This window comes from Podarcis liolepis (assembly GCF_965112155.1).
Source record: "Podarcis liolepis genome assembly, chromosome: 2".
Lineage (NCBI taxonomy): Eukaryota > Metazoa > Chordata > Lepidosauria > Squamata > Lacertidae > Podarcis > Podarcis liolepis.
The window spans coordinates 37,762,481-37,834,123 of NC_139555.1; the positions used below are offsets into that span (position 1 = coordinate 37,762,481).

Here is a 71,643-nt window from a genome sequence, read left to right on the forward strand (position 1 = left end):
CCCACAGCACCACCTGTGTCCCGTCCTATAATCCTAGCAAGTGTTAAAAGCCAGGTTAGCTTCCTGATGAGGTAATCACCTGGGTGATGGGCCATTAAGAGAACAATGGAAAGGAGGCTGTTTGTCAGATGAAGAATGGGTGGGACCCCTCCTCCAGTTTTTAGAATAGAGCAGAGTTTGCTGTGATGTGACCTAGAAGCTGGATGCAAAAACTGCAGGCTGGAAAGGCAGAGAGAGCCAAGCTTGATTTCTGCTTGAATCCAAGGCTACGGCTTTGGAAGAAACAAGACTCTTTGGGGGTTTTACTGCTGTGAACAACTCCATCATAGGCTCAGGTTGTATGTATGTGTAAATAAACCACATTTCATAAAGACACCACAGTCTCTGCTGTGCCTCATTTCCAAAGGAAACATAAAGTGCCTGGAATCTCACACCACTCAGAGATGGGGTGGCATGCAACACTGCCAACAAATACAAAACAAAAGAAATCATACAAAGCACAGATCCCACAAAGACTTTCAATTTGGTTCAGCCTAAGGTGTCTTTCTGTAAATGTTCCTGGATCACTAGCAGGCAAAAGCCATGTTGCTCCCAGGCATTTTGAAATCAAAAGGTGCATTGTAACGCTTAACAAATTGGCCTATTGTGCAGCTCAAACGAAGTAAGTCACATTATCTCTTGATTTCTTCATGAACTACAAGAGCCAAATATTTAGCTTTCTCCCTGCTTTCCCCTCACATTTGTGCCTGCTTGCTGTGATACATGCAGGACTTTCAGAAAGGACTCAGCAGAATTGTCATGTGTTCCACCAAAGAGCAGAGTTAGGAATCTTCCAGAGATACTCCAAGGGGAAGAGCTGGATGTTCTCGCCCCTCATTAAAGAGAGGCAGGAGGAGAAGAATGAAGGGCAGATGAATGGGGAGGATAAGCAGGGGCAAAAGAGCAACAGGTCAGCACTTCAGGGCCATTAGCTGCCAAGCAACTTTCATCATATGTGGGAAATGGCTTTGCTGATGGATGTGAAGATGGAAAACAGAGTGATGGGGCTGTAAATCATCCACATCCCTCTCTCCAGTGCTGTGTTTGTTTTACTTCTGGGCCTGCCAGCTCCATTCCAGCACACACAATACCTTTTTCTTCCATGGTTACATGGCTGGAGGGTGCTTAGAAAGTTTTCCACCCAGCTTATTTCCTTGTCAGGCTCACTTTGGCAGATGAGCAGGATGAAAGGAGAGCTGCCAAAGCAAACAGTAGGTGGTGCTGTGCCATCCAGCTCACTGGCAGAGAGGAAGAGTTAAAAACATCTAGAATATCAAGTGGAAGAGGATGCAGATAGGATAAAGAAGTTTCAAAGGCAGGAGATGCCAGCTGCAGTACTCCAAAGCAAGCTTCACCTCTAAATGGCTTGGACTGCCACTCCCAGGGGATGATGGGACATCTGTGGGACACCAGGTTTGCAAAGCCTTCTCTATGGGGCCTCTCCCAGCCACAGCTGGTGGGCGATCCCATCTGCAACCTTGGGAATGGATGGATGGGCAACGGACTTGCCCCGTGTATTTTGGTAAAGCCAGAAGGCCTGTTGTGGTCCTGAGTCAGCAGAAAGGGGCCTCAGCTAATTAAATCAGCCTCACAGTATTTCTTAGCGAGCCAGTGAAGCTCAAACACAGATGGCTCTATTAGAGAGTTCAAATTAATTTTGTATCCTGGGGTATTTTGCCACAAAACCTTTGAGCGGATGCCAGCCATGCTGATTTGCTACCAACCCCTGCAAGTAAGCAGCTCTCCAACTCGAATGATGATGATAACACAGATGAAACTTCAAGCCATCTCTGTGCGGCTGGTTGTACGTATGTTTTGCCTTGGCATTCAAGAGCCAGAACTCATTCTTCTATGGAGTCAGTCCTAAAATTGGGGTGTGGGGTGGTTGTGTGTGTTTTCATCTTTTAAAAATGATTTTCTGATCAGATTTGCAAGCTGTATCTTTTAGCATCTCAGCTTGAAAAAGGGCACTGCATTGTCCACAGGTTCTGGCAAACTGCAGGGGACTGGGAGGAGGACTGATCAGTCCATGCAATGTATTACATGCGCTGGTAAATGCAGTATGGATGCAATGAGGACAGTGGTGGAGCTTCATGCTCTGGCACTGGGGGGGGGTGGAGAGCAGGCAGTGGCGTGGCTGGTGCACATCCTGGGGGCATGATGCACGTCCTGGGGGCATGGCATACCGCCTGCAGGGGCATGGCGCCCAGTGTGAGTGGGGGGCCAGCCGTGATGGCACCCCACCAGTATTGTGCTGCTGGGGGCGGTGTGCTCCCCCCCCCACCTCTTTCTCTGCCAGTGAATGAGGGAAGGTCAGCAAGTAGCATGCTCTGTCCCAGCCTTTGCTAATTTGGTGCCTAACAGATATCTTGCGCTACAACCCCCATGAGCCCCAGCCAGCATGACCAATGGTCAGGGATTCTGGGATTTGTGGTTCAAAACATCTGGGTGACACCAGTAGACAGCTATAGCCACTCTAGGGGTTGCTATAACCTTACATGGAGACACATCAGTGTGTATTTTTCAGAGTTATCAGTTTTTCAGGAAAATCAGAACAAAGTACATATTATTAAAGTCTGAAGGGATTAGGCAGAGGAAGCAGCAAACATAATGTGGACTATTCTTTTCTTGCAGAAGGTTCCCTCCTAGGGCTTGTAGTCCAAAACATTTGGAGGGCACCAAGCTGCCCCAAATCTTTCCAGCAGCAGTACAACATATGATGGCTTGTGTATCAGGCCAGTCAAGGAAACGGCACCTTTAATTTTCTGCCTGTACACCCAACAACTCCAAACAGAGATTTCTCTCCCTGCCAGCCAGCCACCTCCAAAGAACCAGGGAAGTCCTCTGTCTGCTTTTTTCAAGTTTTGTTGTGGGTGCACTCTGCTGCATGGAGACAGCGTTGCTCTGACAGATGTGTGCATGGATGGCTCCTGATGGGAAAATAGCCTCAGAACTTGGACGCGTTTCAGGAGGAGCTCATGGAACCGCCTTCCCGCTAGCAGCTGCAGAAACGGACTGGCGTGGAATTTCCTTCCCATTGCCAACTGCCACTCACTCCTTTGATCTGAGGAGAACAAACTGCCATCCCCTCAGAAAGCCACAAGGTGTGTGTGTGTGTTTTTATTATTAAGAAAGATTGCATGCCCTTTGGAATCTACCGGGGTTTCGTTGACTCACTGAGGCCCAGGAAGGGAATGAGATTTACCTGAGCTGGCAAGTGCATATAGGTTGGTGCAGATGAGCACACACAACAGGCAAGTGTGTGTGGGGGGGGGGGGAATTGGTCAGGGAACTGGGAAAGTAGCCCCTAGAAAATGGATGTACTGTTTGCTGTTGCCTTGCTTCAAGAGGCAGGTTGGGGCCACAGGGTTCTGAATCCATTGCCCATAGCAATAAGTGGACATCACCACGGCCTTAAATCTGTGGTCTTCAAATCCTGCTTTTGAATAAGGTAGCTTCCAGCTGACCTGTATCTATCTCTGGTCAGCTGCAGCCCCCCCCCCCCCACTTCAAAAGATAGGCTGAGGTGATGAAGGTGTTCTGAAACAGCCTTCCTCAATCTGGTGTCTCTCCAGATCAGCCCAAGACCATCAGCCTAAGCCAGCATAGGAAATGGTCAGGGTTGCTTCAGCAGTGATTCCTGCATTGCAGAGGCTTAGACTAGTTGACCCTTTGGGTTCCTTCCAACTTACAGTTCTATGATTCTATGGAAGCTGTAGTTAGGGCTGGACTTAGGGCTCATTGACAATTATGTTTCCCCCCAGGAAAACTCAATGTTTACTGCTGAATTGGAGCAAATTTAAATTGGGTTTTAACTGGATTGATGTTTGCTCTGATTTAGTCCTAAATGTTTTCTAGGGGACAGTGGTATGGATCAGCCCATAGGGTTGTGTGGGGTTTTGTGGGTGTTGTTACTCTACTGCTGTGTCTGATTCCCATGGCTTAGCCTTTGTGATCACGCATATCAAGTGCAAGTCACCTGTTGTTTGGACATCAATGCTGCTTTTCAAGTCTTCTGGGAGATTTTCTAATAGGTAAACTTGGGGTCTCAAATTTCAGAGATGCCCTGTGTGATGCCACCTCTCACCTTCCATTCTACATCAGAGCTGCACCATCCCTTGTAGCGTCCCTGTAATGGGAATTGGGGTTGCTTGTGCGTAAACTGCAAACTGCTCCAAGCTAGCCGTGTAGCTAAAACTTTCCCCGGTTGACAGCCCTTGAAACGCAACTGTCTTAGTCACTGGCAGAATCCGTCAGTGGGCGGGGCCTAAATTTGCGCCAACATAGGAGTTGTTTGACTCCAAGTCTCCGCCTAGATTCCCTGCGTGGAAGCCTTCTGCGCAGCGTGGGCGTGCCAAGCGGAGGTCCTGTGCTCTCTCCGCTGATTTCACTGGAAGCGTCTCTGAGCCTCCCCTCCGCCTTGCTCTCGGCTTCCCCTTTCTCCCTGGTGTCCCCTGGATTTCTTTCCCCCGTGGGAACCCTCTCTCTCTCCTTGCTAGTTCCCTCCCCTGCATCACTGGAACGACTTTCCTCTCCTCTTCCCTCTGATGGCAGTTCCCTGACAGTCCGCAAGGCTCTGTGCCCAGTGCAACCAAACCGGTTGCACTTCCCAAAATCTGCCTCTGCTCTAAGTTATCTGGATAGAGATCACCTAAGATTACTTTTGGTTCTGTATAGCACATAGCAGCTTGTGGGTCTAAACATTAAATTGGATGGGGAACACCCTTCAACCTGTGGGCTACATTCCCTTCTGGGATGTCTTTGGGGGAGGGAGGGGGTAACATGCTAGTGTTGGGTGGGGAAAGAGGCAAAAGTTGCTGAAGCAATGAATGTGAATTTTAGCTTTGTACACAGGCTAGTCTCCACACACACCTCTCTCTGTCCTCCATTCAGACAAGCAAGAGACATCACTACAGTTCAAGGGCACATTCTATCCTGACAAAAAGATTAAAGGGGCTTGTGAAACAGAGATGGTGATAGGGGTATGAACTGTGACCTGTAGAGAGAGTCCCTAGAGCCAGACAGAGAGTCCTGCAAGTTCCTCACACCCACATTAAATAGAAGTAGCATTATTCTGCCATGCAAATCCGATTTGGCTTTCCACTTCCTTTTTCTATCCACCTCCCTCCCATTTCTTTGTTCGGTCTTTAACTCCTAGCATCGTTAGCTCTTATTTATTTTAAAATATTTTTTTTTAAATTTTATATTGTCAGGCCAAGACTCCCCAAGTCGGCTAACAAAAACCAGTGTTTGAAAACCACAGCAAAATGCTGCATAAAATAAACAGCCCAAACCACTTAATTAAACTGCAAACATAACAATAAATGAAAGCCAGTGGAATAAAATGTAACAGAATAATACTTAAAGGAAAAAATAAAAATAAATAAGCAGTTTGTCATCATTCAGCAAAAGAGCCTGGAGCAAAACCAACCAACCAACCAACCAACCACCCAACACCCTCTTGAATTTAGGATACCAACAACAACAAAGCTCTCTGAAATGAAACCACCTTGGCCCAGCATCAGAAGCTAAACTAAGAGGGAGAGCAAGGGCAATTTTCCCCAGGAGAGCAACGGAGGTTGGTATTCATTGAAAAAGAAAAGAAATGGTTGATTTGTGCCTGACTGCACCAGATGGTATTTTTGCCTGTTTAGCATTGAAACTAAGTTGGTTAGAATGTGGTGCTGATAACACCAAGGTCACAGGTTCGATCCCTATATGGGACTATGGGACAGCTGCAGAGTCATTCATTGCAAGGGGTTGGATTAGATGTTCCATAGGGTTCCTTCCAACTCTACAAATCTATGAAACCTCCTTTTGGGAGCCCAACTGAGGTCTAAAGGCGAGCAACAAAAGTTTTGCAAACTACATTGGGACCTGGCCTCTTTTTTAAAAAAAGAAGCATTGGACACTCCTATCTAGTCGCAGCCACACTCCAAGTTTGCTTTGGCAAGCAGGCTATGCCCAAAGACTGGCAGCTACAAATCATTGCTCTTGCTCCCCAAGATCCAGTTGCAGTGAAATCTGGGCACACGCATGTGCCTTGCCGAGAGGGTGTAGCAGACAAATGGAGCCTAATTAGAGAGTGATTTGTATATTGCAGAGTAGGAAGCAGACAGCTTAATGAAGGGGGTCTGGAATGCTTGCCTAAGGTGAGCAAGCAGTTACAGGGCCGGGAGGTTGATGCGCAGAGTTAATAGCACGGCTGCCCTCCTCTCCCCATTTAACCCTTCTTTCTGAAGCTCATTCTGCAAATCTATCAACGGTGGATGTATGGGGTTATGAACTGATCACTGCAGCACACAGAATGCATGTCTGTTTTTAAACGGCCTGCCCCAAGACATTTTCCTGTTCCATTATCACTGTGGGTGTGTCCACACTTAACTGTGAAATAAATCCACAAGGTGCACTTAATACATGATGGTCCCATCCTTCTTAAAATAACAAAGAGCCCTGTGTTGAGTGAGTGTCCATCATCACAGCCAGACTCAGATAACTCATGATGTGGGAGGGAGGGATGCTATTCATAAGGAAAGCTCAAGCCACCTGAGAAACCTGCTTTGTTATCAAACATTATTTAGGAATAACCAAAAAAGGTACAAATAAGAGTTATTCCGCTTTCACTACATTTAGTCGATAATTATATATCTGAGTCTGCCCAATAATACATGTTCACTCAGTAATAAACCCTATCAGTGAGGCTTACTATAAGTGTGTATAGGACTGCAATCTAAGTGAATCTGCAGACATGTTTCACTTTAGTAGCTGTTTATGTCAAATCTGTTCTTTCACTATATCAGCTAGTTTTAGACGATGGCTTGGTTCATATGGTAAGTCAAACTATGATGTCCTGGGACTGAGCTTGCAACCACTTTGTTCCCCCCCCCATCCTTTTTGCTCCCATGCTGTGTTGAGCTAAGCCAAAATTTGACTCAGTGTGGCATCCACATCTGGGTTTAGCTACAAACTTTGGCTACAGCTTGTGAATAGTGCAGAGAGAGCTTAACCATGAGCCACTAGGGAAGCTAGCATGTGTACTAGGTTCTAAAATGTGAGCCCTCCACACCTTCACTTTTGAAAGGCTAGCAGGGCAATCCTACATTTTTTAAAATTTGTTTAACCATTTTTTTGATACAAACATCAATCGCAAAAGACACATACAACGAAAACCATAATAACAATAATAACACAATTTGACAATTCAGATTTGAATACACTGATATACCTATGACTACACCTTTTTTAAACAATATTGCAGTGCAATCCTACATGTCTCCCCAGAAGTAAGCCCCACTGAGTTCAATCGGATTGTAGTATGAAGCTCCTTCACTTTGAAACCTCAGATCCTGAGGGGCAAGAGCAACCCTCATAAAACACACACTATTTGGAAGAGCTTCTGTAGCCCAGCTAGTTCCTCAAGTTCTAAGGTACCCAGCTGGACAATGCAAATCTGATGGTCAATTCCCTGCCAGATGTGCCCTGTTCCATTTGGATAAGTAAATGGTTTGGTTCAGAAGATGGTTTGGTAAAGAAAGCATGCTTGTTCCATGGTCCTTGCGGATCAGGGAAATACAAGAAAAGCAACACCATTGATTGACTGATTGATTGATTGATTGATTGATAAGTTAGTGACATTTATAACCTGCTCTTCTTCTCCAAGGAGTGCCCAGTAGCTGGTTCGGTAGCATGGAGAGTGTCCTATCTGGATATGTGAATATCACCTACATGGATATAGTTTTCTGCCTTAATAATAATAATTTTATTATTTTTACCCCACCCATCAGGCTGGATTTCCCCAGCCACTCTGGGCAGCTTACAGCACATATAAAAACATAGCAATGCAGGATGACTTGCATGAACTATTTCCCTCCCAGGGCCCTTAACCCTGTATGGTTCTCATGCGTAACAGCAAGGTATGGGGAGGGCAGAGGGGATACCTCTCCAAACTCCATGAGCCCTCCTCTAATTTTTGGCAGTTCTCAGCCATGCCATGGTTAGGGTTTCTTTCCAAGAATTTAGAATTCTCAAGATAACACAGATCAAAGGAAGAATCCGGGGGGCAAAGAATAAAGAGGGCAAGCGGACATGCAATCTCAGCCTCACAGGGAGGATGCAGGCAGTGCCAGGCTTGCCATGTTGATGGATATGTCAGGGAGGTACTGACTGGCAATTCACCTGCAAGAACAAGGGGCAATAGCCTGGAATTTAATAAAACCTCTGGACTCAGCATAAATCACCTCCCACCAGAGGCATGATTTAAGGGATGTTTAGACAGCCCTGACTTGTCTTTAATCACAGTGGGAGAGGCAGGTGTACTAAGATTTAATGGGCAGGGGGGAATGTGATCCTTCCTTCTCTTTGCATTCCTGAAGCCTTCTTGGCATCACATTGCAGGTGACACATGTAGAAGGCCAATGAGTACTTATAGGGATGCACTGAGCAGGCAACATACAGCCAGCAGGCTACACTAACATCCCTGTCACTTGAGTGGAGCCCATGTTCTTGTTAGAAGAGTTTTAAAAACCCACAACAGCTTGTGACATGAACGTAGGAATCTGCCTTATGTTGAGTCAGGGCTTGAGGCATGGTTCAGCCACGTTGACTGAACTTGGGACCTTCTCATGCACAGCAGATGTTCTGCCACTGAACTACAGACCCTTCCGCTCCTCATTTTGCTTATGAGTTGCCTGGGCTTCTGCTTGCCCAGGATTCTGTTTCAGACTGACCCAGGGAGACTCTTCCCATGTTTAAGTTCTTATCATCCATGCTATAGTTTGTTTTAAATGTTTGTGTTGTTGTTGTGTTTTGAACTGTTTTGAACTATTCCCTGTGTAAATTGCCTTGAGGTTTCAAAGCTGATAAATTAATTGTAATACTACTACTAAATAATTACATAGCATCCTTGAATCAGCTGGCAATAGCCCTCCATTTGCTCTATTGAGCAGAGGGCAAGTTATTGTTAGAATGTTTAAATGCACACATCTTGTGATTTATAGCATCCTCTGAAGAAGGGAATTATTACTACATGGTCATTAAGTGTATAATAACTGTAATGAGAATTCTGGTCATATGGAGAAACTTGGGGTGGCATTCTTATAGGACAGTATGGTGCATGAGTCAGCCTTTAACTACCACTGCAGGTGAAGAAAAGGAACACTTTAGGGCTGTAATAGGAATTTGTTGGATGGATCCAGAGCATATTGTTGATGCTGGAGGAATCAGAGCAAGCAGCAAAACAGCTGCAACTGTGCAAGTAATGTGTGGTCTCCTGAAAAGCAAAGTGTCCTAGAGCCTCAAGTGAAACACCTGTAAAAGGAATGGGAACAAAGCAGCGTATTCACAAGCAGCTAGGCATCTCATGTCATAAGACTCCAACTATTCTTTAATTTGAAGTCAATTTGTAAAAAAAAGGGGGGAATTCAATAAACATTATATTGGGGGTGGGGGGGTAGGGAGTGAGAAAAGGGACTCCCACGATGTCTCTGTACTCTGCTGCTTGTCCTTAATAAATCTCTGTCCCTAATTTTTTCTTTCTTTTGGGTTATTTGGTAGATTCCTTTAAAAAATGCTACAATGCACATAGGTGAGTATGCTAGAGAGTAGTATTTTCTTTTCTCACTCTACCCCAAGAACTGTTATCCAGATGGTAAAGCTGCTGAGTGTACAGCCAGATCCAGTGTGAGATTAAAACATTGTATTAAACCCTGTCTTATTTTTGTACAAGCAACACATGTTCACGATCACTTTACTGGAAGGCATGTTTCAGAAGCTAGTGCAGAGGACAGACCAAATGAAGTAAATGAATTCTACCATGAGGGGGAGAGCGGGTTGAGAGAGTGGCTCTCCAGGGTTGCACACAGGGATCTCTCCCAGCCCTACCTGGGAGATCTTCTTCCTCTTCCTCTTAGACAAAGGCCTTCCCCATCTTTCAGCAAAGGATGCAGTCTCAGGGTCTGTGAAGGAAAAAACCTGCAAGTTTGACTCAAAGACTTGTGAGAGCTGGACTTTATAAGCTTTTGGAGAGCTGTTGGGTTTTTAAAGCTGTGCACAACATATATAATGGCACTTAAAAGTTTCAAAACACCAAGGAGCCTCCAGTGGCATTCTTTTCAAAATGATACCAAACCCGGGTAAGCACTGTGCATCCAGAACTTCCAGCCACTCAGAGAAGTGGGTTAAGCATGACGCTATACATACACAAGTGTGCACCTATTTTCATCTGGAAAATGATGGAGGGTAGGTATGATCTCCCCCATCCCACACATTATGGTAATATTGTAGTAGGTCCTGAGCAAAGATATAAAAATGTAGTGTAGCTCTTAGAAAAGGAGCAAATCTGGTTGAAACAATCCTGAGGATGGAGTCATTTTTACCTAGATACAAGTAAAGCTAATTTTACGAGAAAAGGGTCGATCTCTCTCTCTTCTCCAACTTACAATTACATTAGGAAGAAAATTCCTAGGGAAACATTGCCCTCTCGTGTCCAGCATTAAGTTTGCAACACATTCATTTCATACCGTATGGGAATTTTCATTTGCAAGCACAACAAAGACAATCGATACAGTTCACAAGCTAGTACACAATGCCACAAGCCCAGAAACTATTACCGGAACCTTGGGGATTTTTTTTGCCCATTATAGAAGAAAACTGAGTTGAGACTAATTTAGGAGATCCCATTGTGAAAAACTATTTATAATGAATTTTCAATAGTCAGACATAAATGTTAACATGGCTGCACTCTAGTGGGCAAATGTTATTTTGCTTTTCCTAAAGGAACAAATTTCTTAACCATTATGAAGCCATGCCTGAGTCTAAACTTTTATATCCCATCCCTAAGCTAGAAACCTCATTGGATAAAGCTACCTAGTTCCTACCCCTATTTTATCTACTTGCCTCCTGCACAGCTGAAGGGATGCTCCCTTACTTCTTTTCTGGCAGGGCACATGTGCCTTTAACAGCTGCATGGCAGACAGAAATTCAACAGGTGAAACTTTTCCCACCACTCAATGGTGCTGGGGAATAAGAATAAAAATACTGGGGGAATCGCCATCAAACCCAACAACAAGCATTATGAGTATCCTTCCTGGGTTGCCTTTCTTTCTATTGCCTATGAATATATTGCAGACCCCAACACTTCCACAGACCTGGAGTGTGTAAACATGAGGTAAAACAGGTGAGTTTTACCTCAGAATTCACATGACAGTCCTCAAAGAGAGCCTACCTCTCAGTTGCCACCCATAGAAACTTATCCTCCAGTTCTGAGGGAAAGGTAGGGTGACCTTAATGAAAACCATGCCTGACTTCCCCAACTTTAGCCAAATCCTGTCTTTGAAAAACAGTAGATAGTGGTGCCATCCCAAAAGGGGGGCCAGGCCTGCACTGCCCTACTGCAATTCAGGCTAACTGCAAGGCACACAGCACTGTAGGCCGGATTCTGTCACCTTAGGACATTGTTTCCCAAAATTCTTACACTGAGCATCCACTCTGGCTCTTACTTCTGACAGGATTTTCTTTGAGAGTACATAATAACCACAAGAGGAACCGTCCCCATGTCTTTCTGTGTTCAGTTTACTTCCTTTACGGACTGGTAATCCCACTCTGTGTCTGCGTTGGGAGCAATAAAATGATCTAACCACATCATCATCCTTTCATTTGCAAGCAGAATTTCCACAAGAAAGAATTATTCACCCTTAACAGATGTTGGCTGGAATGAGGCAATTCCAGAGCAGCTAATCATGCAGAGAAGCAGCGGGCAGCCTCTTTTCTCAAGACCTGCTTTGACGCCACTGAACTATTTTATCCCTTATTCAATTTGTTTTTCACAGCACAGTAGCAGTCCTCCTGCAGCCCATGGCTTGGGGATCATGGCCGTGGCAGACAAAGGGGCTAAATCTGCTTTCTCTGAAGATAAGCACTGTGAGCTCTATTATAGAAGGAATAAATGAGAGGGATGGTGCCTGAGCTGGATAAAATATGAAGCAATAACCTGCTGCTCCGGTCGGTTAAGCAGCGTCTGGGAAGCTGAGGGGACTAAATGCAGATGGCATTTACTGGCCATTTCCTTGAGCTGCCCAAATATTAGAGCTATTAGACAAAACTGACACACAGAAATCCCACGTTCAACCCCCTTTTTTAAGCTGTGGCAGAGTTAAGGAAGAGATGCTATCTAATTTAAGGAAACGCCCTTCTCCTGGCTTTACTTTTTCCCCCCTCCTCAACACTGGGGAGGGGACTTTTCCCAGGTACAAGACAGGACTGAGTGCCAGCTATACCTGGAGGGGCTCCAATGCATTTTTCTTGACTCGCTATAGAACAATTTATGAAATACAGCCTATATCTGATGATGTCCACCCAGGCTCCTGGTAAAAAGGATTCCACAACGTTCCTGGGCGCATTTCTTATTGCTTGTCTAGAGATATGTGTGGCTTTATGCTATTTTTGTTGTCACAATCTCTCCCATTCTCAGCCGTGCTGAAAATTCTCCTTACAGAATTCCCAGGGTTCCCTGAGGAAAGGAATTAATGACTGTAATAGCTTCCTGTAGTGTGGTAGATAATATAGTATTTGTTTTCCTTACAGCCTTTCAACAACCATGCTGTGTATTCTTTCCTCGGTTACAGGTATAAAGCTTCTTTACCTGTTTCTCTAGGCCAACCAGATTCACCGAAAATTGTCAAGCTTTTCAAAATCCGCCTGTTCGCTCCCCTTCAATTTACCCTCTCTCAACAAAACATTCTTTCAACTTTTGCTCATATTATGAACCAGTTCCTGGTTGTCCAACATATATAGCATCCTGCACCCACTGAGTAACACTTTACGCAAACTGCTGAGAGGTGTTGATGATTACCGTATTTTTCGCTCTATAGGATGCACTTTTTCCCCTTCAAAAATGAAGGGGAAATGTGTGTGCGTCCTATGGAGCAAAGACGCCATAGCCCCGCGACCCTCTCCCGGCTGGAGAGGTGACGTGCGGCTATGGCAGGAGCCTCTATAGCCACGTGTCACCTCCCCAGCCGAGAGAGCGCGCGTGGGGCTAAAGAAGCACCCCGTGACCCTCTCCCGGCTGGAGAGGTGACGCACGGCTATGGCAGGAGCCTCTCCGCTGCGCTTTTCCGCTGCTCCCTGACCTGCTCTTTGGGGCTGGTGGTGGGCTTCCCCCCGCCAGCCCCAAAGAGCAGGTCGAAAGGAACCTGAAGCCTGGAGAGCAAGAGGGGTCAGTGCACACCGACCCCTCTCGCTCTCCAGGCTTCCAAGGTAGCCGCCTGATCGGCACCTTGTTTTAGAGCGGGAAAACAAGAGGGGGAAAGTTCTCCCCCTCTCTGTGCAGCGCCTCCTGCCGCTTCACTGAAGGGGCGCTGGGCAGAGAGGGGGAGAATTTTTTTTCTTGTCCCCCCCCCCCTAAAACAAAGTGCGTCCTATTGTCCGGTGCGTCCTATGGTGCGAAAAATACAGTAAGTATTGCTTGCCTGTTAAGCAAGCAAGCAAACGATTCATTGACTATCAATGAATAGGTCTGATAGATGGCTTGGGCTACTAGCTGAGCACTGCATCACTGCAAGGCCTGAGCTTCAGCCGACGCTCATCATTGCTATTGCAATGATATTTAGAAATAACAACTATAACCAAAGTAGAAATGCAAGACACCTCACCATAGTGGGGAAAATAATGACCAGTGACTGTCAATGAGCTATGTCAACCACAGGGCAGGCACACACCTGGCAGGCACAGAATTCAATTAGCTCTTTATTAACAGCACTCTGGTTTGCCTTTGACGTTGATGAAGCTGACCACTAGCTCCATCATTCCCCCCACTAGCCTTTCACTCTGGATCCATACTAAGCAGATGAAGGCTGTGTCAAGGGGACAAGAACCTCTTCTTGGCCTGTCTGGCCTGTTGCTCAGGACTCTCCTCAATCAAGGTGTCAGAGGTGAGCCAGCAGGTCTGTGACTGTCCTGCTGCTGCATAGCAGGGCCAATCTCTAACTCCTCTATATCTGAGTCTGTGTTCACACTGCAACTCTCAGCCTCTAACCCTGTCCTGGAAGATCCTCCTTTTTCTTGATACCTCTTGATTGCTTCTAGTATCTCCCAGCTCATCAGGCTGCCCCTCAGTGTCCCACCACTAGGATCTGGGACCTAAGTCATCTTCTGTGCCTTCTTTGGGGGGCTTTTGGGTGGGGGGCTCCTACCACTGTTCCTCATCAAGTTAGTCCCTGACAGTGACTGACCTGTGTGTCTGCTCAGTGTGCTGTCCAGCTGCTAAATACTGAGGGACATTTTCTTTTTATATATAAATTTTTATTAGTTTTTTAACATACCATTTTCAACAGCGATCAAACATACTTTTACATCTTATTCAATTTTTTTTACTTCCGTCAGTCCTGTCTGAAAAAATTCCAATCTAATCTCTTAGTATGCATTTCTTATTTTCCCCATTACATTTCAAACTCATAACCAATATCTCTATCTTTTTCTACTTTGTAACACTTTGTATATTTCTTCTTACAAAACTTCTTGTAGTCCTACTAGCGTAATTTGTTGTTCTTCAAATAATTCATATACTTCTTCCAATCTTCTGTAAATCTCTGGTCCCGCAGGTTTTGAATCCTTCCTGTCATTTTGTCCAATTCTGCATAGTCCATTAATTTCATCTGCCATTCTTCTTTCGTACTGAGGGACATTTTCAAGGCCCTTGTGCCTCTCCCTTTTATGCTTCTCCTCTCCTCTTCAGAGGAGAACTCCCCTTGGCTAAGCTCCAAGTTCTGGCATGTCCTCTCCTGACATATTGTTGTTTTCTGAAGTGGCCACATGAGTAGGTTTTTGCATCAGATTGGCCACGAGGCTTCCATAGCACACCAAGTTTAGTGGCTGTAGAGCCAATTCTGTAGCTCAGGAGACCCGCAGCAATCCAGATATTGTTGGACTACAACTGGCACCTGCCCCAGCCAGCATGGCCAATGGTTAGGGCTGATGGGAATTCGTAGTCCAGCAGCTTCTGGAGAGCCACAGGTTCCCCATCGCTGCTGTGGCTTCTCCACTGATGCTATTGTCAGAGAGATTCCAAAGCAGAGCTGGGGACTTCTGTAGATGGATTTCATTAAAGGTCTTAAAGCTGTGCTGCGACATGCAGCCCTCAGAAAGGGAATAAACCAGATGGAAGATTCACACGCATAAAACCCAAGTTCTCTAGTATGTATCCCATTTAGATTTAATCAGCTCATTACTGGATATTAAATAGCATTTGAAAATGAAACACATATTTAATACATAGGGATTTAAGTATTTGTGACTAGTTTTTAATCCTTAATAAATAGATGTAGAAATAATCAGCTATTAAATGAACATACAGGAATTGGTTTATTAACTCTTAATTATAAGGGCAAGTCTTCTTCAATGTATTTATTATAACGCCTCTTTCAGTATTGGCTAATTATGCCACATTTGATTATAGAAGAGGGAAAACCTTATTTATTACAGATTTTTCAGTTCAGTAAATGATGAGTATCTGCAGCTAGCTCAATTGTTAAAGCCTTAATAAATGTTTTAATTAATTATTTCATTAAATAAAAGTCTCCTCCAATTTCATGGAGGAAGATTTTTTTATTTTTTATTTGCAAAGGCATTAAAGGAGATTAAGCCATCTCATGCTGTTTCATAGCTTTTGCCAATCTTCCATCAACCCCGGACTTCTAGGGGATTTGAGTTAATAAGAAGTAATTTGTTCTTGTTTTTTTGATTGGCAAGTAAAATTTTCATAACAAAGAATGATTTGTTTGAGAAATGCATTACCTTGTGGTTCTGTTCTGCAATAAAGCAGACATTTGATCTGCAAAAGGGAGGGAGGATGATCCCTAATATCCCATCCTTCGCCCTTTCCCTTTCCCTATCTCCATGGCTAAATCCTGAGTTTTGACCTTAAGGGTCTCCATGGACGAAGTACACTGAGGATGTAATCTATAGTTCTTTGGAAGGTATCCCTGGGTCCATAAAATATATTGGATCTACTCATCTGTTGTCAGAGACAGAGCTCTGGATACCTATGTTTAGGGCTGGGCAATTAGCTTTGGGACCCTGAGAAAGTCTTCTTTTTCAAATATAGCCTGTAGTCCTCATGCCTGTGGAGACCCGGAGTCATGGTTCCCACCTTGGGGATTAAAAATTCACACAAAATGATATGTACAGTGGTCCTCGGGTTAAGTACTTAATTTGTTCCGGAGGTCTGTTCTTAACCTGAAACTGTTCTTAACCTGAAGCACCACTTTAGCTAATGGGGCCTCCTGCTGCCGCCACGCCGCTGGAGCATGATTTCTGTTCTCATCCTGAAGCAAAGTTCTTAACCTGAAGCACTGTTTCTGGGTTAGCGGAGTCTGTAACCTGAAGCGTATGTAACCTGAAGCATATGTAACCCGAGGTACCACTGTATTAAATTTAAAATCCTGTTTCTTCACAACCCACATTATATTAAGTTTGATTTAGTTCATCATATTAAGTTGCAACCAAAACTTTACAAAAGGAGAGATCTAAGTGGAGGGAATGGACAGTAGTTTAGTGCCAGGGTATCTGCTTGGCATGCAGTAGGTTCCAGGTTCAATTCTTCACATCTCCAGGTAATGTTTTGAATGTCTCCTTCCTGAAAGGAGCTGCTGCCAGTCAGTGTAGGCAATACTGTGCTAGATGGGCCAGTGGTCTGACTTGGTATAAAGCAGCAGTTTCCTGTCTTCCTAAATAAAGCATATGACAATGTACACATGTAGCCACAGCTGAAGCAACTTAACTTTCGTTTGACAGTTTTTCTTTCTTGCCTGAATTTTGGTTTGTTGAGCTGTTGACACGTGTGCATTTCATTTTATGCTTCCTCTTTAATTTGTTGCAGAGTGCTACCATTCACTTCACATGTTGTAGTTGGCAACAAATGTGTCTGTGTGAAATGACAGCAAACTTGGTTTGTTACTGTGTTGCTTTGTAATGTAGGTTTTTCCCCCCCCTTTGCTAAGAATTTAAGGTGCAGTGGTACCTCGGGTTAAGTACTTAATTCTCTTCCGGAGGTCCATACTTAACCTGAAACTGTTCTTAACTTGAAGCACCACTTTAGCTAATGGGGCCTCCTGCTGCTGCCGTGCCGCTGGAGCACGATTTCTGTTCTCATCCTGAAGCAAAGTTCTAAACCTGAAGCACTATTTTTGGGTTAGCAGAGTCTGTAACCTGAAGCGTATGTAACCTGAAGCGTATGTAACCTGAGGTACCACTGTACAGTTATTTATAATTGAGTACATGAAACTTAGCCTGTATTTATTGCAATGCAATACAATGCAGGTTTCAAACCAACAGGTTTTCATTTAATGCATTTCCATGTGTGGGTGATTGTTGTGTGTGAATTTGCTGCATTTTAAAAAGCAGCAAATTTTGGCAGATATTAGACCAGGAAAGTTTCTCATTAGAAATTTTCACAAGTTGGGGTTAACAACCCCAACCCCAGGTCCATTCCACTCTTTATGGTTTGCTGCAGAAAATATAAATGTCATTCTGGTGTTTCGAGCCGCAAATACATAACACTCGAAAATTAAATCCCTGTTTACATGCATCCATCTTTAACTACCACCTTACAAATGACTGGGGAACCTGGATCAATGAAGTTTCCTAGATGTCTGCACATGAACATTTAAAAATGTGTATATAGCCCACAACATGCTTGTTTCAATGATCACCCATGTTTCCATGCAAATTAAGATGTGAAGACCTGACATAAATGTGTGTACAATGTCTAAAGGGGATTACGGTTAGGGTTAGGCCAAAACAACTTAGTTAAATTCACTTTGGTGAGAGCACACATACCTTCCTTTCCTGTCAAAAGTTTTAATTAATATTCAGTCCACCCACACAAGACTCTGCTCACATTGTACTGAATGACCCAAGACGATAGTTGTGGTAAGTGATCTGCAGCGGCCTTTCTGATAAAATGACACATTTCAAAGAAGACGAAATGTCACATAACCACAGCTCTGCTATCAACACCACAAATGACTCTTTAGGCTTTAAAACACACAAAAACAATGAGCTATACACATAGCAGAACACTTGCTATGCCAGCATACTAGTTCCAACTGCAGCTAACCAAATTAGCAGGACATAGGCAAGGGAATTTGTCTCCAACTTTGGTGATGAAATTCATATTACCTTTCAATGTGGAGGTTCCTATTTGGCCATTGTAGCTACTTGCCATCAATGACCACTCTTTGGAAGGGTCCCTGCACTTATTTTGAACATGTTTGAGCTCTATTTTAATTGCCACAGGCTGTACTTTTTGCATTGCACTGCTGTTTAACTCCAGCTTCTTACACATGTGAAAGCTTATTTTGTAATACAGGCATAGGGAACCTCTGGCCCACAGACCAAATTAGGGCTGCCAGACTCCTAATTTGCGCCACAAAGCCATTCTCTTCCAGCCACACCCACCTGTCAGTCACCTGACAGCTCCTGATGTCACATGTGGGTCAGGTGAAGAGGAGGAAGAGTTTGGATTTGATATCCCGCTTTATCCTGCAGGAGTCTCAAAGCGGCTAACATTGTCCTTTCCTTTCCTCCCCCACAACAAACACTCTGTGAGGTGAGTGAGGCTGAGAGACTTCAGAGAAGTGTGACTAGCCCAAGATCACCCAGCAGCTGCATGTGGAGGAGCGGAGACGCGAACCTGGTTCACCAGATTACGAGTCTACCGCTCTTAACCACTACACCTACACCACACTGCAAAGGGATGTCTGTAGAGGGATGATTGGGAACCTTCTGGGACTGAGAAATTAACTGAGTGCCTGGGTGTATCGGCAGCATGGCTTGCATTCAGTTCTAAATTCAAACACAGTCCACTGCAGACCACACTTGAAAAGAAACGATCAGGACCCACCATATTATGCCTGTGCAGAAACTCTCAGTCCATCCTAGGTGCTCCAGACAAGCTGTTTGTTACTGAAAATTCATCCTGATTAGATGGCACTGCCTATAATGGGCATTCATTCTGAGCGGGGAGGTTAGATGATGTTGTGTCAAAGCAAGTGTCCTACCACACTTTCCAGGGTGCTTTTATTATCCCAAAAAGTCAGATCTTTAGAGGAAGTGAGTCAGCTGAACAAGACCTTCCCAATCAACTATAATTGCATGATCTGAATCTGCCAGTATGTGGTTGAATCCCACCAGAAAACAGAGACAGTATGGAAACACCTTTAGTTAAGCATCAAATGGAAACTTGTTCTTCAACGAGAGAGGAATGGTTGTAACACTTTGTGAGATGCACCTTTCTACATCATTAACTGACTTTCAGGAGGAAACCTTCGGGTCCCTTCCAACTCTACAATTCTATGATTTTATAGAGAGTGAGATAGAAAGGTTATTTATTGAATGGCTAAAAGTTTTCCCTTATAAGCAGCATGACACAGCAGTCTGGTGTTCAGAGATTGGTGTGTGGAGTTTGAATTGTGTCTGTATATAGAAGTAACTTGTACAAAGCTACGCTGTTTATTATAAAAGCAAATACAAATCAAGTTACTGTTCAGCAAGTTATGTTCCTGAGTCGTCCTGGCTACACTGACTAGGCAGCATGGTAGCAGAGAGTTTTGGTTGAGATCCATCAACATTTACAACTCTGTGGCTTTGATTAGACAACTTAAACAGTATTACCCTAGGTGTATCAATGCAGAAACAAGTACAGTCATATCTCGGGTTAAAGTAGCTTCGGGATGAATATTTTTGGGTTGCGCTCCGTGGCGACCCCGAAGTAACGGAGTGCATTTCTTCCAGGTTTCGCCACTCGCACATGCGCAGACGCTCAAAATGACATCACGCACATGCGCGGAACTGATGAAATGTGACCCGCGCACGCACAGATGCACAGTCACGTGTTACATTTGCTTCAGGATGTGAACGGGGCTCCAGAATGGATCCCGTTCGCATCCAGAGGTACCACTGTACATCAGAAAGAGAGAGCATTCCTTGTCTCAAGCATCTCTTTCCAGCTGCCAGATCACTTGAGGGAAGAAGTGAGCACGCACATCAGCCACTCTGCTTTTTAGCACTGACTCATCCCTGCAAGAAAGTCTGAGCTGAAATGAATATTTATATACAGTTCCCTCTTGTGAGCTAGTGAGCTGGTAAGCCTGAGCTTTGCTTTGCAGACTATTGGCAGGTAAACTGAGCTTTAAAAATAACTCCTTGAAGGGCCTCTGCAGCGAACAGCCCAGCCCTTTCTCTCCTACCACAAAGACCACCGTCATGAGACCACGAAAAAGGTGTGCCTATAGCCAGCTAGAAAAGCACAAAGAGTACCTGAGAGGATCAGCAGCAACAATCATGGTTTGCTTTCAAATACTTTTTATAAAAGGAAACAAACATGCAGCTTGTGTTGAGAGAGTAGGAAATCTTTTGCCATAACTGATACTGGATTTCCTCAGACAAAATAAAAAAATTCCTTCCAGTAGCACAGTAGTGCTACTGGAAGGAAAAAAAAATTCCTTCCAGTAGCACAGTAGTGCTACTGGAAGGAATTTTTTTATTTTGACTATGGCAGACCAACACGGCTACCTATCTGTAACTGGATTTCCTCAGAGTCATGGCAACATGTATTTTTCATTCTGTCTGACATACTATTCACTCAAAGCACATCCCCCCCACTCAAAGAATTCTGAGCACTGTATTTTGTTAAGAGTTGCTGGGAATTGTAACTCTGTGAGGAGTACAGTGCCCAAAATTCTTTGAGGGAAAGAATGTGTTTTAAAGGTATAGTATGTACACACAAACTATGTCTTATCTCCAAACCATGAACAATTGTTCAATCCCCAAAGCATTTCTTTGGTTACTGTGGTTAACAACTTGTCTCTATTGACTAAACTTTCAGGATGTTATTTTTATTTTTATTTAGGTTACTGATTTGATTGTGCAGAGTGTTTTGACTCAACAGCAGAGAAAAACCTTGAGAAAATGTTTGCCAAGATATCTTTGAGAGTTACAGATTTCTCTTCACTGTTATTTCCAAATTCCTACCTAGGGCACTGCATATAATACAACCTTTCTCAACTGATTCAACATCACATCTTTTACATTCTCTGTTTCACGGGTCTACCCAATCTGAACCCAATAGCCACGGTGCTTTATTGTCCCCCACAGAGTTGGTTGTGGATATGTGGGGACTGCAAACCAGTCTTGCTTTGTAGCACCTTCTCCCCGCACAACAACATCAGAGCACCCCTGCTGGATCCTGCCAAACTCCAGCTAGTCTACCATGCTTTTCCCCACAGCAGTCAGCTAGATTCTTGTAGGAGACTCACAAGCAAGGCTTCTACACAGTAGCCCTTTCTTGCAGTTGCTTTCCAGCATTTGGTGTTTCTGTCTTTGAAGGTTCCTTATAGCCACAGTGTCCAAGAACCATATATCCTAGATCGCCAATGTGATGCCTTCCAAATGTTGTTGGGTCCCAGCTCCCATCAGGTCCAGTTAGCATAGCCAATAGTCAGGGATGATGCGAACTGGAGCCCAACAACATGTAGAGGTCACTACAGTGGATACACCGTCAGAGGTGTGCCATACATTTAAAGCATATTTAAAGCACATGGCTTCCACCAAAGGATATTGGGAACTGAAGTTTTTTAAGGGCAACTGGAACTCACTGGAACTCAGTTCCAGCACCTCTCAAATGGGTGCCATTGCCATTATAAGAGAACCAGGGAGGTATTCATGGTGAGTTCTAGGATCCCCTTTTCTAGAAAAATAGCACTGTTAAGGGTGCTTTGAATCATAGCTCTGTCCAGGGTAAACTACACTTCCCAGAATTCTTTGGGGGAAGTCATGTGCTTTAAATGTATGGTGTGGATATCACTTAAGCTAATGGCCATCACCACCTCTTCTAAAAGTGCATTGCGCAGATGCTAGTGCTAACAATTGTCCTATATCCTACGTGACAGATACAGTGAACTATTAATCTATTAATCTTCAAGGGTAATGTAGAATTGTGCAGTGACATCTGGAGCCAGAGAAGCTTAGAATTATAGAATTGTAGAGTTGGAAGGCACCATGAAGGTCATTTACTGGAAAAATGTTTCTATGGTATTATCTAATCTAATGTCTTGTTTTAAAGCTATGTTATGTTGTGCTGTTGCTTTTTTACCTTTGTTATTTTCCTTGGCATCTTGACCATGAACTATGTAAAACTTTTCTGTAGCAGGGATGCAGTAAAACCAGATAGAGTTCATCATAACACCACACTAAGTGATGATTAGGGTTTGGGGTTCTTTTTACAAGCACATTAAAACAGCAGCCTAGGGGTTGTTTTGAAGCACATGTTTAGAAGGCCTGGGTGAACAAAAAGGTACAGTGGTGCCCCGCAAGACGAATGCCTCGCAAGACGAAAAACTCGCTAGACGAAAGGGTTTTTCGGTTTTTGCGTTGCTTCGCTAGATGAATTTGCCTATGGGTTTGCTTCGCAAGACGAAAACGTCTTGCGCTTTTTTCTTAAAGCCACTTGAAGAGGCGTAGTTGCGACGGACCGTGCTTCGCAAGACGAAAAACATCGCAAGATGAAAAGACTCGCGGAACGAATTACCGTATTTTTGGCACCATAACACTCACTTTTTTCCTCCTAGAAAGTAAGGGGGAATGTCTGTGCGTGTTATGGAGGGAATGCCTATGGGTGGCATGCCTACGGATTTTCCTCCTCTAAAAACTATGTGCGTGTTATGGTCGGGTGCGTGTTATAGAGCGAAAAATACGGTAATTTCGTCTTGCGAGGCACCACTGTATTCACTTAGTGCCTGAAATATGCATGTGAGATGTGCACTGCTAATGCTTTCTGCTTCCGGGGATATGAATCCATATCTGGCCACATGGAAACCCACCAAACAATTGACACCAATTCAGGGGTAACATCAGAGGCCGAGTCTGCAATGTGGCATTTCTAACTTGAAGCTCGTGTATCTCGCCATGAATGGGGACTTGAAGAGCTTCAACCATAGGCCTCATGAAGGTGTCCCTGCTATCTTAGGAGAGGCAGGTGGCCTTTTCATTGGTGGCACCACAAATGCAGAATGCTCTCCCTTTATCTGCTGCTTACATCATACACTTATCTGTCCCAGGTGACGACCTTTTTATTTTCCTGAGCTTTTCAGGTGTCATTTCAATCCTGCTAACTGCTTTTTAAATTGTGCAGCTTTCGTTCAATTTACAGTGCTTTTTTGTTGCGAATTGTTCCAGGAATGTTACTGATGGGTGTTATAGAAATACTTTAAATAAATAAGCAGTGAGTTACCACACTCTTCGCAATCTAGAAACCGCAATGGATTTTTAAAGTATATACTCAGCCAGCCAAATATCACACTGGACTCAGCTAGACTGGTAAAGAAAAAGAGATTTATATGTGTTGCACGTGTGATATAACTTTGTGCCACCAAATGACAACGTGGAGTCCCATTTTTCTCTACCTGTTTCCCCTGTTTAAATTTACAATGGCTTTAAACTGAAATGCTTCTTTGATGTGTCTAGATCCAGCCACTGATTATTATTTTTCTAAACCATCTTACAGTCCAGGTGTCAAAACAACCTTATAAATGTCTCTCAACCACACTGCAGCTGCCCCCACCAGTCCATTTCCTGAGCAAAAAGAGTGTGCTATAGACGGGAGCATTTGCAGGAAAGTGGGGTCTGTGGTCTTCTTAGTGGCTCTGAACCCAGGAAGCTTGTTTTGCTCAGTGTTGCTCAAGCCTGTCATTAGAGTGCACAGCACCTGCACACCTTGCTAGGCTGTTTGCTCACCAAAAGAGGTGCCACACATAAAGCTCCCATTCTGTGTGCCAACCCCTTCACTTTGCAGAAATTCTAGTGTTCCTAAGATCTTTGAGCTGCAGCACCGGCCCAGGATGTTTTGCCACCTGAGGCCAAATGCCCTGCCTCCTGTGCCACTGCTGCTTCTTTCACCATCACCAGGCAGTCTCCAGCACTGCAAAGGAACAGGCAGGACAGGCCTGGCCCACAGTGATCCTTTCAGCCGCTGATGCATGAGGAAGGGGAACGAAAAGGAGAAAGTCTCCTTCCCCCCCCTCCCCAATTGCTGCTGCATCTATGCTCCCCTTGTTGACACGGGAGGGGAACAAAGAGTTGGCAGGCAATGCAAGCAGGGCAATGCAAGCCCCTTGTAAGTATTATAAAATACTATGATTTATTTGTTTACCATTTTAAAAAAGATAAATCATTTTCCTTTCCCCATAAATGCATTTATTTAGTTATGAAAAGACTGATGACTTCACCCATTACATCAAAACCTTTTCCTACAAATCTTACATTATCCCAGTGTTTGAATAATGGTCGTCATGTATGGGCAGAAACTTTCATCAGCCCATACATTTCCGTACTTGCCCAGCTATGTCGTTCGTGCCTCCCCCAAGTAAACAGTTCTGCAAGCTTTCCAAGAATCACTGTCGCTCATTCATTTAACCGGCATTCCAGTTACCATAGTATTTGCCGGAAGACAGACATGGAGAAAAAAGTGCAGGGTATAATACATCATCTAATCATAAACCAGATTACCAATAGGCTCTCCAGGTCAAAGTATGATAACAACAGAATTCCAAAGCGTGTATGGAACCTCAGCTGACATCAGTGAGTGGGTTGCAAGAAAGTATAAATAAACAAACTCCTAGGATGACTAGTCCCAGAAGGAGGAGTAGAGAAACCCATGAATATCATGGCAGCTGGAAGACAGTAGGAGGAGAAATCTCATTGGCTGGTAAGAACATTTGTTGTACAAATGCGCACCACATATCTTCTTGTCTTTCTAGGATGTATGGCAACATTAGGAAATGTCAGTGTTGGAATGTAAACCAAAATTGTGCAAGGAGGATATCCTGTGGTGAGAGATGCCTCAAAAAAATACCTTTTGATGGAGATTGATTGAAATGTTTATAGCACATTCTTGATTGAAATATTTATTGCTCATTCTGGCCACAGAGGCCTGAGGAAAGGACCATTGCTTTGTGTGCAGAAGGTCGGAGGTATAATCCCTGGCATCTCCAGGTAGGTCTGTTAAAGACTGCTATCTGAAAACCAGGAAAGACACTACCAGACATAGACAATTCTGAACTAGATGGACCAACGGTCTGACTCAGTAAAAGGTAGCTTCCTAAATTCCTGTATACTCATAAACTTAGAAGTCTTGCTAAGCTCACTTTTAATCAGGAGTCAAATACACAGTATCGAACCCTGGGAAATTATGTTGTAGGAAACAAAAAATCACAAAGTCAAAAAACCTATGCAAATGTCTAAAAATACAAAATTATTACTTCTTACTATACATTATAATGCTGTCATAATGCTGCAACTCCATCATGACTGCAGAACAGCAAGCAAGAAAAACAAAAACACCCAAGCAGTGGGGGGGGGGGGGAACCCGCCCATGTGAGCTGAGCTGTTTTAAGGAGAGTGGGAGGTTTTGCAGACCACACTCTGAAGTGTGTGAATCACTCCTTAAAAAGAGGGTTTGGAAGAGCTGTGAGGACAGGGATTGGGGTGAGCTGTGAGAGAGTAGGCAAGGGGATGGGTAGTGTGTAAAGTGAAGGGGTTGTTCGGGTGTAAACTGAGAAGCAGGGTTGGCCTGGTGTCGGGAAAGGGGGAGTGGCAAAGGGGTTAGTAGGTAAGCAGGGTGGGTGGTATTCTTGCTAAAAAGTTTAAGTTTAAAGTATTATTTAAATGCCTTTTTTCCAGACAGTGACTTGTGCTTCCTTCAATTAAAGTGGTTATAATAACAATAATTGATCTTGATTCTTAGCAGATTCCAGCTTTGTTATTCATTGTGTACAGTAAATATTGCAGCAGTGGATTTTGCTGAGTCTGAGAATGACGGGATTATTCCATCTGGCAAGAGATCACTTCTAATTATTATACACATTATTCACAGTGTTGCGCCTCAGGCTGCACGTCATGTCTTCATAGACCATATTTTGTGTTTCTGCTGCCTTTCCTTTGTTGCAGCATTTCTTGATCTGTTAAAGGGGGAGAAAGCAGGCAGCAATTAATATGCATTGCTCACAGGGATCCATCCCAAAGGGCTGGAGTCAATATTGATAAGGGGAGGGATGGGTAGGCATGTGTTGATCTGATGCCCAGTGTGTTGGGGGAAAAATAGGGTATAGAAAAAGAGAGCTTTGGCCTCTTCTATACCCAAGCAATGATACAGATCACTACTATAGCAGCTTGAAGACATCTCTGCACCAGTCTGGAGAACCCTGGTTCAACTGACAAAGACTTTGAAACAATAGCACTAGGCAACTCACACTGAAAGTATTTTGCTGCAATTGTAATGGAAGCAAAATCTATCACAGGATTGTGATACATTAGGACTTGGAAGCAGGGGCAGCAGGTGTTGCTCCCTAGCTCACTGGGAGGCCAAATACCGGTACTTTGCATGCAGAAGGTCCTTGGTCCCATCCCCAGCATCTCCAGGTAGGTTTGGAAAGGACCACCATCTGAAACCCCGGAGAGCTGCTGCCAGCTAGTGTAGGCAAAACTGAACTAGATGGACCAATGGTCTGACTCAGTATAAGGCAGAATGTCTTTGCAGGGGAAACTCAGGAATGCAACAATTTAGGATGAACGTTATCTATGTGTTCAGAGATACAGGGCTTCTCCACACTTCCTGTTGTCCTGCTGCCTTCCTCTGGGGAAAACTGTGCTAGGAACAAACAGCAATTCAGATTTTTCACCAGATTGATGTTTGCTCCAACTGAGAGCTGAAGAGTTGGGTTTCCCTGGGAAAGGAGCAGGCAAGGGGAGAACCACTTGGATCCATGTCTAGAAAGCGTGGATCAAGCAGAAAACTACTCGGAAAAGCCCACGCTGTTGTGGTTGGCATCAATTCTGGGGGGAGAAAAGCTATCATGGGAGCACCTATCTTTTAGGTAAAGTCATCACTGGTATTACTCAGCTTTAATTATTGCAGAGGAAAAGCCATTAGTGTGCTTGTCTATTCTTTTAAATTGGGATAATTCTGCATACTCAGTATGTCAACATGCTTTGATGTAGTTTTGAATCTTCAGTCTATTTCTTTTCTCTTCAGCACTGAGATTGCATGAGCCCATTCAGTCCTGAAATAACTATGATACTGAGTCCAAGAGACCTTCTCGTTATTACGCCAACAATTTAGCAAATTATGGGGAAGGGGAGAGAGATTCTGATGCTATATACAGTACTTGGGAATATTTCCTCAGTGAGGTGCAAATCTTTTAGGAGGAAGACTGATGGAACTCAGCTAACATAAAGAAAAGTGTTAGTCATACTCACATCTATATGAGATAGGATAAAATATCCCAGTCCAACAAGCAAGAGCAGTGACATTAAGATAAGGATATATGGCACCCAGAGAAATGAAGGACACTCCATTAGCTTCATAGCTGAGGTCTCTTTAGAGATAGAAAGAGAGGAACATGTTTTGTTACTTTCCACACAAGCCTATGGTGAAGAAGAGTAAATCAGGAACCCAATTGCTATGCTGGGGTTGTGGATGCAAGTTTTGCCATTTACAAGTCTTTTTCCAAACATGCCCTAAGATATAAATGTCTGTCATGAACAGAATAATTAATGTTTGCTTAATTAACATTGTCTGTACTATCCTTAAAGAGTTAAGGGCATCGTCCAGAAGAGGGAGTCTCCCTGAATTCTGCCTCATCTCTGTCTCCTGGCCCACCTCCTCCCCTGCCTCTGAGTTTGGGCTGCCATCTGCCACAGCCTCTTTCTGCTCACTAAACCCCGTTGCTTCTTCAGCTTCTGACACCTCCTTCTCCCAGCCTGCTCCCACTTCTCCCTTTGACCACTCATCATCCGTCCTGTCCCCCCACCAATCCCCTGGCTCTGAGCCTTCTTCCACTGAGGGTTCCCTTGGGGATTCCCCAGTTGGTGCCTCCCAGCACTCCTCTGCATCCAGCCTGTACATGACAACTTACTGCACTGATGGTATGAGTTAGTTGGGCATACAGTGGTACCTTGGGTTACATACGCTTCAGGTTACAGACTCCGCTAACCCTGAAATAGTACCTCGGGTTAAGAACAGTTTCAGGTTAAGAACGGACCTCTGGAACGAATTAAGTACTTAACCCGAGGTACCACTGTATATATATGCACAGACACATTTTGCTAGATACTTGTCTTTCTCTTTGTAGCCAACAAATCGAGCTGCCATTCTCTCTAACTGTTGAAGTAATGATTGTTCCTGACCCACCTTTCACTGCCAAGATGATAGTGCTGAAATTCATTATCCTGGGCTCCTGGTTAATTATCAGGGTGCCACCACACAAATACCCATCACTGTCATTCTTCTTCACATGCTTCAGCATTATCGTCGATGCGTTCTTCAGCTCAAAGTACTCCATGCGATAAGCATATTCAGGAGCTTTGGTCATGTGTAGACCCTGCTTTTTCACATATAGCACATCCATGGCTTTCACAAGTGTCCGTCTCAAACGCAGCCCCGACATCGCCAGTTGGTCAAACTTGCAAGTAATATTGACAGACTCCCCTTCCTCAGCAGTAATAACTATTAGTTCTGGTTTGTTTTCTGTGACTTAAAGGGGGAAAAGGGGGGAGGGACAGGCATACAGGACAGGTGAGACTCTGAAGATATTTGCCGTATTGCTGTGAAATGATGGGACTTACCTATACACTTGCACAATTGACTTCAGTGGGTTTTAAGAATGATGGATTGCAACAGGTTTCAAATGCTGAAACCAGCAGGAGCTGAGAGTGGATGCAATCATTTCCAGTTTCTGAAATGGTGGAAGCCCTTTCACTCTTGAGTAGGAATGGACAGCACAGTCAATTTCAGTGACTCCCAGTTTCTTAGCTCCCCAGTCTTTAGTTCAGTTTGCCACATTCCTGTGTCATTTGCATTCTTTCAGTAACCAAGTCCTCATGAAAATAAGTCCACATTTTAGGGCGCATTTCTCCTAATAGACACATTTTTGTATGTTCTTTTCCCCGGCTTGTATATTTCTGCAGTGTACTTTGTTATTTTCCTTAGTGCATGCATTTTAATGCATGTTTTCCTAATAAAGAAATTTCTTCAGAAATATTTTGGTTAGAGAACTGCACTGCAAAATTTGGAAATGCAAATTCCAAAGGATACTGGTGTTTCAGTTTGTGCACTGTTTTGGGAAGCACAAATAAGGTGGTTCATATTAAAATGCAAAGTGAACCCAATTTCTTCCCAGGCTTCCTTGGGAGATAAAGGGGATACATATTCCTCCAGACAGTGCTACTGCTTCTCGGAATTCAGCACTTACACCGCAACTAGTTCCTGGAGAAATCAGATTTTCCTTACTAGCACCAACATGCTTTTGAGTTTTAGATATGAATGTGCTTGTCTGCAGTTGTCCATAGCCCCTGAAATATCACTGTTTGCAGGAGACAGATACAACACAGGGATGTTTAATTTTTTAAAAATAAAAAAATGCTTGTTATTGTTTTAGCATTTTTCTGGGTGCGTATTCTAATGTTGTGGGCAATGAGTTATGTGCTGCATGTGACCTTTAAGAGAAAATAATGGAGAATTTGAGCAAGAGAACCACCACCACCCCTCCAGAAGAAATGCCTACAACTTGAGATTATTATTTTATTTAGTTTCTTCACCCTGGAAGACTGTCTCTACCACGCACGCACGCGCACACACGCACACAGCACTGAAGAATGTCCCTTCCAGTTTTATTTGTTTGCCTGCTTAAAGGTATGAGCATGTTTTCTTTGTCCAGTCTCTCTGTAGTAAGACTGATCCCCCACATGGAAATTTAGGAAGCTTTGTTATACTGAATCAGACCACTGAGACATCTAGTGAAATATTGTCTATATAAGTGTGGTCCAATTTTTCATACTAATTGGGACGCAAGAGTACTTAAGCACAGAACCTGCGGCCCACACACTGAATTAAATTTCCATATCGTGAATTAAAGTGTTCACAATATGTTTAATATCATTTAATATACACAATATATTTAAATAAATATATATAATTAAATACACAATTAATATATTTAATTGATTTAATTATTTAAAAAATTTAATGTATGCACTTTTGTTAGCAACCCATGACACAAATGATAATTTTTTAAGATTTTAAGATTATTATTCTTGAATCTGGCGGGAAGGCCACAGGTTGAACCACCTTAGTCTACACCAGGGGTAGTCAAACTTTTTGTACCTACCGCCCACTAATGCATCTTTCTTGATGGTAAAATTTCCTTACCGCCCACCAGTGCTTGATGGAAGGAGGATTCAGCTTGTGCTGTAAAAAAACCCTGCTGCCCACCTAGAATCCTGAAACGCCCACTAGTGGGTGGTAGGGACCAGGTTGACAACCCCTGGTCTACACTGACTCACAATGACTTTCCAAGGTTTCTTAGCCCTACCTGGAGATGCCAGGGATTCACATTGGCCAATTTCACGCATAATGCCCAGCCATGGCTTGTTTAACAAAGTTAAGCACAGTTGACAAATAAACCATGAATTGTTTCTTTAAAGCTTGTTTTGTTTTACAGCTGCTCTTGCCTTTGTTGTTTGGTGAGTGTCTGGAGTGTAGTGGTCAAACAAACCATGGTTTACAAAGCGTGCTGAGTTCACATATACCATCAAATCAAGGTTCATAAGCCAACAACAAACCATGGTTTCAGACTGTGGCTTGCTAGCAGTAAGCAAACATAGCCAATCCATCGAAAAGGGTTCACACATAATTCTAAGCCATTAGTAAACCATGATTTAGTGGTATGTGGAAACCAGAGAACTGTTGCTGCAGTGTTTTCTAAAGACGCTCACTTTCATTGCAGAAAACCTACATTTCTCAGCATCTACCCCATAACATTATGTTAATAGGAAAATGCAAAGTTCCTGACGACTGTCATCCACCCACCCTGCCTACTGTCACAGAGAGGCCTATCAGAGCCCATTATCACCTTATTCTGGTACAGCCAAAATCATTTAGTTTAGATAACTTTTTTTTGCATAGACTCGAGGATCTGCTTTCTGCTGTTTTTATTTGAATATTTGATATCTTTTACTGTCTCCCCCCCCCCCAATTGAGAACTCAACATTTATGGAGGGGGAAATTAGGCACGATGAGGACTAGTTCTCAGAAAGCTTTGAGGAGAGTTCAGTATCTTAATCTTTTATATATAAATTTAGCTTAAACCACCATGTAGCCACTAATTATATTCATACACTCAGGTTTCAAAATTAATAATAGACTATTAACGTTGCCTGTAGCAGTATTTTTCTTTTCTGCAGACACAAACAGTGTTTTATTCACTGGCTGTGCAGCAGGCAAGCACACACGCACGCGCGCACACACACACACACACCAAACAAAAATCCCTGTCAAATGCCATGTTAATTGACTCTAGCTCAGTCATTTGATATCAAAAGAGGGTCAAACTGCACTTTACCTTCTACACACTTTTCAGAAAGCATTGCAAACTGGCTCCTTCTATTTTGCGAAAAAGCAGCTATATGACCCTGATCTGGAATCTGAACCACATCAAATCCCGCAATAGCTTACGATGAACACCACTTTTGAGTGCAAGATAGCAGCTGGGGTGGGGTGAGATTTTTTAGTAGGAAATTATTAACATGTAAATTCACTGTAAATGGCATCATGTATGCAGGGAAACATTTGGGCCATGTAGATTATATTTCCCAAATCCAAAAATCTTCAAAAACGTAAAGATCTCAAAATGGGAATTTCAAATTTGATACACATTTCAACTGGGGTGGGTGGGGGATAATGTTATTTTTCAAGAGTTAAAAGACATGAGCAGTTTCTACTTGTATGATGTTAACAGCTATGATGGCTATGTAGACAAAAGGGAGCCTCTGAAGCAGGACCAGTCGAATACGTTTTGGCACCCGAGGCAAACTACTAAATGGTGTCCCTTTGCCTACCAGAGAAGAAGGGGTGAAGATCTTCATCAAGAATGAGGGTGGGGAGAGAAGGATCCACATTGGGATCTCCTGCCCCTGTGAATCCTGCTGCCCTAAGCGATCACTTCACTGGGCTTCATGGGTCAGCCAGCCCTGCTCTGAGTTCACTTCAAGACAACTTGTTTATTGAGCATTTACCTTAATAATGTTTCAAAAAGTTTGCAATCCGATTGTATTTTTGAGCATTTGTTCTGTTTGTGGAGAGGTTAGAGAACATTGCATCAAGCAAACATTATACCACACTTCCTAGTGCATTTATCCATCACCTTCCTCAGCAAAAGGTCTGGAGGTTTGTTTGTTTTTCTTAGCAGGGGAGGCACAAGAGCTCCAAATCAAATTTAATTGCACAACCTGAATTTGCTGTTATGAGACTGAATCCCATCTGAAAATAGCAACCGTCTAGAAATGCCCCAAGAAACAGTAGAATGTTATTGGTAGAACCCTAGTTGCAGAAATGGGGAGGACTTTAGGGGGGAAATTAAGGAGGCAACCCCTCCACTCCCCGCCACAGATACAGATACAATGCAGCAAAGTCAGAAAAAATTGTAATTTTCTTATGCTCACCATCGGAGGCTGATGTTCCATGGGAAAGCAGGAAGAGAACATGCATGGCAAGCACCCAATTGGGCATTTTGCAGAATGACTCTCTTAAAACTCTGCAGCAGAACTGGCTTGTCACTGAAGTGACTGAACTGATTCTGAACTGAAAACACAGCAACCCTGAGGACTGATGTTAACCACAGCACAAGTCACATGTGACATGTTGAGCTCGTAAGTGTGATAGGTATGTGGGTAAGAAAATAAATAGATAATGAAACATTTTCAAGGCTCGGGGTTCAGAATTGTTTGTGCTTTATATGTCTGGGGAGCTGCAAGTCTCGTGTTTTTCCGAAGGCAAAGCTTTTGTACACAGCTGTTCAAGTAGACCAGCACCCAGCCACAGTAGTGCATATATTAGATGCTATAGGAAGTAGGGAGGCCAGATGCAAAAGAGGACAGGCTCCCATAGTGCACCTGTTAAGTGTTGTGTAGAAAAGAGGGGTTTCAGCAGGTGTAGCTGGCATAAGCTGTACCTAGTACAATTCCCTTTTCTACACAGCAGAGCCCTGTTCTCTTTTGCATCTGAAAGGCACGCAGTGAGTTACAAGTAACATACAGTAATTGGGGCCCCACTAGACACCACCTCAGAGCAGGGTAACATGTGCAGTGCTTGCTCTGCTCTCACCGCCATCTGTTACTGGACCTGTTGTTCTCCTGAATAGCTTATAAAATGGAGGAGTTAGAGCTATTTATAATGGATGCCATGTGAGATGGAGTCTGTGCCTCTCTCATGTGGTCAGGCTGGTGCTCCTAGATGTTGTCTCCTTACACTCTCCCCCAACCCAGGACAAAATGTCCCCTCTCTGTCCCAGCAGCTCTGCTTCCAGGGCACCATGCTGCCAGCCAAAAATGGAAAAAAATAGTAATTCTGTTTGTTAATCTGTGGGGATTCGATCATGCACAATTGCCACAGAATGGAACTCTCACTAACATAAGCTAACAAGAGAGACATTCTTCTTCTTTTTTCTTTCAGAAGCAAGGAGCAAGCTTGCCATCACTCTGCTCCAATTACAGTGGTACCTCAGGTTAAGTACTTAATTTGTTCCAGAGGTCCGTTCTTAACCTGAAACTGTTCTTAACCTGAAGCACCACTTTAGCTAATGGGGCCTCCTGCTGCCGCTGCGCCGCCAGAGCACGATTTCTGTTCTCATCCTGAAGCAAATTTCTTAACCTGAAGCACTATTTCTGGGTTAGCAGAGTCTGTAACCTGAAGCGTATGTAACCTGAAGCGTATGTAACCCGAGGTACCACTGTAATTTGAAAATTAACCAAAGTTATGAAAATAAACTTTTAAAAGCACACATACCTCCTTTCCCCCAATCCTCAGATATAGCCACTATCCATATCAGGTGGGAGGGGTGAGTTATGTGTGTCTAACAGACTCTTTATTCTACCCCTCCTCCTTCCTCTTCACAAAGGAATGTACAGTAGTCCTTTGCTGTATTAGGTATCATGGGGACTGAAATGAGGGTGCTGTGAAGGCTAAATTCAAAGATGGTGAGTGGAGCTGGCAGGGAGAGGCAGGAGGAGGCAGAAGTTTTTTCCACAGCTTGGATTTTAATCTGAGCCAGTGAAGAACTCATTGGATTATAAAGATTTCCCCTTCTTGTGGAGTTCCCAGAGCTTGTATAGGAGCCTAAGTTAAGTAAACATTGCTACCACCCCAGGTTTTAAATCAGAGGTAAAACCAGAGCAATTGACTGGTCCCATAAATGAAAATTAAAATGAGATTGCCATTCTGTTCAATGGGGCTTCACTCCTAAATTTGCAGCCTTAGTGTGGCTGAAACCAAAACTGACCAATAGTTGTATAGTTGGCTATGCCACTTCTCAGCTACTTTGCTAAGACACTCCTTTCAGGAGCTGGTAGACTAAGCTGGGGGCAGTTCTGGGGGCAGGGGGAGTTTACTAAAATAGTTCAGTAGTATTATTCTTCCACAGTTCAGGTATTTTTATTTGAAGACACACACCCTCAAAAAAAGTAATAATCACAAGGCCTCTTCAAATGAGTACAGTAAATATATTCTTAAAAAATAAAGACAAAACAATAACACATACTATACACACACACACACACACACACACAGAGACATACATACAGTGTATATACTCGAGTATAAGCCGACCCAAATATAAGCCGAGGCACCTTTTGGGCCACTTGTCCCTCCGCCGCCTGCCTCACTCGAGTATAAGCCGAGGGGGGCTTTTCCAGCATAAAAAATGTGCTGAAAAAGTTGGCTTATACTTGAGTATATACGGTGTCTATCTATCATCTATCATCTATCTATCTATCTATCTATCTATCTATCTATCTATCTAATCTATCTATCTGTTATTTGCACCTTTAGAGCACAATTCTGACACATGATTTGTCCAAGGCTTTTCAGAAGGTATTTAACAAAGGTGAGATTTGAATGCAGATGACTATACTGTTGCTGCCACATTAATATACCTAGTCTGCTGCAACTATTACAGAGAGGACTATCTACAGATGCTAGATAAAGGAGTGCTGCAGGAAAACAACCCTGTTCAAAACCTGAAGAAAGATGCATTGTATTATGCTGGAGAAAGAAGTGGAATCCAAACAGCAGACTGCTTCTTTCAAGTGAAAGGCAAGTCTTTCTTGACTAATAAGACACTAAAATGGCTTAGAGATGTCGTAAGATGGGCTTGCAGAGCAGAAGTCCTTTGCCTTCGCAATCTGAATTGCAGAGTCCCACAGTGTTACAGTTTTCCATGTGTTTCTTGATCCAGTCACTGCATTTCCTTCAATTTGGTTTGTCACTGACATTCCTGTATCATCTCTAGGAGAAAGAAAGAATAATGATGACAGCAAGAATGCCACTGATTGCAATGAACTAAGAAATCATTCGCCTATCAGCATAATATCTAAAATGTTTTTCTATGACATGCCAATGTTGAAAAGGCCAGAGCAATGTATACACCTTTCTTCCTGTGTTATTAACTGCAGTACTAACTAGCAGACTTAATAGATATTTACCTTCAGATAGGAAAAGCCGCTGGAGATATTTATTCCTTATTGCACCTGAGGAATGACAAAACAAAGGGATACCAGAAAGGCAAATCAGATGGGAGGAGAGGAAGAATTATGTATTTTTCTGTCAACTTTTACCCCATCCATTCCACTCTTTAGAAAATAAGGCATCTATGTCCTGGTAGCCGCTGTTTATATACTTTGCTGAAACTTCATCTAAACTATTGTAAAAGCTTTAAACATTTTCACTCAAAGTCAAGTTGTGGACTCTTCACAGAAATGTTGTGGTTTGTGTTGCCTTTTCGCTGCACATATGCATAATTCTTGGCTTGAACTCCAAGATGGTGAAAAGGCTTTATGTGGCTGTAACAAGTCACAATGCTCACAGTTTCTCTGGCATTTTATTAGTTTCACTTCAAATATAGAATTTTCGCAGGTGAATTTTAAAAAAATAGTTGAAGCCAAAAAGAAAAACAAATGTTGTGGTCAGGGGAAAAGCAATGCACCCAAACACTCTACTACCCACCCCATGGCTCCCCCAGCCAGAGTCTAGACACCCACGCCATAAGAGCAGTGAAACCGGGTGTTCTTGTTTATCTTTGAACTCTGGATATCACTGATTCAGGTGGACTTGTGTATTCAGGTGAAGTCGAACCCTTGGAGAGGGGGACCTTCTCTGTCCTCCCGCAAACTCCTGTGCATGCATCTACAAAACAGCAAGCACGTTTTGCCTTTGTAGTGATTTCATCATGGCAGCAAAAACTTCTCCAGCCTAAACTCTGCAGTAGGACAGCCACCCAGCTCAAGGCTCAACGAGGAATGCCTACCTTCGCACCACCCCAGCCCAGGCACACTTCACACTGGAAGAGTTTCATCTTGAGGCAGACTTGGTGTGCATGGCTGGACTGTGTGGTAGTTCCTCTGGATTCAAGCTGAAGAAATTTAAATGCTACACCAAGCATCATCTGGTGCCTGGGTAGGCTTATTATAGGCAAAACTGAAGTGTTGAGTCCCAAAGATTGCGGAGTAACAATTATTCTAATAAGTAAATTATATGCTCCACACAGATATTTCTTGTAATACACACACAAACACACACATGTATATAAGCTCCCTGGAGAAGTTTCTTCCCCCATATGTTTCCAAATGATATCCTGGGAAGAAAAACATGAATCCCCAGCCAATTCTTATAAAAAACTGACCTTTCTTCTTTCTGCAATGAAAAAACGTAACAGCACAAATGGCTGCCAGGATAACAACGATGAAAACCGGAATTAATATTTTCTTTTCTGCATCTTGTGATACTTTATTGGTAGTTGTTTCATTTCCAACACGAACAAGAGCAGAACCTGTACAGGAGGGGAAGAGGAAAAAAGCAACATCTGGAGTGAATTGTATCTTTGGACACAACTGACTATGACAATGTGCAAATACTCAAGACTCAGGTACAATCAAGCCACCAGTAGCTCAAAAAAGTGAGGAAGCTACAAATAATCATAAAACCACTGCCAACATCCCTTTCCTCAGCTCCACTCCTCCATCATGAATCTGTCAGTGGAAGTCGCTCCTATAAAACCTCCATGTTCTGGGGCAGTACACCCCTGAATACCAGACGCAGGAGACAGATGAGAGGGAAAGGCCGTGGTCCTTAGATCCTGCTTGTAAGCTTCCTGGAGATGTGGAAATGGCAGACCCTCCAAGTGTCCCTATTTTCCAGGGATAGTCCTGGATTTATAGAAGTCATCCTAGTTTCTGATTTGATCTCAGAATGTCCCACTTTCCTTACAACGTCCCTATTTTCATTGGGGAAATGTTGGAGGGTATGGAGTTATCCAACCCCCGAGCCAAGGAGATAAGTAACTATACAACCTTTAGAAGACATCTCATTAAACAACAGGGAAGTTGTTCAATGTTTATATATGTTGGAATGCACCCTGTGTAGCTAGGGCAACCCAGTCAGAAGGGCGGGGTATAAATAATAAAATGATGATGGTGGTGGTGATGATGTTAGAATAGTACGTCCCTATTTTAATCTGAAAAATGTTGGAGGGTATGAAATGATTACTGCAAGGAGCAGTGTTGGATTAGCTCAAAATAAGTGACTAGCTAAGGCCACAAACTCAGGGCACTTGTAGACCATTGCTATTTTGGGTAGGATTCAATCACATACCAGGATGTCATGAACACATCTGCCCCAAGTAGAGAAATACAGCATGAGTTAGGAAGCAGTCAGACAGCTGGGAACAGCCCCCCTCCCCTCCTCCTGACAAGGAATGGCATGTAGATAAGGTGTTAGCAGAGAGTGGAAGGGAGAGAAGTCAACTCGCTTAAGAAGCACAGGAAGGCTCAGAAAGCAGGAGGGGTAGCATTTCTTCACTGGAAGAGGAGGCAATTAATCCCCTGAGCCCAAAGAGGAAAGGTATTAGACAGGAAACAAACCCAGAGACATAAGGGTCATAGGTTCAGGATATTCTGCAGAACCAGGAAGCACTCCTCAGAAGGGTCAACTGACTCGTAAGGCACAGATGCTTGGTTAGACGTCCGAGACTACCGTATTTTTCGCTCTATAACACGCACCCGACCATAACACGCACGTAGTTTTTAGAGGAGGAAAATCCATAGGCATGCCACCCGTAGGCATTCCCTCCATAACACGCACAAACATTTCCCCTTACTTTTTAGGAGGAAAAAAGTGAGTGTTATGGTGCAAAAAATACGGTAATTGTTTGTATCGCAATAAATCTTCTAGCTAATTACGACTTGCGTGCTGTGTTATCAAGATGGCAGCCTGGGCTCTTGACACAGGAAATTCAGGTTGCTCAGTTAAACTTAATCTGGAGCTCTTGCATAACAAACTCACCCACCCCACAATTCTGACTTAATCTGACAGGAAAACACACCAGAAAGTGTGGGATAACGATTGCTTGATGCAACATCATTGATTGCTTAACATCCCCCACACACAAAAAATCAGGATGAATGCTCAATAAACAGGTTCTCTAGAAGTGACCCCAGTACAGAGCAGAGACTGGGCTCTGGGCTCCAAACATTAAACCCACCAATCATTTCTTTCCAATTCACCCCTCCCCCCAAAACACATTCCCATCTAGATTATTATTATTTTATTATTCTTTATTTATTAAATTTGTATACCACCCTTCATCCATAGATCTCAGGGCAGTTCACAACATAATCAAAATCACAACCAGTTTCCTGTCAGTTAATTTGCTCTCAAAATACCCATTCCCCACCCAAAAATCTTCCACTACAGTACAAGTTAAAGTTGATTTTCAAATGGATCCAAACCAGTGTCACTGCCATGGCTTTCTGGACAGTTTAGTCTGTAGGCAACAAGACATTTTTGTTGAACTCACCCTGGGGATTATCACAATTTGTGTTGTTGTTCAGGATGGAGCAGCATATCGTGCCACTATCAAGAGACTGCCGCTGAAGAGTACTGATGAGAGAGAATGAACCATCTTCATTTTTCAATGACACAAGTTTTGAATTGTGAGTCAGGTTGGTTCCATGGTCACCAAACCAATAGAGCTGCCTCTGTGGATGCCCTCCTGACGCTGTGCACACCACAGTGTCCTTCTGAATTTTGATTTGAGGTTCAGAATACGGTGCTGGAAAACATGTAGGTGGTAACTTATTTAATCAATTTAATTAAAATATTTCTAGCCCCACTTTGCATTATGAAAAAGAAGCCGAAAGTGGGTTACAATATCAGTAGTTAAAAGCATAAGATAGTCCTATTCAGAGCAGACACATTGAAATTAATGGACATTACAAACTTAAGTTCATTAATTCTGTTGAATTTACTTTGAGTAGGACTTAGTTGAAGACATCTCATGTACATAAACAAAACCACCAGCCAACCAAGATAAATTATGGCCTTTTAAACTCTCTCTCTCTATTTCTCTCTCTCTCTCTCTCTCTCTCTCTCTCTCTCTCTCTCTCTCTGTGTGTGTGTGTGTGTAGGGGTGGTATTGTTTTTGTTTGTTACTGTGATATGTATTTTTGTGTTTTTATATCATAAACTGCCCTGTGATCCTTGGATGAAGGATGGTATAGAAATAAGTAAACAAACAAGCAAACAACTGACTGAAGAAATCTAAAATAACATAATAAGCTCAGCAGTCAACAATTCACCACAAAGCCTCAGGAAATAGTTCAGTTTGTTAGTGTGTGGTGTTGATAACACCAAAGTTGCAGCTTTGATTCCCGTATGGGACAGCTGCCCATTCCTGCATTGCAGGGGGGGTGGACTAGATGATCCTAAGGGTCTCTTCCAACTCTATGATTCTGTGTAATAAATAGGCCTTTAACTGGCACTGGAATTTTATAAAGTCTGTCACCAGCTTTATCTGGGGTGGAACAAAATTTTGCAGCCAAGTACCTACGTATGTAATTAGAACAATAAAGAAATTGTTCCCAACTCTATGATTCTGTGTAATAAATAGGCCTTTAACTGGCACTAGAATTTTATAAAGGTTGTCACCAGCTTTATCTGGGGTGGAACAAAATTTTGCAGCCAAGTACCTACGTATGTAAATAGAACAATAAAGAAATTGTTCCCAGACTATTATGGACCACATTCAACTAAAGGTCATTATTTTTTCAGAAACAGAACTGGGTTTGCTATATGTTTAGCATGCCCACATTTCCTCCAATATGCATTTTCATTACTTTAATATCACCTTGCTTTTGACACCAGCCCCAGCCCATGATCCATCAAACCCAGAGTTCTTGATGTCCGTTGTTCATTGGCTTAAACTTACCAACAACCTTTAGATATATAATTTTGTTGTGATCATCTCCATTAACAGCTTCCAAAAAAAACTTATAATGTCTTTGGTCAGATATTTTTACTTTGTGGACACAGAGGATAACCGATTGATTTATCACCATCAATGAAATTCTTCCATTGTCAGTAATATATTTATTTCTTATTGAGTTGAGGTCACTTTCCTGTGGACAACTTGTCTCATTATGACAGAACTTCACTGTTGCATTTAGCATTGCTTTGTTGTTCTCACATGTAAGGTTAACGGCTTTCCCAAGTGCTGCAATAACTTCTTCGACACATGTGAAATTTGGGAATTCTGAGAGAAAATGGGATGGGGAGACATAGCAAATGCATCAGTTGATTCAAGCACTGAAACAGGCGATTAAAAGGCACTATTATGTCAGTCAGGGATGGCTGTAGCTCAGTGTCAGAAGCAAACCAGCAGTAAATCACAACGTGAAAGTTGGAATTAACTCTTTATTACCAAAAGTATAATCTGCACGGGAGTGTCAGGCCTAATAAGCACAGCGACTCATCTCCAGTAGGTCTTACTCCTGTGAAGCAGTTGTTGAGACTGAAGACCCCCACCTCCCCACAGCTGCCAAAGTCCCCTCATCTCCGGGATTCCCCCCCCCCACAAGCAATCAGAGACTGCACCTGTGTGCCTGTCTTTGCTCCTTCCCTTTCATGCCTCTCCTGGTTCTAGGAGATGGGTGGGGGATGGGAATTTGCCAGAGCAGGAGGGAAAGACACCTACAGTATGACTCTTCACCAGCCTGACTCATCTCCACCTCTTGGCCTCTCTGATGGAAGCTGTAGTCCACAACATTTGGAGGGAAGTTTAGTAAAGGCTGTTTTAGCCCTTGAGATAAGGATTGTACCCTAAGGCTAGCAAAAGGTACAATCCTAAGGCATCAGAAAGCTGCCACCAGTTAGCGTAAACAAGCCTTTCTCCACCTGGAACTCCCATCCTTTTTAAGAGATGCTGGACAGAAAGATGAGACTAATGCTGACCTCCAGAAGTTAGACTACAGCTCCCATAATCCCTCACTGTTGGCCATGCAGGCTGGTACTGATGGGAGCCGTAGTCCAGAACACCTGGAAGGCATTAATTTGGGGAAGAAGGAGTCTCATTGGTGCTTACTTCTGAGTAGACATGTATAGGCTTGTACCATAAAATGCTGAGTGGATTTGGGCTGAACATCTTACTCCTGTACAAATGCATGTCGGAGTATAAAGCTGTGGGAAAAATAGTAACAGGAGACAAGCTAGAAGGGAGTTGAATTTATAATACTTAATCATTTAAATCCAGTTAGGAGCACTGGCCAGGAAAGTATATAATCCATCACCAACAGCAATAGGTAGGGAGCATAAATTAGCACATAAGGACCACTTTGTATACAATCTGCAAAGCACAACCCATGTTAGCCATTCCTGACAGCAGAGCCTGTGTTCCTCAATATATTGTGGGACTCCACTTCCAACATTCCTAGCCAGCATGGCCAATGGTGAGGGATTATGGGACCTGTAGTCCAACTTCTGGAGGTCAACACCAGACTCATCTTTCTGCCTAGCATCCCTTAGAAAGGTACGCATGGCAAGAGAATTTGCACAGCTGTACTTAATCAGGATGTATGCACCATGGCTGTAGTTGTACCAAGATTTATGTAATATTACTGAAATACAGCTCTCATTGTTCAGAAATGTGCTTAATAGCTCAGAATACCTGAAGACAGAGCAGCTGGTACATATTTTTAGTATTGAGAGCTGGGGCTATCGCCTATCCCTGTGCAATGAAAGGCAAAAGTAAGAGAAAAAGATAATTCCAAAGCACCCCACAGTCACCAATGGAAATAGGAATGCTTACCATTAGATCCCTGAGTGGTTACTAATAGGAAGCACAGAGGTAAGAGCTGGAGGGATGCCATCGGGACGATGTTGAAATAGTGCTACAGGCCAGCCCCACTGCTGGAAGAGGTTTCTGACACCATGTTGCACACCTGAAAAAGACCTCGTTGTTCACCTGTTGAGAAAAGAGGATTTGTGAGAGTCCTTCTCCATTTCCATGCAGTTGAAACGGATTTGAAAGAAGACCACTTCCAACAAAGTCCTTCACATTCTACCTCTGAAGTTGATTCATCCTTTAAAAAAACCAAAAAAACCACCAAAAATATTGCAGAACAAAGAAGATGTTGGAGAAGTGTGAGATCACTTTGTAACAGTAGTGAATGGTATGGAGATGCTTACCTGACCTCCCAGCAGGTTAGTCACTGCCATTACAATGCAAATGCACCAGCAAAGCCAGTCTGGTGCTCTTGCAGGTATGTCTGCATTGTGCTGCTCTCTCCTTCCCAGTAAGCGGCAGTGACTCGCCTTTTGGGAAGTCAGGTAAATGTCATCACCGCATTGTCTGCTACTGCTTCATAATATGAAGGGACTGGCGATCAATCAGCAAGCATGAATGTGACTGGGTGTCAGTCACAGAAGGGAGTCTTCCCTACTTCTTGCGGAAGGGAAGAAATTCCTGGAAGGAGGCATAAAAAACAACTGCTCATATATTTGAAAGGTACCCATTGGGGATGGGGGCCTTCAAAATCCAGTGGGGCACAGATATTTTGGTCACATCATCCTCTTGCATTGATTTACAGTGATTTCTGTTCCTATCTACAAACACATGATATCATCTTTCTTCAAGAAACTTGGGCAAAAGAGGGCGCTATGGTTGAATTACAGGGTTTTGCAAGTTACACTCAACCAGCTCTTAAAACTGCAAAGTATGGAAGGCCTAGCGGAGGGCTGGCGGTGCTGGTGTCAACCTCTCTTAAAGTATCAATTCAACAGTGTCCCTCGTTGACCACCCCTAATTTTTTAGTGTTGTCCCTTTCTGATAGTCTCCTGAGAAATACTTATTGTATCTGCCTGTACATACATCCAGTAAAGTCTTGTGAGGAACTGAGATCATATTGGGATATTTTGGCCACGTCATCCTTTTTCATTAAAGCACTGTTAAACCCAGTGGTTTTTTTCTGGGGGGACGCATACCCCTAAACATTTTGTGAATTTACATTTGGCCTCATTGAGGGGCAGTATTTCAATATGAGTAGGAAAATGAGACTACCCCTAAACACTTTTTTAAGGAAAAAAGCACTGGTTATGAAGGAAGGTGAGGACAGGTGACCTCACCTAGGCCCGAAGTCACCCCCCCCCCCAGCAGGCTCAAAGCTTCTCAAAGCTTTTCAAAATCATTTTCTCAGCAGCTAAGCATCAGAAACATTCCGCTTGCTGTAACTAAAAAGATTGCAACAAGGTAGAGAACAGAGCCCATTGTCTTCTCAGGCCTTTCTCAGAACAACATTGCAACTTGCTTTCTCTCCGGGAACCATGCCAAAGCACAAGAATGAAACTACGGGAACACTCTGAAAACCCCCTCACCCCCTTTCCTGCCAAGAGTCCACAATAGTTCCAAGACAGCTTTCTGTACATGCTCAGGAACCTCAACATGGGGCAGGACTCCTGAGGGAGGAGAAAGGGGGAGGGAACTGGAAAGGGGTATATATGCTTGTGCACATGATTGTGAACTCGTGCATGCTTTTTGTGACTTATCACACTTGCTCCTTCTACCAGTTCATGGATGGTAGAAATAAAAGCCTTTTCTCCGAAACTATTCCTTGAGTGTCTGTTGACTCCCACTTCCCTTTCCCAGGCGCAATATTTTTCCCACCCGAGGGCAAAGCCTCATAAGGCTACAGTTATACCCTTTTAAACAGTCACAGCTTCCCCCGAAGAATCCTTGGGAGCATAGTTTGTTACAGGTGCTGAGAGTTCTTAAGAAAACTCTACAGTCATACCTTGGTTCTCAAACAGAATGCATTCCGGGACTCCGTTCAACTCCCGAAACCATTTGAAAACCAAGGCGCAGCTTCCGATTGGCTGCAGGAGCATCCTGCAGCCAATTGGAAGCCATACTGGACGTTCGGCTTCCAAAAATTGTTCGAAAACCAGAACACTCACACCTGGGTTTTGATCGTTCGAGAGCCAAGGCATTTGAGATCTAAAATACAACTGTATTCCCTTCACAGAACTACAATTCCCAGGGTTTCCTGGCAAGAGGGATTAATTGTTAAACCCCCCTGTGAAAGAAACAGGGGAACAAGCTACAGTTCCCAAAATTCTTTGGGGAGAACCATGACTGGTACAACAGTGCTCTGTGGCCGCTGTCTACCAACCTCAGTGCGGAACCAACATTCATATAAAGGCTGCTCATATCCAGCACGTAGAAACATTGCCAGGCACAGGCCTCCTCTATGCAAATGAGGTGGCAGCGACCTAAGATGGCAGAAGATGGCTGTATGGCTTCAGACTACTACAAGTAGGGACCCATTTTTAAATTCCCTCTACATTATTTGCTTACATTCCCTGATGAACATGAGGTTCTTTATTTGCTCCAGTGGGCAAGAGGATGGTGACCCAAGGAGACCCAAGAGGCTGCAGTCCAACTCCCTACAATTTAGACTTTAGGTTATCATGCTATAAACATGAATAATTCCTAAGGTTTGAATCCCAGAACACTAGCTCTGAAGCAACTTCCTTGCCAGAAAAAATAGCATAGGTCCATTTTGCTATCGAATAAGGATCTACCATGTCATTATCTATTCAACCAACAGAGGGAGTGCTGCTCATATCTTACAGACAAGACAACAGTATCCTGTTCACAGTTCCTTATCACCAGTTACCAACTTTGCAACAGGAATAAACATGAAAAAATAAGCCCATATCTGCAGTGGATGCAGATTTCCGGTATATTGCTGCATGCCACCCCAATCTCCAAGCGGTATGAGATCCCAGGAGTTCTAGGATGGAGGGGCTCACAGCATTAACACCCCAAGAGGGTCTTGTTTCTCCCATAGCGGCAGCCTCAGATTCAAGCAGAAATCAAATATTGTGCTCTACTTCTCTGGCTCTCCAGCCTGCAGCTTTATCTCTAGGTCAAATCACAGCAAACTCTGCTCTCAAACTATCTAAGAACTGAAAGGGAGATTCCACCCAGTAATACAAATACAGTACAAACGATAAGATGCATGAAAACACAAAAGCAGGAAATTCCCATCCTAGAACTGAGGTCCTCAGAGAGGTGAAGGAGCCTTGGCAGAGGTCCAGAGGTAGAGCCTAGCTCCGAAAGTGCACAGCATTTTTTTAAAAGACACATTGTGCAGGAAATCCTGGCCTTTGTCCTTGACTTTTTTCGGCAAATGACCGAAAATCAAAAGAGAAACGAAAACTGAACAGGCCAGCTTTGGGTTTTTATGCCCGCTTGACCTCTGTGACCGAACCTGGTTAGGAATATACAGTGGTACCTCGGGTTACAGATGCTTCAGGTTACAGACTCCGCTAAAACAGAAATAGTACCTCGGGTTAAGAACTTTGCTTCAGGATGAGAACAGAAACAGAGTGGTGGTGGCATGGTGGCAGTGGGAGGCCCCATTAGCTAAAGTGGTACCTCAGGTTAAGAACAGTTTCAGTTTAAGAACAGACTTCCAGAATGAAGTTTTTAACCCGAGGTACCACTGTACATTATCCTGATTGTGAGGTTTGTCACTCAGTTCGGTCTTGTGTAGCTGGATCAAATTGTGCACGTCCTCTGATAAGAGGAAAATGCCAGCGCAGTAGCAGTCAAATTCTGATTTGGGACTGTATTCAGGGCAAAAAAAGCCCACAACCCAGTTAAAGGCTTCCCATGCCACAAACCTAATCTGGCTCCTCCCCAGCCCAGCTATTGCTTAAAACCCTGCTGAGAGCCCTAGAGTCCTGCTCCTGCCTCTATCCACCTGGCCCAGGGTGGGTCCTGACAGGTGCTATAAGGACTGCTGCTGCCGCTGCTCAGCAGAGAGGGCTTCTTCTTTTAAATTGCTTTTAAATTGTTTTTTATATCCTTTGAAGGTTTTTTTTAAAGTGTTTTAACTGTTTTTAACTGAGTTGTAAGGGCATTTTGTGGGATGTGCCTGGGAGGAGAGGAGCAGGGGAGAGCGGGCGGCGGGGGGGTTGCGGATAGAGGCACTGGCGGAGGAACAGGAGTGCAGAGGAAACGGACCGCCCCCAGCACCACTATTCCGGTAGGTTGCTATCATGGCAGCCCCCCTGGACATGTGCTGCGCACTGCCCCCACGTACCACGCCCCTGGGAGGCATGCCACGCCCCCGGGGGCACCAGCCACGCCCCTGCCTGCTCTCCGCCCCCAGTAGTGGAGCACGCAGCTTCACCACTGGGTAGAGGGAGGTATGGCGTGGGAGGAGGGGCAGGCCAGGTAAGGGGCATACGGCACAGGCAGTTAGTGACCATGCCGTGTGCCAACCCCCCCTTCAACCTAGGGAATTGTTGTTGTCATATCAGCCAGCCCTCGGGTCTGCAACTGCTGCTGTTGAATGCCAGGTCTGCCCAGAATAAAATCTCCCTGTGGAGTGGGGGAGGAAAAATGGGGGGGATAAGGATATGTTTTTGGATAATATGTCATGTTATAACTTTGATATATTTTTTTAAAGGTACAGTACAGTACAGTACAAAAAAACAAAAAAAACAGGGTGGAGTGGGTCTCACCCAGCTGTGCCCACCTGGGTACTCAGTACAGCATCAGGCCAGACTCAAGAGTCGAGGAGGGGGAGCTGCTGTGGTCTATAGAGTCTCTCCATCTCCAGACTCTCTGTCCAGTCGGGTGTGTGGGTGTTCCTGGTGTTGGGCAATCGGGACAGATAAGGGATTCTGCTGGTTTACCGCCTGCCTTGCTGCCCAGCAGTCTCTCTGTCTGAACTGACTGGGCTGGTCTCAGAGGTGGTGTTGAGGACTCCCAGACTGCTGGTACAGTGGTGCCTCGCAAGACGAAATTAATCCATTCTGCGAGTTTCTTCGTCTAGCGGTTTTTTCGTCTTGCGAAGCAACCCTATTAGCGGCTTAGCAGATTAGCGCTATTAAAGGCTTAGCGGCTATTAAAGGCTTAGCGGCTATTAAAAGCTTAGCGGCTATTAAAGGCTTAGCAGCTATTAAAAGCTTAGCGGCTATTAAAGGCTTAGCGGCTTAGCAGCTAAAAGGCTATTAGTGGCTTAGCGGCTTAGAAAAAGGGGGGGAGTGAAAAAAAATCGGAACACTCGCAAGACGTTTTCGTCTTGCAAAGCAAGCCCATAGGGAAAATCGTCTTGCGAAGCAGCTCAAAAATGGAAAACCCTTTCGTCTAGCGGGTTTTCCGTCTTGCGAGGCATTCGTCTTGCGGGGCACCACTGTATTGGGAGACTTCAACTTCCATGCCCAGACAGCTGGTTCTGGGGCGGCTCAGGACCTCATGGCCCCCATGACAACCATGGGGCTCTCCCATCATGTCACTGGCCCAATGCACACGGCAGGCCAGGCTCTGGACCTTGTTTTCTCGACTGGGCAGGAAGACAGTGATTTGAAGGGGTGGGACAAAGACATCAGTCATGGTCAGATCACTTTCTGTTGAGATTTATCATATTTTTCGCTCTATAGGACGCACCGGACCATAGGAGGGGGAGAACAGGAAAAAAATAATTCTCCCCCTCTCTGCTTAGCGCCCCTTCAGCGAAGCAGCAGGAGAAACGGACCCCCTTCCATTTCTCCTCCCGCTTCGCTGAAGGGGTGCTGCGCAGAGAGGGAAAACTGTGCAGCGCCTCTCCAGCAAAGCGAAGCCTGGAGAGCAAAAGGGATTGCTGTGCACCGACCCCTCTCACTCTCCAGGCTTCAGGAGGCTATCTGCAAGCCCCCAGAGCGCAGCAGGAGTTGCACAGCCACCCCCAAGCTGCGCAGCACTCTGTATCGCTATTCTGGCTTTGGGGACAGCCTCTGAAGCCTCCGCAGGGCAGCGGGGTGCCTTCACCCCGCTGCCCTGTGGAGGCTTTGCGCAGCTAACCCCAAGCTTTCGGCTTAGCCGCACAGCCTGCATTCGCTCTATAGGACGCACACACATTTCCCCTTAGTTTTTGGAGGGGAAAAAGTGTGTCCTATAGAGCGAAAAATACGGAAGGTTGTCAGCACCTTCTCCCCTCCACAGAGGCAGGGGATCTATTAGCCCTCGGAGGCTGATGGGTCAAGTGGGATTCAAAATGGCTCTGAGGGGTTTTCTGGCTGATATGACTAGCACCCCTGTTGAAGCCCTGACAGACCTCTGGAACACCAGGCATTTGACTGATTTAATTGACATCTGATGCCCTTTTAAAATGTTTTTTTTTGGGGGGGGGCAGTTATTGGGCTGTTGTTTTTATTTGTATTTTATATTTTGTGGTTTTATATTTTGATTTTGTTCTGTGAAATGCCCTGAGATCTCTGGGATATGGTGGTATATAAATTAAATAAATAATAAACAAACAACCACCACCATAGGAAACATAAGGAGCTGCCTCATACTGAATAAAACAATTATTCCATCTAACTCAGTGTTGTTTGCACCGACTGGCAGTGGCTTTCCATGGGTTCAGGTCAGGCACATTCCCTACCTGGAGATGTCAGGGATTGAACCAGGGACCTTCTGCCTGCACAGCAGATGATCTACAATTGACCTATGGCCCTTCCTTTCAGGTCTGGTCCTTAGCCAAGCCTTAGGGGATGAAGAAAATGAAACCGAATCAAAACAGAAATTAATTTTGGCAGGAATGGACACGAAGGATTAATGTTGTTCTGTTAACCACAAGTCAAACCTCAGGAGAGAGGCATGTTACTTGTTAAGGAAGGAAGTTAAGAAACAAAGCCACTTGAAAAATTGAAGATGCTTAAAAAAGATAATGCTGTTTCTGGGAACATAAAACTGAAAGACAAATTCCACAAAGTGCATGAATTATAGTGAAAACTGATGCTGGCCCCAAATTCCACCCTCTAGGTTTGCAGCCCCATTCACAAGCTTCGAAAAAGTCCAGGTGCATTCACAGCCCATGGTAGTAACGAGGATGCACCCCTGAAACTCTGCATGAGGTATGGGGGTGTCCCATGGCGCCTCTGCAGGAGGTGAACTCTTTTGTCTCCATGGGTTTGGGGGATTCCATCTGTATCTGTACCCCCTATGCCAGTGTTTCCCAACCGGTGTTCCGCGGCACACTAGTGTGCCGCCGGACGTTGCCTGGTGTGCCGTGGGAGGGAGGCGGGCGAGTCGGGCTAATCCTCCGACGAGCTCCACCTCCAGACCCATTGCTCAAATCCTTTAACCCAGGAAGGCAGGAGGGCGGGGGGGGGGGGAGAGAAAAAAGAAAGGGTGGAAAAAAAGAAGGGGAAGAGAAAATATTTTTTTTTAAAAAGGAAAGAGAGGGAAAAAAACGAGGGATGGAGGAAGGGGAAGGGGGAAGAAGATGGGGGGTCTTTGTGTATAAACAGAAGGGGAGGACAATGAAGAGGGGCGGGGCTTGGCAGGCAGCAGATAACTGGGGAGGGGGGCGCGGCTGGCGGCGGCTCAAGGCAGGAAGGGAGGAGCTGCCTTGCGGAGAGTCTTGGGCTGCAGAGATTTCCCGTTCAGGAGCGCGGGAGGCCACGCCGTGGATGGGAATCTCCTCCTCCTCTTCCTCCTCCTCCTCCAGGAGAGAGGGTGGTCCGCCCCACCGAGTCGGGCCTGCTCAAGCGTGGGAGCCTATAGTTAGAGCTCAGCTCCTTTTCTTGCCTTCCCCGCCCCCCCCCCACGGAGCACATTTTCCTCGCCCCCCCCCAACCCCCGCATGTAGAATAGAAGCCCTCCAGCCTCCACGGTGCAAAAACTCTCCCCTCTGCAACGAAGCGCTTTGTTGCATATCTTTGGTGAGGTTTTTAGGCAGTCTTGGTGCACCTTAAATCAGCGCTAATTGCGCCTGGACGCAGTATTTACTTCCGAGTAGGCCCCCTTCTCCCCCCCCATAGCACCTGACGTTGCTATTCGTTTGTTTGTTGATAATTTAATTGTTTTAAAAGCATCATGCTAAAGAGCTCTCTCCCACCCCCAGACCCTTGGGCAAAACAGAAACACACACATACACAACCACAGAGATTGAGCCCTGCAGGTTTTATGAAATGAATGGATTCTGAATGCCTGTTTCAGTGGCTTGTCCGCCTTAGGCTGCTGGGCCAGACACCTGTTACACGGTGCAGTCCGTAAGCTGTGAGCGCTGCTACCTGCCGCCGAGACCACGTAACGACAGTCTTGAAAGACCTACATTGGCTCCCAGTACCTTTCCGAGCACAATTCAAAGTGTTGGTGCTGACCTTTAAAGCCCTAAGCGGTTTCGGTCCAGTATACCTGAAGTAGCGTCTCCGCCACCATCGTTCAGCCCAGACACTGAGATCCAGTGCCAAGGGCCTTCTGGCAATTCCCTCACTGTGAAAAGTGAGGTTACAGGGAACCAGGCAGAGGGCCTTCTCGGTAGTGGCGCCCGCCCTGTGGAATGCCCTCTCATCAGACATCAAAGAGATAAACCAGTGTTTCCCAACCGGTGTTCCGCGGCACACTAGTGTGCCGCGAGACGTTGCCTGGTGTGCCGTGGGAGGGAGGCGGGCGAGTCGGGCGGCGAGAGGCGGGGCGGCGGCGGCGAGGAGAGGCCGCCCAGCGCGGGGCTCTCGCCGTCTGCCTGCCTGGCTGCCTGCGTGGCGCTGACGTCACGGGGCTGTAACGTGCCCCACATAGGCACACGCGGGGCGGCGAGCGAGCTCCCTCCCACATCCCATCGCCGCTCGCTTTGGCCGGCCTACTGGGCTGTTGCAGGCGGAAGGCCTGCGCATGCGCGAGGTTTTTGCGCCTTCGGGATTCCCTTCACGCCTTCCTCCTCCTCCCGGGTCCTTGAGAGCGCGGGAAGCGGCTAAGCGAGACCGGCGTTGAGCCTGGTAGGTATTGCGCTTGCCAAGGCAGTCATTTGGGAAATGAAAACTTGCAAAGCAAGCAACCAGTTCAATCTGAAGTACGTGTATGCTTAATATCCTGTATCTGAAACCTGTTCTGCCCCCTCCCCCTCACTTGGTGCCATTTTCATCTACACATGCAGCAGAGTAAGTTGACCCAGAATAGTACCAATTCAGATGGCAGATGGGAGAATGACAGTGCTGAATGCTTTCCCATGTAGAACAGTCCCTGCAAATAAAAACCTAGCATATTTGGAAGAGGGATGGTAGCCTAACCATTACCTTCTATGCTGTTACTATTTTTATTTTTATTTTTTACATAAGTAAAAAGTGACCTTTCCCCATCTGGCATGGTGGTGTGCCTCGAGATTTTTTCCATGAAACAAGTGTGCCTTTGCCCAAAAAAGGTTGGGAAACACTGCCCTATGCAGTCTAATGGAGTGAGGCAACTCTGTTAGATTGCATGGGAATATTGAGAGAGGCAGAAGCCTTATTTTTTATGGTAGAACATTAGAGGGAAGTTGTCTTACTCCTCCTCTCCGTTATTTTTTAAAAGCTGAACAACTTGAGCTGATTAATTTTTTTAAAGGAAACGGGGATATGTACAAGGAAAATGCAGAGCTGTAATCTGGGGGAATTAATTTAAATGTTAATCAGTTAAAGCAAACATTTGCTAACTACATGTAACAAGTCCATCCTCCCTCCATTACAGTCCCTCAATTTTAGCTCTTCTGGACAGTGCCGCCTTGTCTGCAAGATCAGCATATGGATCTGTTGGCCATCCAAGGCCAATCAGATTTTTACCCTGATGAAGAGAGAGAGACCTTCAGTTGAGTGCTCAACAGCAATAAGCACACAAACAACCAGACTCTCCCAACCCAACAACAACAATTAGATAAAGAAAAGGGCTCTTGAGATGACAGTGCTGTAAGATCTGCACCATCTTCATCTAAACTCAGGTGTAGAGGTAAAGGGACCCCTGACTATGAAGTCCAGTCGCAGCTGACTCTGGGGTTTATTGGCTTTATTAGCTGAGAGAGCTGGCATACAGCTTCCGGGTCATGTGGCCAGTATGACTAAGCCGCTTCTGGTGAACCAGAGCAGCGCACGGAAACGCCGTTTACCTTTCTGCCAGGGAGGTACCTATTTATCTACTTGCACTCTGACGTGCTTTCAAACTGCTAGGTTGGCAGGAGCAGGAACTGAGCAACAGAAGATCACCCTGTCGCAGGGATTCAAACCGCCAACCTTCTGATCGGCAAGCCCTAGGCTCTGTGGTTTAGACCACAGCGCCACCCGCGTCCCTAAAAACTCAGGTGTAAAAATGTGCAATTAAGCCATATTTCTTAAAGACACTGCAGCCTCCACTGCATTTTGTTTTCAGCGGAAACACGACCCTGGATGAGCACCTGGAACTACATGGGATCTTGGGCAGAGTTGGCTCACAACCTTTGTATCATTATGAAGTCCAGTTTGATCCAGGAACAAAGTTAGATAAGCCATTCCCACGTAAACAAAACTCAGTGGTCTCCTCATGCAATGCAGAGTATGCTCTTCAGCAGCCGCCTTATAATAACTGGCTAGCCTTTGCCCTACAGGGCAAATAAAAGGCTTCAGGAAAAGAAACCCTTTCATTTAGGAGATGAGCATTAATTCAAAGGATGTTGTCTTCAAACTCAGTTTTCCTCAAGGCACAGCTATTAACATTAATGAGCATAATTAAGTCAGGCCCATTCATTTCAATGGGTCAACTCTAAGTCAAACTGATGTGAATACCAACCACTCCATGTGCAGTATTTGCACCCTAAGGGGCAAAACTGTCACGTTGCAAAAACAAAAAAACAAGAAGATCCCTTCCGGATAATCTGTTTTGCATTACTTTAGGAACGGGGGTGGGGGGGGGGAAGAGTTGTTAAGGCGTCCAATCACTTTCTTCCTGAATCCCGCCCCCCCCCCTTCCCTGCCAACTATGGTTCTCTGGAAGAAACTCAATCAATAGCTAAGCTGTGCATTAGTTCTTGGGAAAGGGGAACTCCGTTGTGTACAGCAGAGCCGAACGGATTTGCCACAAGATGCGACTGAGCCAGCATGAGTTTGACCAAACTGCGGGAGGCAGTGGAAGACAGGAGTGCCTGGCGCGCTCTGGTCCATGGGGTCACGAAGAGTCGGACACGACTAAATCACTAAACAACAACAGCAACTGAGCCGAAATCAGTGCTGGCATCCAGCGAGTACACTCCAGGCATTCTTAAACTGCACCTGGAGTAGGGAAATGGCTGGCAAAGGAAAGGGACTCTGCTGTCCCCCGCAGCTCCCCGGCTCCCAATCCAGAATCTGTTTTGGATTTAAAGGAAAGCGGACAGCGTTCATCCCGACGTACACCCTCTAGTAGGCACCCTCAGCATAGCTGTCAACTTTTCCCTTTTCTTGCGAGGAATCCTATTCGGAATAAGGGAATTTCCCTTAAAAAGGGGGAAACGTTGAGAGCTATGAATCTTGACGCCATGCAGCCTGGATCGGATTCTCCCACTCCGGATTCTAAGCGCTGTCGTAGTAAGAGGAACTCGATTTCGCTCTAGCCTCGCAAGACCTTTGCAGCTTTCTCAAACGGGCGACCGAAGCCAAAAAAAACACCACTGGGAAAAAAGCCTTACCTGAGAAGTAGAAAGCGCGAGCATCAAGAAGCATGCAATCCCCGCTTGTGAGCCAGCAGCAACAAGCGCACGCAAAACGAAACTAAAGGAAAACACGGAGAAGTGCTTTCACTTCTCGTATGAGGGATTAAGTTCAGTGAGTCCACCCTCCCGGAAATAAGGGAATTGAGCATTTAGGCTACCCACTTTCACCCCAGCCCGCTTGTTTCACATCTCGACGACGTGTTCTGGGCTGGATCTAGACACATCAAAGAAGCGTTTTGGTTAAACCCGTCGTTAACGTTGAATGAGAAATCCGGTTGGCAAAAACAGAACTCCACAGCGCCATCTGGTGTCACAAGTGTTAGAATGCGTCTTCAACGCATATAAAGCGGTTTTTATTTGCCAAGCGTAGCTGAGTCGCTTTCGTTAGGTTTGAGTTGGTCCTAGTCCAGGTATGACCTGACTGCTTATCTTAGACGTTTCAGGTTCTTTCATACATTGCAAACTCCTGCTGCAAAAGGCTCCCTTTAACAGTGACATTTCCCTCTGACAGCAGCATGTTAGGAAGACAGATAATGCTTCCCTTTCAGAGAAGCAGACATTCCCCCCCCCCACCAAAATTTGCAGCCAACAAATTACCTTGATTGTCTTTCTATCCCGCTTTTCGTTCAAATGAATTCCAAAGCAGATTACAAACAATAAACAACAAGAACATAGCAGAACATCATATAAAATAATTAACAAGTCATCAATAAAACAATTGTGGTCTATAAAACACTGTCAACAAAGCAGCAACTTAAAAAATAAGATAAACCACAATGAGAGTAAAAGTCATATTGTATGAGCGACAAATCAATATGACATTTGTAATCGATAAAACAGTATTAACAACATTAAGAGGACAGCAACTAAAAAAATAAACAAAGCACTGCTAAATTCATACACACATTCTCTTTGCTGCCATGACCAGTGCCAGATTTACAAGCTATAGCTTAGGGTCCCACTCTCTTGCCCCCACCCACCCAAAAAAAAAAACCTTTTAAAAAGCTGCATGTACATTTCCAAAATATAAGATAAAAAACAAATAAAATAAAACCTACATACAGCAGCAGTGTTTTGTGTTGTGTAGGCTCCTATGATGTGGGTAATGAGCCCCGCCTGCTAACCTGCTCCCTAAAATATCACTGGTTTGCTCATTTCTATATATAGGGTGCCTACATTCTGCATGGACTGCTTGCATGGATAGGTCCATAAATTACCATATAACATATATTCAACACACACAAAAACAGAGAGAATTTGTTGATGACAAAGGACAGCTAGACATATAAAGGGCTCCATTACCTTCAGTAGCTTAAGGTTTTATCAAACCTAAATCCAGCCCTGGCCACTCATAATCTTTCACTCTATTCTGGTCATTAAAATACACTGGTACCTTGGGTTACGGGCGCTTCAGGTTACAGATGCTTCAGGCTACAGACTCCGCTAACCCAGAAATAGTACCTCGGGTTAAAAACTTTGCTTCAGGATGAGAACAGAAATTGTGCTCCGGTGGCACGGCGGCAGCAGGAGGCCTCATTAGCTAAAGTGGTACCTCAGGTTAAGAACAGTTTCAGGTTAAGAACACACCTCCAGAATGAATTTAGTTCTTAACCCGAGGTACCACTGTACACATAAAATACACATAATGTCTGTTGTTAATGCAGCTGCCCTGGCAGGTGGAGATAGTGAAGTTCTTGGGACTACCACCAGTGATATGGTGGATGCTGAGACCTGTAGCCTGCCCAGGTGCCATTGCCCATATTGCTCTCAATAATCAGGAGGTCCATTCCCATTCAATGAAGTCTGAGACCAGCCTGTCCCTCCTGGAGCAGCAAGTCATGGCTGCACTCGGTGTAGGAGAGGCTGCCAGCAGCATAATGGGAGAAGCTGTTCTTCCCAGATTTCTCCTTTCATCAGCATTAAAAGGATGGGCTGGGTACAAATTATAAAATTATGATTTAAAAATTATGATGGTGATGGTTCGTTGCAGGGGTTGGCAAGCTTAGCAAACAATGGGCCAGTCCACGATCCGTCCATCAGAAGATGGGCTGGAGCGTGTGCACACGCACGCTCTTCCGGGTTGGAGGAGCGCTTGTGAGCATGCGCACAGGTGCCATCAACCCGGAAGTCAGTCCCCACACTGTGCTGGTAAGAGTGGGGAATGGGGCGTGTCAGGGGTTGCCATGGGCCGGATAGATGAGCCCCATGGGCCACTACTGGCCCATGGGCCTTAGGTTGTCGACCCCTGGTTTATTGTTTTAATGTTGCACACAGATTAGAGGGGTTTCCTTAAAGAAAAAAAATTGCACTTTATTTATGCTTTCAATAAATAGATAGATAAATAATATTCTATGCATTTGATTAAGTGGACTCCGCTTCACAAAAGATTATGCCATAAAAAAAATTGTTACACTTTCAGGTGCCACAAGACGTTTCGTTGCCACAGCCCCTCTCTTGAAATGTATTTCTGTTCTTTAAAAGGCTTTATCTTGGCCTGGTTGTGCAGCATTGTTATTATTATTATTATTATTATTATTATTATTATTATTATTATTATTATTTAAAAAAACATAGTCTGTCTATGTATGACAAGTGGCTAAATCAGGACAGGGGTGCAGCTTGAATAAAATATTGTGGGGGCCCAGGTAAGCCCCAGTTTGCATAATCAATCACATGATGCAGTGCACACACACCACTTGAATGGCAATGCCCATCAACTTGGGGGGCAGACCCCTCAAATATTTTATCATGGGGGCCCCTAGGAGTTGGCTCCTATGAATCAGGTGATCCCAGACTTCATTCATGTGGTTTGTGGCAAGTTTGTGGGTTTGCGGTTAAAGACACGCAATGACACATCCACCACATTAAATATTTATATTTCAAGTTGTCTTTTTATTGCTTCTTTTATTTCAACAGAATTCAAATTGCAATCAAATATGAATGAAGTGTGCAGGCACGCGCGCGCACAGATTAACAATCATGTAGGGTGGGATTCACCCAACACACAGCATCAGCAGAAGCCCTAAACAATGTGCAATGAGGCTTTGCCTCCTCTCTTTGCCACACATACCCCCACACCACCTGCAATTGGTTCGGGGAGCGGGAGTCAGGAGAACCCCCAAGAACAGCACATGGGAGGAGGGGAAAAGAGATTGTTCCATCCAGCAAGCTGCAATGCTTGTGGACACTGTAATAGTGTGACAGTGAATCCCACCACAAATATGCAGCTCAGTGCATTACAAATTTGATGAAACAGGCAGGAAAAAACCCCAAGTAAATAAATAAATATAAATAAATAAATAAATAAGTAGTCTGTTAAGACCTGCCCAGCAAGTGGTCTATGGGAGAGTTTGGGAAGCAGGTGTGGCATTTGGACTTTGTTCCTGCAAACCCAGCCAGCGACTAGTGTTGTTTTTCAATCAGCTGTGTTCTTCAGCTGATAAGAAAAGTTCCTGCATGGATCTGGAAGTGGCTGGCCAATAATTTGTAGTACATATTAAAGTCCAAAGGACAAAATAATGGCCTTTTCTCTTATTTCATGCAAGTCTGTGGAGGCAACGCTCCGCTTTGCGAAGGCAAACCTCGCACCAGACATGCAACAGTATGTCAAGGAGTGTTGCGCCTGCTGTCCCTGACCTTTTGCCTTCTTGGCTAGAAAACAGGGGTTTTCCCCCTGACCGTTTGTCCTCTTGCAGATTTGTTTACTAGACATAACGCTTGGCAGGAGCATGACCAGGGACGCAGATGTAATCAAGTATTGGGGAACATTTTAGGGAAACACCTGCTAACACGTGTATTTGCTAATACAGTGGTGCCTCGCAAGACGAAATTAATTCGTTCCGCAAGTCTCTTCGTCTTGCGAGTTTTTCGTCTTGCGATGCACGGTTTCCCATAGGAATGCATTGAAAATCAATTAATGCGTTCCTAGGGAAACCGCCTTCAGACCAGGTCTGGGGACAGTTTGTCCCCGGACCTCTTCTGAAGGCTGGGGGGGGGGACAAGGGCTTTTCTTCCCACCCCCAGCATTTTTAAAAACCCCGGGACAGCGGAGGACTTCTCCGCTGTCCGGGCGATCTTAAAATGCTGGCGGGCGGCATTTTAAAATCGCCCCGGGACAGCGGAGGACTTCTCCGCTGTCCGGGGCGATTTAAAAGCCCCTGGGAAGGCAGACAGGGGGGACAAAGACTTTCGCCCCCCGCCTGCCTTCAGAAGGTGTTCCCGCCCCCCCGCCCCACTTCGGAGCAGCGTTCCGAAGCCGGGCGGTGGGGGCAGGTGTTCCCTCCCCCCGCCCGGCTTCGGAGCACCGGGAGAAGCGATCTCCCCGCAGCCCCTTGCTTCAAAAGAGGTCCGGGGGCAGCGGGAAGCGCTTCCCGCTGTCCCCAGACCTGGGGCTGCAGGGAGAAGATCGCTTCTCCCCGCCGCTCCTTGCTTCAAAAGAGAAGACCCGCTGTCCCCGGGGCAAGCTTCGTTTTGCGAAGCAAGCCCATAGGGAAATTCGTCTTGCGAGGCAACTCGAAAACGAAAAAACCTTTCGTTTTGCGAGTTTTTCGTCTCGCGAGGCGTTCGTCTTGCGGGGTACCACTGTACTGGAAATGTGCTTAGATGGAAATACGTCATGTTCAGGGTGGTTTCACCACTGTTTCCAATTGTCGACTTCTGCTAATAAAAGGAGCCTCTGAAGAGCTAGTCAGCAGCTTGTTTGGAGCATGCTTGCCAGTGAGCTTCTGCACAGCTCTCCTGCATTCAATCTCTACACAATTCCAGGATTGTGATGAGACACGACAAATACTTCAGTGGAGGCCACACTCTGACATCATGCATAATAATAATAATAATAATAATAATAATATATTTATACCCCGCCCATCTGGCTGGGCTTCCTCAGCCACTCTGGGCGGCTTCCAAAAAAATATTAAAATACTGTAATACATCAAACATTCAAAGCTTCCCGAAACAGGGCTGCCTTCAGATGTCTTCTAAAAGTCTGGTAGTTCTTGTTCTCTTTGACATCTGGTGGGAGGGCATTCCACAGGGAGGGCGCCACTACTGAGAAGGCCCTCTGCCTGGTTCCCTGTAACTTGGCTTCTCGCAGTGAGGGAACAGCCAGAAGGCCCTCGGCGCTGGACCTCAGTGTCCGGGCAGAACAATGGAGGTGGAGACGCTCCTTCAGGTTACTGGACCGAGGCCATTTAGGGCTTTAAAGGTCAGCACCAACACTTTGAATTGTGCTCGGAAACGTACTGGGATCCAATGTAGGTCTTTCAAGACCGGTGTTATATGGTCTCGGCGGATGTGGCACCAATGAGGGCTATACAATGACAACATTACTTCTTTATGTAGATAGAAATATATGCATTAATTTCCATAGGTCTACTCTGTATTTTTCCCATGTAAAAAATCCTTACTGAAAAACATAATTTTTACTTGCCCTACAAACAAGTAGACAGAAGTGTTTTCAGAAATGGCTCTAAGGGCTCCTTTATATGCTGTTTTTTTATACTTGACTACATACAAAATAAACATGAATTGCATCAAATACGATCGGAGAATGAGAGCATGAGATGTGTCTGTGAGAGAGAAGCACATAAAAAATCCACTTCCGAACCTGAGTAGGAGGTGGGGTTGCGGGCTTCACGCCCACCCCCCCACGTGAGCGGGGGCTGGTTTCAGCCCCCGCGAGAGCAGGGGAATCCCGGCCGCATCGTTTCCCCCAGCCAGCCAATTGGGTGGCTGGGGGGGCGGGGCCTGCCCTATTTAGGGCCGGCGCGGCCGGGCCCGTCCTCTCTTTTCGGCTACTTTCGGATGCGGGAAATGATATTTGGCTTGATGGCGTGCATCTTTCGGATGCGGGAAATGATATTTGGCTGATGGATATAGCAAAGGGGATAAGGGATTGGTTTCAGGCATGAGAGTATTGGCGGCGAGCGATTGCTCGTGTGACGGTTAGGCATTGGTAAGAAGGGTTTAAGTGGATGTGGGGGGGGGAACACCATCACCTCCCCCCAGTGAGCGAAGGGTGGTCCGTTAAAGGACTCTGGGGGAGCGTGGCCCTGTCCGAAGCCTATGGAGGTGTGGGCCAAAGGCACGCCCCCGAGCGGTGACCTGGGGGAGCTCCTAGTTGACGTGCCTCAGCAGGAGACTCCCCCTCTATGGTGTTAACCCTTCCCGTGTCTCCAGCAAATGGGCTGGAGCCGGATAGTCGATAGGACCATTGCCTAAGCCAATGCCTCTCATTCCTGAAGTCAATAAAGTTGTGGCCTAATTCGCCCATTTAACCTTAAATTATGGTGTCTCGTGTCTTTATTTATCCTTGGGGGGGGGCAGGAACTCGCCACGCAATGCAAGGTTGCGTGAAACTGGAGTGGAGGAACGTTCAGCAGGTGCTACTAAAAATGTTTGTAGCGATATCCTCAATGTGAAGCCCTCCTTCAGGATTAACTATGGCTGTGTACACGTAACCATTTACTCTGGCTCCAGTGGGTTCCCACCAATGGTGTTTGAAGCCATTTGCACATATTTGCTAGCCCCAATCCATGTGTAACCTGTAGAAATACTCGTCTGATGTGCTTTCTTCTCAAACCAGCTGCCATCCCATTTGAAAACAGCAGTTAAGCAGGTATGCTAATGTGACTTGAAAATGACCTCGCTGCACATTAAGCTGCTAATGTGTATTTTCACCTTTACTTTCTGAATTTAAAACCCTTAAACTAACAGATTGCCCTTTTGCATTATAAACAAGGCAATAAGGAAACTAGAGCTCAGGTTCTGTTTATTATGAACAGTACTTGAACTTTACCACTCTCATGCTGTGGCAGTCCTGGATTTACGTATAAGATAAACAACCAATAGTTTAGGGCCCCACTCTCTCTAAAAAAAAATTAAAGGAAAAAACCTGGATGTACATTTCCAAAATATAAGATAAAAAACAAATAAAATAAAACCTACATACAGCAGCAGTGTTTTGTGTTGTGTAGGCTCCTATGATGTAAGTAATGAGCCCCGCCTGCTAGCCTGCTCCCTAAAATATAACTGGTTTGCTCATTTCTATATACAATGGTACCTTGGTTCTCAAACTTAACCCATTCCGGATTTCAGTTCAACAATTACTGTACTTTGAAAAAATACATATTTTGTTATGCGCAAATGGCTTTAGATACCTATTAGGTCCATAAATCACCATATAGCATATATTCAACACAAAAAAACCAGCAACAATTTGTTGTTGACAAAGGACAGCTGGACATATAAAGGGCCCCATTACCTTCAGTAGCTTAGGGCCTCATCAGACCTAAATCCGGCACAGAAGTTCTTGATCACTGCCCAGCTTCTACACTTTTTAAATAAACTGGGGGACTGCACACCATGAAACTCCATTGCAAAGCGAACAGAAAGTTATATTAATCCACACACACTGGGGGCTCATCCAGACTTCTTTTGTGCTGCGTTTCAAGGCACAGGGCTGCTCTTTAAAGCTTCATATCCAATGGCTTTTTATTTATTTATTACATTTTTGCCCTGGTGGATGCTTTGCCCACAAAAATCCACTTTACACCACTGACTTGGAGCAAACAGCAATTTGCGGAAAACCTGAATTGCCATTTGTTCTAATTCAGTGTTAAAGAGGTTTTTCTGGTGTAAATGGCAAGGCGCCCCCCCCCCCAAAACAAAGGATTTACTTGGATAAGCACTGAGTGTTATGTATGCCAGGGGGTTCTTTGTTTCAATGTAATACTTTTTGAACCTCCTGAGTTCCTTTTGTTTGGCTTGCTGCAAAGCTCCAAAGTTAGTTTCTTTTTTCACATTCTTATGTAGCAATAAAGGACAGTTGTGTTTGAGAGGCCTGCTTCCCCCTAATGTTTCTTTCCCAACACAACACTGAAGGGGAGCTTAAGATTGTTAAATATGTAAAAGAGCCTTAGCATTTAAAAAACAAACAAACTGAGAAATAGTTTAGGAGAGTCTGTAATCCTGAGGGAGTATTAACAGCAGCAGCAGGTCGGGGCAGTTTAACCCTCCCTCTTACTATGCGTTCCACTAAAAATCCTAATCAGATAAAAGACAAGCCTGTCAGGATATTGCTACACTTTCTAGATTGTCAGTTGTCAATTTCTATTAAAGACACCCTTTTGATCATTCCATCTTCACGTTTCTGCTTGCCAGTGATGTTATGGAGCCTTCTCCCGACTCCTCAAAGTGGATTTGAAGGAAGCAAGGGGTAATGGAGGAGGAGGAGAGTTGGGAAAGCCCTGTTATGCCAGCCATAACCCTTGCACAATATTCTACTAGCATGGTGGGTTACTTGCATGTGGGCGTACTTTTTTTAATCCAACTATAAGCCTTCTCCCACCTTAGCCTGTGTTCACACTCTCGTTTACCATGCACTCACTGCATTTCCACTTCTCGGTTTTTAATCCTTGTTCAAACAGCCAAAATGCAGGCGTATCCTGTAGTTTGTTGTGAAATACTACTATTGGAATTGTTGTTTCTCAAACCAGCTTCACTCTGACTGCAGTCCTGAAGCAATCCTAAGTCCTCTCTAGCCAAGATGTGAACACTTTTGAATAGCGCAAAGACATTGATGCCCTGTCAAGGCTGCCTGGTGTGTATGTGAACAGAAACAAATTGAAGCCACACTGATGCGAACAGTTGTGCAGAAAGAGCTGTGAAGCACACTGAAGGAAAAACAACTTCCTGTCACCTTTGTTTTCTGTTTTTTGTGTTTTTTCTCCTGTCTCAGGAAATCTGACTAGAGGGAAATATAATAATAATAATAATAATAATAATAATAATAATAATAATAATAATAATAATTTTCTTTTTCTTTTTCCTTTCTCTTCCTGTGATGAGGATGCATTTTAATGTTTCAATATTTTAATGTTGCATTTTAATCTTGTTTTTAAGTTGTATTCATTCAACTGTTTTTATTATTGTTAGCCACCCTGAGCCTGGCCTTTGTTGGGGAGGGCAGGGTATAAATAATTATTATTATTATTATTATTATTATTATTATTATTATTATTATTATTATTAATAATAATAATACCCATCTGCCTAGGTTTCCCCAGTCACTCTGGGCGGCTCCCAACAGAATTAATGATAATAATAATTAAAAAGCAATAAAACATCAGACATTAAAAGTTCCCTAAACAGGGCTGCCTTCAGATTTCTTCTAAAAGTCAGATAGTTGTTTATTTCCCTGACATCTGATGGGAGGGCGTTCCACAGGTCAGGTGCCACAACCGAGAAGGCCCTCTGCCTGGTTCCTGTAACCTCACTTCTTGCAGTGAGGGAACCGCCAGAAGGCCCTTGGTGCTGGACCTCAGTATCCAGGCTGAAGGATGTGGGTGGAGACACTTTTCAGGTGAAGTGGGCCAAGGCATAGCAGTCCAATCTCTCTGCAGGTTTGGGCAGGAAAATGCAGTTGGGACACACTGGAAGAAGTAATGTCCAAGGGCTGTTGGAATACATGTTAGGGATGCCCATCCTTTCTCTATTGCTTGCCATGCTCTTTCAAGAACACAAGTTCTATACCCTTTTCTTTTCTTTTCTTTTCTTTGCCTCTGTTAATCAATGATTCATATATATTGTTATGTTGTTGTTTAGTCGTTTAGTCGTGTCCGACTCTTCGTGACCCCATGGACCAGAGCACGCCAGGCACTTCTGTCCTCCACTGCCTCCCGCAGTTTGATCAAACTCATGCTAGTAGCTTCAAGAACACCATCCAACCATCTCATTCTCTGTCGTCCCCTTCTCCTTGTGCCCTCCATCTTTCCCAACATCAGGGTCTTTTCCAGGGAGTCTTCTCTTCTCATGAGGTGGCCAAAGTATTGGAGCCTCAGCTTCACGATCTGTCCTTCCAGTGAGCGCTCAGGGCTGATTTCCTTCAGAATGGAGAGGTTTGATCTTCTTGCAGTCCATGGGACTCTCAAGAGTCTCCTCCAGCACCATAATTCAAAAGCATCAATTCTTCGGCGATCAGCCTTCTTTATGGTCCAGCTCTCACTTCCATACATCACTACTGGGAAAACCATGGCTTTTACTATACGGACCTTTGTTGGCAAGGTGATGTCTCTGCTTTTTAAGATGTTGTCTAGGTTTGCCATCGCCTTTCTCCCAAGGAGCAGGCGTCTTTTAATTTCGTGACTGCTGTCACCATCTGCACTGATCATGGAGCCTAAGAAAGTAAAATCTCTCACTGCCTCCATTTCTTCCCCATCTATTTGCCAGGAGGTGATGGGCCCAGTGGCCATGATCTTCGTTTTTTTGATGTTGAGCTTCAGACCATATTTTGCGCTCTCCTCTTTCACCCTCATTAAAAGGTTCTTTAATTCCTCTTCACTTTCTGCCATCAAGGTTGTGTCATCTGCATATCTGAGGTTGTTGATATTTCTTCCGGCAATCTTAATTCCGGCTTGGGAGTCATCCAGCCCAGCCTTTCGCATGATGAATTCTGCATATAAGTTAAATAAGCAGGGAGACAATATACAGCCTTGCCGTACTCCTTTCCCAATTTGGAACCAATCAGTTGTTCCATATCCAGTTCTAACTGTAGCTTCTTGTCCCACATACAGATTTCGCAGGAGACAGATGAGGTGATCAGGCACTCCCATTTCTTTAAGAACTTGCCATAGTTTGCTGTGGTCAACACAGTCAAAGGCTTTTGCATAGTCAATGAAGCAGAAGTAGATGTCTTTCTGGAACTCTCTAGCTTTCTCCATAATCCAGCGCATGTTTGCAATTTGGTCTCTGGTTCCTCTGCCTCTTCTAAATCCAGCTTGCACTTCTGGGAGTTCTCGGTCCACATACTGCTTGAGCCTTCCTTGTAGAATTTTAAGCATAACCTTGCTAGCATGTGAAATGAGTGAAATTGTGCGGTAGTTGGAGCATTCTTTAGCACTGCCTTTCTTTGGGATTGGGATGTAGACTGATCTTCTCCAATCCTCTGGCCACTGCTGAGTTTTCCAAACTTGCTGGCATATTGAGTGTAGCACCTTAACAGCATCATCTTTTATAATTTTAAACAGTTCAGCTGGAATACCATCACTTCCACTGGCCTTGTTATTTGCAGTGCTTTCTAAGGCCCATTTGACTTCACTCTCCAGGATGTCTGGCTCAAGGTCAGCAACCACACTACCTGGGGTGTACGAGACATCCATATCTTTCTGGTATAATTCCTCTGTGTATTCTTGCCACCTCTTCTTGATGTCTTCTGCTTCAGTTAGATCTTTACCACTTTTGTCCTTTATTATGGTAATCTTTGTACGAAATGTTCCTTTCATATTTCCGATTTTCTTGAACAGATCTCTGGTTCTTCCCATTCTGTTGCTTTCCTCTATTTCTTTGCATTGCTCGTTTAAGAAGGCCTTCTTGTCTCTCCTTGCTATTCTTTGGAAATCTGCATTCAATTTCCTGTATCTTTCACTATCTCCCTCGCATTTTGCTTGCCTTCTCTCCCCCGCTATTTGTAAGGCCTCGTTGGACAGCCACTTTGCTTTCTTGCATTTCTTTTTCATTGGGATGGTTTTAGTTGCTGCCTCCTGTATAATGTTGCGAGCCTCCACGCATAGTTCTTCAGGCACTCTGTCCAGCAAATCTAAATCCTTAAACCTGTTCCTCACTTCCACTGTGTATTCATAAGGGATTTGATTTAGATTGTATCTTACCGGCCCAGTGGTTTTTCCTACTTTCTTCAGTTTAAGCTTGAATTTTGCTATAAGGAGCTGATGATCTGAGCCACAGTCAGCTCCAGGTCTTGTTTTTGCTGACTGTATAGAGCTTCTCCATCTTTGGCTGCAGAGAATATAATCAATCTGATTTCGATGTTGCCCATCTGGGGATGTCCATGTGTAGAGTCGTCTCTTGTGTTGTTGGAAAAGCGTGTTTGTGATGACCAGCTTGTTCTCTTGACAGAACTCTATTAGCCTTTGCCCTGCTTCATTTTGATCTCCAAGGCCAAACTTGCCAGTTGTTCCTTTTATCTCTTGATTCCCTACTTTAGCATTCCAATCCCCTATAATGAGCAGAACATCCTTCTTTGGTGTCACTTCTATAAGGTCTTGTAAGTCTTCATAGAATTGGTCAATTTCAGTTTCTTCAGCACCAGTAGTTGGTGCATAAACTTGGATTACTGTGATGTTAAAAGGTCTGCCTTGGATTCGTATCGAGATCATTCTATCATTTTTGAGACTGCATCCCAGTACAGCTTTCGCCACTCTTTTGTTGACTATGAGGGCCACTCCATTTCTCTTACGGGTTTCTTGCCCACAGTAGTAGATATGATAGTCATCCGAACTGAATTCGCCCATTCCCGTCCATTTTAGCTCACTGATGCCCAGGATGTCAATATTTATTCTTGCCATCTCATTTTTGACCACATCCAACTTACCCAGGTTCGTGGTTCTTACATTCCAGGTTCCTATGCAATATTTTTCTTTACAGCATTGGACTTTCCTTTCGCTTCCATGCATATCCACAACTGAGCGTCCTTTCGGCTTTGGCCCAGCCGCTTCATCAGCTCTGGATCTACTTGTACTTGTCCTCCGCTCTTCCCCAGTAGCATGTTGGACACCTTCCGACCTGAGGGGCTCATCTTCCAGTGTCATAACTTTTATATGCCTGTTGTCTTTGTCCATGGAGTTTTCTTGGCAGGGATACTGAAGTGGCTTGCCGGTTCCTACTCCAGGTGGATCACGTTTGGTCAAAACTCTCCACTATGACCTGTTCATCTTGGGTGCCCTGCTCGGCGTAGTTCATAGCTTCTCTGAGTTCTTCAAGCCCCTTCGCCACGGCAAGGCAGTGATCCATGAAGGGGAGGCAGTGATCCATGAAGGGGATATATTGTTATAGATATTGTTAATCAATGATATATAATATTGTTGCATACCATCCCAGTTTCTCTCCACAGCTTCCACTTGTGCAAATAGGACAGAGACTCTCAAGATTTTGCCACAGATCTGCAGCAGTTTTGCAGGGCCATTGACTGACCATCCATTTTGACAGGCTATGCTACTTGCAGTAGGCAATAGGTATGTAAAATCCATAGCGGTAGGCAGTAGGTATGTGAAAGTTTGTTTGCCTTCTACATTTCCAGTTAACAAGAGTGACAACCTCCTTTTGTATTGCCACAGGCAGGACTTACAGTCAAAACCTCAGGATTAGTTTCCTTTATTAGTGTATCTGGTCCCACTGCAAAAGTCAATGAATTGCCTCACCTGTGCTTATCCAAACATAACATGCCCATGACTCATGTGTGGAGCCTGAATCCTAGTCGGTCACAGTCTGCATTTATGAAAAGGTTACCACTTAACTTTTAGTTTATATACAAGTTATGCGCCACCTCCTAAAAAACCCTGTAAAATGGTTTAAAAAATGCAAGTGTAAACAGTTTTAGAAGAAACCATTTTCATTTCTTTTACTTTAAAATAATATTTTTAATATAATTTTTTTATTAAAATAATTCAACATTAATACATTTATACATACACATTACGAATATACAAGCAAACATAATAAAAGCCACCAAATACATTTAATCTTCTCTCTTGGTGTTTCCCAGCCTGCATGTCCAGAACCACAGGGGGATCGTGAAACTTGTGTAGGTGGGTTATGGTCTGCATAAGTAAACTGAAAATAACTATGCATTGCTTTTAATTTATAGTTATGTCCAAACTGAACTGCAGCCAGTTAGCAGCAGCAGCCCCAAGCCCTGCCCATGCGGCAGTTGTTGGAGCCTATGATGCAAACTTTCTTGCCACCCACCAGGGCTGAATATTAGCAGCAGCTCTTCTTGAAAGGAAATTCAAGACAGCAGGATTTCCACCTTGGAAGACAGCCAGAAAAATGCAACTGTAAAAGAGAGGCAGAAAAATGGAAATGTAATGACAATCGCTTACCCAAAACATCCACTAGATGACCCCATTGCTGCACAGAATTGGAAGCACATTTTACACTACAAATGAAGATTTGAACCATTCACAAATAGCACACCTGAATCTGTATACTACTAAATAATTCATATTAAACACTGTTTTGCTGCATTTAGCTGGCGCTATTAGGAATTATCACAGGGAAACAGTGACATCTGTTCAGCAATAGTGTTAGTGTAAGCACCCAGCAATATTGGTGACCACCCTGGGGACCTGAGTTACCTCGATGAGTATCAACCACAAAGATTCAGTGACCCGGACACTAAGAAAACCCTCTTCTGGGAGAGCATTGGAAAAACATTAAACTAATGAGTTAAATTATCAGGATTAAATTTTACTTGCTCATAAATTACTACAATCACAAGTGAGCCTTGAGGGAACAAAATCTGCTGCCAGTGCCAGATTATTCTGGGCGGTAAAAACAAAAAAGGATTGCAGAGAGCTTCAGAAAGATCTCTCCAAAATCGGTGAATAGGCAATAAAATGGCAAATGTGGCTCACTATAGCTGTGTACACCCTATACCTTTAAAGTACATTTGAAGCCCACTCTTCCTCTCAGAGAATTCTGGGCAATGTAGTTTGTGAAGCATTGTTGGGAATTGCAACTCCGTGAGGAGTAAAATACACATGCATTCACAAGTGAGCGAACTGTTTACCGCTGTGCATCCTTTTCTTCTCCATGTCCTTTGCAGTAGACAGCACTACCCCTTTAAAAATAAGGATTATTGTGGGGAATCATTGTCAGCCTGGCCTTAAATCCAGGTCATATCCCACTGTAAAAGCGATAACCCTGTGCAAAAGCTGGCAGGAAATGAAGCGCCAAAAGAGTTGCATCCTGTCTCTCATCGGAGTGATTTGAACAGCTAAAATAATGAGCATGTTTTGGTGTGTTTTGCTTGTTTATTTGTATGTATGTGCATCTTTGACTCTCAGATGGGGAGCTGGCTAGAAATATATTTTAGAGTATTTCCTCCTCCACACCAGCTCCTGCTTCTATTTGCTCTTCTCTCTTTAAAACAGCAGCAGTGAACTCAGCTTGCTAAAGCTTATTGGTAAGCAGAACTCTTAAGTGCATTGGCTTGGGTGAGGGGTGGACAGCACAGCCCTTTAATGCAGGGGTCGTCTACCTAAGGCCCATGGGCCCCGCTGCCCACTCGGAGACCCCCGCCGCCATCTTGGTCAGCTAAACCGGCATGAAGCAGAGCAGGGACCGCCTTCTGTGACACTGACCAGCTTCCCATTGGCTGCAGGAAGATGGCCAGAAATATACTGGAAGCTCGTGCAACCAATGGGACGCTGCATACACCTCCTCCATTCCCCCCCTCTCAGTTTGACTCCCTGGCACCATATTTGTATAAATTAACCATCCCAAAATACAGACATGCCTTCACATTGGCCAGACTGGATGTGATGCCCTCTGCCGTACTTGAGGGCAGATACCGAAGGATTCCAACTGAGAAGCGACTCTGCCCCTGTGGAGATGGCAATATGGAAACAGTGGCTCATGTTCTCCTGTCTTGCCCCCTTTATAAAAACCTGAGGAATGAGATCATCACCCCACTCCTACTTACCATCCCAGGCCGCCCATCTGAGGCCACATTGTTCTTCCTGTTGTCAGATCAGAATGATCAGACAACAGCAAAGGTAGCTAGGTTTATCGAGGGTGCAATGAGATTAAGGGCCACTATTTGAACGATGGTCTTGGTCACTTGATGGTCCTTTTTATCCATTGTTGTTGTTTTTTAATTGTATATATTGCTTGTTTTATGTTGCTATGGCCGTTGGCTAATGCAAATAAAATAAAAAAAGAAAAGAAAATCACCTCCTCCATGCTGGAAGGAACACCAGAAATAGCATTTGCGCATGCGTATGTGCATGTGCACGCGCACACTCCGGCCCACCGCAGCGTCTGCAGGATCGTGAACCGGCCCAAGCCACAAAAACTTTGCCAACCCCTGCTTTAATACAGCCTTTCAAGTCAGTGTATTCCAAGCATGGGAGCAGCAGGTCTGGTCCAAAACTACAAGTTCCCAGTAGTGGAAGCACAGGAAGTTGCCTTTTATGTCAGACCATTGAGCTCTGTGTTATCTACACTGACCACAAGCAGCTCTCCAGGGTCTCAAGCAGAGGTCTCTCCTAGCCTGACCTGGAAATGCCAAGGGTTGAACCTGGGACTTCCTGCATGCCAAACACATGCTCTATACAGCATTTATGGCCTGTCCCTTACAATGGGGTAGATTTAAATCTAACACATTCAGTGCGTAGTGCTTGGGGAAAACTGTCGAGACAGGAATGATGAAATGTGCTTCTCAGACCATTGTCTGCTGTGAAGCTTAGATAAAAGTTTGGTTCTTTTATTCTTGCCAGATCTACGCAGGATGCAAAGTGTCCCTTCACTGTTTGCAAATTGTACAGTATTGTTTTACTTTAAAAGCAAATAGCTTGGGGGCTTTCTAAGGGGAAAAAATGTACAGAGGTGGCCTTGATAGGCGCTAGTTTAAGTCTTACTTTAAGAAATAACTTTAAGAAGTGTCTGAGCATTTTCAGAGTGTATTTCCCTTACTACTGAATAACCGCAGTCATATTCCACACATCTGGGAGTAGGGGACAAGGATGTTTCGGTTAGAATATATGGCACCTGGCCAGACCTGAACTCCAGCACCTATTTTTAGAAGATGGTCCCCACTAATCTCTTATTTTTTTCCTTCCTTCCTTTTCGCATACATATGAGCTTTATGCAAGAAAAAATAGAATGTTCACCGAAACAATAATAATTGCCTGCCTGAAGCCATTAAAAAAAACAAAAAACCAATTAAGGCTTCCTTGAATCCTAAAGTAATTAAGCAGATAAAGCTCATTTTAATGGGCTCTGCCCTCATTAAAACAAAAACAAAATGTACCTGTTTAGCCAACTATGACCGCTTCTCTGATTGTAGAAAACAGAACCATCAGAGCACACATTGCTTGGTCCTTAAAATGTCAAAGCAGACTTAGCCATTCCATGTATTGGATGTGTATGCAGAATGAGTTGCCTCTAAAGACAGGGTGGACACTGGGAGCCCATGGGAAGGGAGTTAGCCTTCACAGGAAAATTCTCCTCTTGCAAATTTCTCTGCCTGGATTAATGGCATTACACTCATTTGTGAAAGTCAGGGCTAGCCCAACCCAGCAGGCAGTATACATACAGTTGCCTGGAGCTACAGAATCACAGGGGCTGCAAGCTAATCATGAAATAATTCAGAGGAATACAATCAGCACCCCAGATTCTTGGGACAACATGGTCAAATGTATTGTGCACCCTCTATCCCTCTCTTATACACCCACCCGCCCACACACCCAAGAAATGAGACTAGCCGTTATTAGCTTTCATTTCATGGGCAAAACAGGTTTCTTTTAGCAGCAAATATAACTTGTTTATCATGGGAGGCTTAAGAAGAACATCAGTCAGCAATTCCAGCCAAAATGTACCTTTTCCCATCAAGAACAGAACAGCAACATGTAACTTTGAGCTCCATGAAGATACAACTAAGGCTCCCTCCAGATATCTTTTTATCATGCATTCATCATGAGTTGTGCTCATGATGCTGTCAGGATGGTCATACACAGGTGCTTTCAACACCTCTTGAATCTGCAAACCTTTCAAAGCACTTATAGTGCTTTGACTGTAGTTGTTGAGTTTTCCATAGTTTCCAGAAACAAATGTTGCTGTGCCTGTTACACTCTCTCTTTTAATGCACTATACTGTAGTTTGAGGGCCTTAGCAATGGGTCAAAATGCACCTGCT

The 71,643-nt window shown here is 44.4% G+C and overlaps 2 protein-coding genes across 3 annotated transcripts; both read right to left on the reverse strand.

Annotated features, from left to right (window-relative positions):
- Positions 1–24,262: 24,262 nt before the first annotated feature.
- On the reverse strand, positions 24,263–32,911 carry LOC310699371 (uncharacterized protein). 2 transcript variants are annotated; one of them, XM_083487080.1, is made up of 4 exons: positions 32,587–32,911; positions 28,280–28,621; positions 27,346–27,464; positions 24,263–26,048 (listed from the first exon to the last, which is right to left on the reverse strand). In XM_083487080.1, the coding sequence occupies exons 1-4, from the start codon at positions 32,651–32,653 to the stop codon at positions 25,938–25,940; spliced, it is 639 nt and encodes a 212-aa protein (XP_083343206.1). In that variant the 5' UTR covers positions 32,654–32,911; the 3' UTR covers positions 24,263–25,937. The 2 variants fall into 2 exon arrangements, with proteins under 2 accessions (XP_083343206.1, XP_083343207.1); XM_083487081.1 differs by lacking the exon at positions 32,587–32,911 and adding an exon at positions 28,714–29,283.
- A 1,793-nt stretch (positions 32,912–34,704) lies between these two features.
- LOC310699574 (uncharacterized protein) lies at positions 34,705–54,081 on the reverse strand. The gene is made up of 7 exons (XM_083487696.1): positions 53,911–54,081; positions 42,276–42,431; positions 40,401–40,724; positions 38,991–39,245; positions 36,819–36,965; positions 35,623–35,667; positions 34,705–35,425 (listed from the first exon to the last, which is right to left on the reverse strand). The coding sequence occupies exons 2-7, from the start codon at positions 42,334–42,336 to the stop codon at positions 35,403–35,405; spliced, it is 855 nt and encodes a 284-aa protein (XP_083343822.1). The 5' UTR covers positions 42,337–42,431; positions 53,911–54,081; the 3' UTR covers positions 34,705–35,402.
- Between the last annotated feature and the right edge of the window lie 17,562 nt (positions 54,082–71,643).

What these genes read in the sequence shown, in the direction of transcription:
- LOC310699371 (XM_083487080.1), bottom strand. Translation starts at nt 32,653, where the DNA reads ATGCCCAATTGGGTGCTTGCCATGCATGTTCTCTTCCTGCTTTCCCAT. An exon ending in TGGAACATCAGCCTCCGATG is followed by an intron (nt 28,622 to 32,586) that starts GTGAGCATAAGA and finishes TCCCCCTTTAAG; the next exon opens with TCACAGAAAACAAACCAGAA. An exon ending in TTATCCTATCTCATATAGAT is followed by an intron (nt 26,049 to 27,345) that starts GTGAGTATGACT and finishes CCCCTTTAACAG; the next exon opens with ATCAAGAAATGCTGCAACAA.
- LOC310699574 (XM_083487696.1), bottom strand. Translation starts at nt 42,336, where the DNA reads ATGGCATCCCTCCAGCTCTTACCTCTGTGCTTCCTATTAGTAACCACT. An exon ending in AACCACTCAGGGATCTAATG is followed by an intron (nt 40,725 to 42,275) that starts GTAAGCATTCCT and finishes ATTTTCTCTCAG; the next exon opens with AATTCCCAAATTTCACATGT. An exon ending in AAATTGTGATAATCCCCAGG is followed by an intron (nt 36,966 to 38,990) that starts GTGAGTTCAACA and finishes CCTCCTGTACAG; the next exon opens with GTTCTGCTCTTGTTCGTGTT.